Source organism: Vulpes lagopus, chromosome 10, assembly GCF_018345385.1.
Source record: "Vulpes lagopus strain Blue_001 chromosome 10, ASM1834538v1, whole genome shotgun sequence".
Taxonomy (NCBI): Eukaryota; Metazoa; Chordata; class Mammalia; order Carnivora; family Canidae; genus Vulpes; species Vulpes lagopus.
The window spans coordinates 35073867-35145267 of record NC_054833.1 but is presented as its reverse complement, the minus strand read 5'-3'; the positions used below and the strand labels follow the sequence as shown (position 1 = coordinate 35145267).

General features: G+C 40.1%; 2 protein-coding genes across 3 annotated transcripts in view; both read left to right on the top strand.

Annotated features, from left to right (window-relative positions):
• The window catches only part of STT3A (STT3 oligosaccharyltransferase complex catalytic subunit A), a 26099-nt gene extending 3013 nt beyond the window's left edge, over nucleotides 1-23086 (top strand). For both annotated transcript variants that reach the window (XM_041772780.1, XM_041772781.1), the window contains exons 3-18: nucleotides 931-991; nucleotides 4599-4720; nucleotides 5107-5252; nucleotides 6609-6699; nucleotides 8801-8907; nucleotides 10041-10205; nucleotides 11596-11776; nucleotides 12557-12712; nucleotides 13819-13910; nucleotides 14955-15110; nucleotides 15338-15526; nucleotides 16358-16474; nucleotides 16580-16682; nucleotides 20309-20497; nucleotides 21320-21435; nucleotides 22519-23086. In XM_041772780.1, the coding sequence (XP_041628714.1) occupies nucleotides 931-991; nucleotides 4599-4720; nucleotides 5107-5252; nucleotides 6609-6699; nucleotides 8801-8907; nucleotides 10041-10205; nucleotides 11596-11776; nucleotides 12557-12712; nucleotides 13819-13910; nucleotides 14955-15110; nucleotides 15338-15526; nucleotides 16358-16474; nucleotides 16580-16682; nucleotides 20309-20497; nucleotides 21320-21435; nucleotides 22519-22557 (2030 nt within the window). In that variant the 3' untranslated portion in view covers nucleotides 22558-23086. The remainder of the gene's footprint in view (nucleotides 1-930; nucleotides 992-4598; nucleotides 4721-5106; nucleotides 5253-6608; nucleotides 6700-8800; nucleotides 8908-10040; nucleotides 10206-11595; nucleotides 11777-12556; nucleotides 12713-13818; nucleotides 13911-14954; nucleotides 15111-15337; nucleotides 15527-16357; nucleotides 16475-16579; nucleotides 16683-20308; nucleotides 20498-21319; nucleotides 21436-22518) is intronic.
• Nucleotides 23087-30671: 7585 nt separating this feature from the next.
• On the top strand, nucleotides 30672-62126 carry CHEK1 (checkpoint kinase 1). The gene is made up of 13 exons (XM_041771687.1): nucleotides 30672-30716; nucleotides 31419-31503; nucleotides 34380-34603; nucleotides 35987-36051; nucleotides 36146-36215; nucleotides 47097-47285; nucleotides 47749-47853; nucleotides 51902-51997; nucleotides 56316-56424; nucleotides 56633-56810; nucleotides 57073-57204; nucleotides 59715-59816; nucleotides 61022-62126. Exons 2-13 carry the CDS (start codon nucleotides 31439-31441, stop codon nucleotides 61115-61117), a joined length of 1431 nt encoding a protein of 476 aa, XP_041627621.1. The 5' UTR covers nucleotides 30672-30716; nucleotides 31419-31438; the 3' UTR covers nucleotides 61118-62126.
• The last annotated feature ends 9275 nt before the right edge of the window (nucleotides 62127-71401 follow it).

Below are 71401 nucleotides of genomic sequence, written 5' to 3'. Positions count from 1 at the left end.
CAAAATACAAGAAACAAAGATTAGGGTGGCTCAGCAGTTGGGCATCTGCCTTTGGCTCAGGGCGTGATCCCAGGGTCCCAGGATTGAGTCCCACATCGGGCTCCTGCATGGAGCCTGTTTCTCCTTCTGCCTGTGTCTCTGCCTCTCTCTCTCATGAATAAATAAATAAAATCTTAAAACAAAAATTGTAAAAGTCATGGCTAGAGGTCATCTGGGAAAGAATGGGAAGCATGCTTTGCTACTTCTATTTTCTTCTAGAACTAAAAGATATACTGGGAACCCTTGTATACTGAATTTTGTAAAAGACAATTGTCTTCAGTCTAGTCGCCTACTTTAGTTATTTCTGAAAATCTCTTCAGAACTTAATCTATTTTTTTTTAGATTTTCTAGCTCTTTATGAGTCATAAGTGTGGTCTTGATTTGCCTTACCTCTTAGTTTGCTCCAAAGTAAAGGTTAGTTGTGGGGAGGGGAGGTCAACATATAAGAAAGATGACCATGTAGGCTGAGTGCAGTATTAATAGGTGAATGCATTGTTACAGGCCTTGATAATAAGTAAAGTGGGTCCTACCTACCTGGAAAATGTAGGTGTCATTCTCAGGGGAAAGTGAAATTCTTAAAAAAAAAAAAAAAAAAGTGAAGTACTTTTGTTTTTCCTATGTGGGAGAGATGGATAAATACTTTATTTAGGGGTCTTTTTTTTTTTTTTTTTTTTTTTTTTAAGTAAACTCTACCCCAGAGATGGGGCTCAAACTCATGACCCCAAAATCCAGAGTCACATGCTGTATCGACAGAGCCAGCCAGGCGCCTGTTTAGGGATCATATTTCCTATGACTTCTGTGTTGGATAATGCTATTACCTCTATAATACTATAATCTACTATTACTTTTCATGGCACAGTACCATTAAAATATTAACTCTGGCTTTTGCAGCATTCTCTACTCGTCTTTTTGCCGTCCTGAGATTTGAAAGTGTCATCCATGAGTTTGACCCGTAAGTACTTTTGCTTGGTCTGGTATTTGCTTTGGGGAGCATTCAGGTTCAATGGGTTTCAGATCTCAGATTCTAATCAGCTCTTGGTGACGGGGATGTGCTTCCTATATATATTTAGGGTGAAAACCCTTCAGGTTTTCCAGTGGAGATAAGTAAGTCTCTGAAACTCATTTTCTGGCCAGGCTAAGGGAAGTCTGGTTACTCAGGTTGGTCAGCAGTTAGTGATTCAGATTGAGAGAAAGGGGCCTGATGTGTGTTTGAGGCTCAAAAGAAAATCACAAGTCATGAACTTGAGATTTATGACTTTTTGTTTAACAATTTAAATGACAGAAATTGGGCCTCTTGGTTAAGTTCTAAGACATTGGGGAAAATGTAGAGCCATGAGTTCAATTAGGGATTTTTGTTTATTTAAAAAAAAATATATATATATATATAGAGAGAGAGTTCATTTTGTTTCAAGTTCTGTTTTACATTGAACCTAGGTGTGTCTGTCTCTGGACACTGGAGTCACTATATTGTATTGCCTAAAGTTAAGGCCTAATTAAAAATCTGGAAAGCTAGAATCATAGGTTCTTCAAATATCATTAATATTTAAAAAGTACCATATTTCAGTTGCATTGGTTCAGAAGTTGATTCGCAAATTTGTTATTTTTTGTAAGTATTTGAAAGCACTCTGGAGGCATAAAATATTTTCTTTGGGGCCTCTCAAATCAATTTATGTATTTATTTCTCATGAATGAGGAAACCTATCCTTTTGTTTCTTGATCACCAGATTGTTAAGGCTTTTTTTTCAGATTTTCTACATGAACAAATACTGAAGCGAGATGGCCAGGGAAAACGGGACTGTCTGCTCTGTAGCCATAGAACTGGAAGGAACTAACTGTAAAGATCTTGTGATTTGATGCTTACTTTTGTGGAGCAAGAAACTGAGGCCTGGGTTCTGACCCCAGTCCAGACCTCTTCCCACTAATTGGTACTTCCTCTGCCTTGCCCTACCTGCGCTTAGGTAAAGGACATGGTTCTCACACATACTGACTGCCTGTTACCCTCATCCCCGTGTTTCTCTGACAGTTACCAGAATAACATTCATTAGCAACAAACAGAAGGATAGAGATTTCTGCCATCTGCTACTTCTGCTTACTTCAGCTGCTAAAACTTGACTGACCAAGAAGGAAATAGGGTTAGAAGGATGGGCAGGAAGGGTGGTTAGTCATCATTACCCTTAGTAATTAAAAATTATTTTTATTTAATTTATATTTTTTCCTTTTTTTTTTTCTTATTCTTTCTACTTTTTAAATTATATTTTTATTTGAATGTAGTTGGTACACAGTGTTACATTAGTTTCAGGTGTACATCATAGTGATTGGACAAGTTTATACATTATGCAATGCTCCCTACAAATGTAGCTACCATCTGTCACCATACACTGTTATTACAATGTCATTGACTATATTCCCTATGCTGTGCCTTTTATTCCCTTGACTTACTCATTCCATAACTGAAGCCTGTGTCTCCCATGCCTCATCCATTTAGCCCATGCCCCCATCTCTGCCCCTCTGGTAACCATCCATTTGTTCTCTGTATATACAGGTCTGGTTCTGTTTTTTGTTTATTTTTGTGAAATTGTATGGTATTTGTCTTTCTCTGACTTTCTTTTAGCATAATACTCTTTAGGTCTATCCATGTTGCTGCAAATGGCATGATTTCGTCCTTTTTTGTGGCTGTGTAACATTCCTGTGTGTGTGTGTGTGTGTGTGTGTGTGTGTGTGTATACATACATACCATATCATCCTTACCCATTCATCTATCGATGGAATCTTAGGTTGCTTCTGTGTCTTGGCTACTATAAACATTGCTGCAGTAAACATACGGTGTGTATTTTTTCAAATTAGTGTTTTCATTTTCTTTAGGTAAATTCCCAGTAGAGGAATGACTGGATCATATAGTATTTCTATTTTTAATTTTTTGAGGAACCTCTGTACTATTGTCCACAGTGGCTGTATCAGTTAACATTTCTATTAGCAGTGCATGAGGGTTGTTTTTTCTCCACATCCTCACCAACACTTGCTATTTCTTGTCTTTTTGATTTTAGCCATTCTGACAGATGTAAGGTGATACCACATTGTGGTTTGATCTGTGTTTCCTTGGTGATGAGATGTTGATGTTCTTATTTTTATTTTTAATTTTTGAAAAATAATTTATTTATTCATGAGAGACACAGATCGAGAGAGATGCAGAGACATAGGCAGAGGGAGAAGGAGGCTCCATGCGGGGAGCTGACGTGGGACTCTATCCTGGATCCCCAGGATCACGCCCTGGGTCAAAGGCAGGCACTCAACCACTGAGCCACCCAGGCGTCCCTATTTTTAATTTTGTAAGTTATTTTTCCCCCTTATTTCTTTTAAAATAAGAAACTTAAAATAAATAAAATAAGCTTGAGAAGAGGTTATATACCTTGAACTTAAAGAATTGTGTCTTTCTATGTATAACTCTAAGAATTTTATATCAAATATATTTTTTTAAGATCTTATTTTTAAGTAATTTATACCCAATGTGGGGCTTGAACTTGCAACCCTGAGAGTCACATACTTGACCAACTGAGCCAGACATGCGTCCCTCAAATTTTTTTTTTTTTAAGATTTTGTTTATTTATTCATGACACACAGAGAGAAAGGCAGAGACATAGGTAGAGAGAGAAGCAGGCTCCATGTGGAGACCCCACATGGGACTTGTTCCTGGATCTCCAGGATCACGCCCTGGGCCAAAGATAGGCGCTCAACTGCTGAGCTACCCAGGTATCCCCCTCAAATATTTTTGTGTAATTTATATTTTTATTCTACTACATGAGTGGCATTCAGAACTATTTTCTTTAAAGATTTTATTTATTTATGAGAGACAGACAGAGGCAGAGGGAGAAGCAGGCTCCATGCAGGGAGCCTGATGTGGGACTTGATCCTGAGTCTCCAGGATCACGCCCTGGGCTGAAGGCAGGTGCCAAACTGCTGAGCCACCCAGGCTGCACCCAGAACTATTTTAAATAACATGATTAGGACTTGTAAATTTAAACACTCATTAAGACATTTGTGTTACTGAGTGGATCAAAAAAATTGTAAGGTGTGTATGGTGTTACACCAGCATCTTTAGAGATGCCCATTTAGAGATGCCCATTTAGATGCCCATTTAGAGATGTTATCCATGTATCTTCCTATGTGGTATCAAAATGATCTTTTGTATGTTCCTCTCTCTTGGAAAGGGCCAAATTTATTAATGCCTACATATCAGCTGTTTTGTGTTTTGGTGCTTGAATTCTCTGACTGATGTTAATACCTACTAATTGCCAGGCTAGTGAAGTATCCTGCTTGAGTTAGGCTCTAGTTGCATTTCCTTCTGAGAGAAGTAGTTCTTGAGTTGAGACAAGCATGGAGCTAGAAATGAGGGCACTTATGGTAATGTAAAATGATTTTCATACTTGGCATGTTTTGGTATCAAACTGATTTTTATTAGAGTAATGGTAAGTTCCTTAGTGGTATAATCTGAGCAAAATTCTCTGCAAATTGGTATTGAGTACAAAGAGGAGGAGACACAGATCATTTCTTTCTTGTCATAGGTACTTTAATTATCGGACTACTCGGTTCCTGGCTGAAGAGGGATTTTATAAATTCCATAACTGGTTTGATGACCGGGCCTGGTACCCTTTGGGACGAATCATTGGAGGAACAATTTATCCAGGTGAGAGGAACAGGAATTTAAAAAAAAAATTTTTTTAATAGAAATAAGGTATTTGTATATTATGAAACAGTCTATCTTATTTCTAATATCTTCATTTTGTGGCAATTGTAATCTTATTCTGATTACAGATTCCTAAAATTGGATCTTATGTATATAGGCGAACACGTGTGGGAAATGGGGATGGGTGGATTTTCATAAATTCTGGACTTCTGATTGAATTCTTAGGAGAGAAATTTATAGGTCTACCACAGTTACTGTGTCTGTTTCTGGGAGTTTGTCAAGACCTATGTTATCACTTTATTGATACTTTTGATTTTCTCTCTCTTTCCCTTAAAGCTCTTTGTCTTACTAAGATAACCTACTGGAGTTTCTTCTTCCTATTACAGGCTTAATGATCACCTCTGCTGCAATCTACCATGTACTTCATTTTTTCCACATCACCATCGACATTCGGAATGTCTGTGTGTTCCTGGCCCCTCTCTTCTCTTCCTTCACCACCATCGTCACGTACCACCTTACCAAAGAGCTCAAGGTGAAGGATTTGGGGTGATAGGCTTGGGAATGAATATTGTTGAACTCCTGTAGTAGATTAAAGGGTGGGGGACTGAGAGCCTCAGAAGGGCAGGGAACCAGAGGCTAAAGAAAGCTTTGGCAAGGCTGAATTACAGGGTTCACTCCAGCCCCTTCCTGGATATATGGTTTCTTGTTATTAGCAACTGTTTTGTCCTTATTAGAGAACATTTGAAGGTCAAATATAAATTTCTACATAAGGGAAAAGAAAAACATTTAAAATGCAAAATATGAGCTTTAGATTTTAAAGTTCTCACAACCTGGGATGCGTGGGTGGCTCAGTGGCTGAGGGTCTGCCTTCAGCTCAGGGCATGATCCTGGGATCCAGGATCAAGTCCCACATCGGGTTCATCTCAGGGAGCCTGCTTCTCCCTCTGCCTGTGTCTCTGCCTCTCTCTCTGTCTCTCATAAATAAAGAAATAAAGTCTTAAAAAAAAAAAGTTTTCACAATCTAAGGGAGAGGGAAAATAACTACAAAAAGTGTTCCAAAATGGTTAATTTTTCCTATTGGAAATGCACAGCAATTATTTGTTGATTTTTTTTTTTTAACATTATTTAAAATTATTAAACCACTTTTGTAGTAGGCCCCATTATACTGCCTCTCTTTTTCTAGGTTTCTGCATTGCTGATCCAGGGTACTTGGATACTATTCTTAGTTTGTGGCTATGGTGTCAGGGAGATCCCATGGAGGTGATTAACTAGTAGGAGGTCTTGGGAAAGTTGAGTGTAGTTTGGAAACCTTTTCATCCTTCCCTTTGTTGCCCTCATTCCAAATTTGACTCTTACCAACAGACAAGTCCTTACTCTTTTGGAGTATGGCTTATATTTGTTGTTCCTCTCTTCTGAGCGCACAGATTGTCTTGTGATGTTCCAACTTTATTATTCAAGCTCCTGGGATCTTTACTCCAGATAGATGGTCACCTTTTAGCTTTTTAGCTTAAATAATTGTCTATTCTTGCATACCTTTTAGAGGTGTGACTCTTCGACAGCATGCAGATATTGTTAGGGATAGGGACTCATAAGACCGGGAATACTGCAGCCAAACAGCCCATTCTGAGGCAATGTCTGATGTCTGACAGCTTGCATGATTTGTCTGTCCTTAGCATATGTGTATTCAGTTTCAGTCTTGGTATCATCATGGGGAGTTAGTTGTGATGTTTTTAGTTTTCTTGTGCTGCAAACATTTCTAGCATCACTTCTATCTTGGAAAGTGTTGGACTGTTCTCTGGGCACATTATAAGCATAATGTACTAGTGGATCCTCTCTTTCTCTCATGAGTAGATGGTGTTAACTTCCTGTTACCCCTCTTTTCTTTCAGGATGCAGGGGCTGGACTTCTTGCTGCTGCCATGATTGCTGTAGTTCCTGGGTATATCTCTCGATCTGTGGCTGGTTCCTATGATAATGAAGGTAAGACTTAAAATGCTGAAGATAATCTGTTCATCTCATTATTCAGTAGATCTTCAGGAAGTGCAGTAGAACTGAATTCATATCTGATGTTTAGCAGTAGCAAAAATGGTATCTGGGTTAGAAGATTAGAAATGTGCCAGAAGGGACCTCAGACAAATTTATATCTTTCTCTGTCATCTCCTCCAGAAAGGTAGCTGGTAATTTTCATTATATAAGGCTTTTGGCTCTTCTCTGGGCATAAAAGTAGTTAGTTTAGTGTTGAGTGTTACTATTACGTTAACATCGTGATCATTTGCTTTATTTTCCTAGATAAGAGAAATGGATATATTTTTTAAAGGTTTTATTTATCGATTTATTTACTTTTTTTTTATTTATTCTTTTAAAGATTTCATTAAAAAAAAATTTCATTATTTATATGAGTGAGTGAGAGTGAGCACAAGTGGTGAGGAAGGGCAGAGGGAGGGGAAAAAGCAGATTGCCTGCTGAGCAAGGACCCTGACACAGGGCTTGATCCCAGGACTCCAGAACCCTGGGATCATGACTTGAGCTGAAGGCAGATGATTAACTGACCGAACCACCCAGGTGCTCCTTTGAGATTTATTTTTAAGTAATCTGTACAGCAAGATGGGGTTCAACCCCACAACTCCCAAGATCAAGAGTTGGATGTCTATTGACTGAACCAGCCACATGCTTTGAGAAATGAATATTCTTTTAAAATTTTAAAATTTTAAATTAAAAAAATTTTTTTTTTATTAGAGAGAGAGCAGGAGTGAGAGAGAGAGAGACTATAAGTCTGTCTTGGAGGGGAGGGGCAAAGGGAGAGGGAGAAGCAGACTCCCTGATGAGTAGGGAGCCTGAATCAGGGTTTGATCCTAGGACCCTGAGATCATGAGCTGAAGGCAGACATTTAACTGACTGAGCCACCCAGGCACCCTGAGAAATGGATTTTCTTAAATCCCTAATGACTTTTATTGACTTGTTTCAGTATGGCCTGTATTTATTGAATGTTATTGGGAAAACATAATGTTAGGTATTATAGGTAATCAGATTATTTTGGCTCATAATTAAGGAATTAAAATGATAATGAATAAAATTACGTTGGTTCATAATCTATTATGGAAGGTAATTATAGACCTATAATAATGGACAAGAGGTAGGTAGTATACATGTTATTAGAAAGGTATGTACAAAGTACTTTGGGACTGTAGTGAAAGGAGAGATAATTCAGATTTGGAGATGAGGGAAGACTTTTTGGAAGTAGCTGAGATTGAACCAAGTCCAGGGGTTAAGACTTCATTAGATAAATATTAAGGAAAGGGCTAATGAAGGCATAAGAGGCAGAGGCAGGATGGTGCATGTTAGTATGGAGTATCTTTAGGACCACACTAACAGGGAATTTAGTGCCTGAAAGGAATAGTAATAATAACAACCAACGTTTACTGAGTACTTGCTCTATACTAGGTGCTATTCTAAGTCCTTTACATGCAATAATTAAATTTGTCTTCACAATACTTTTATGTAATAGATACTATTATGGCTTCTTTTTAATAGGAAACAAATGATAAGAGGTAAAATAATTACACTTATTGAGTAAGTAGGTTTGAGATAAGAATCATAACAATATCTTTTTTTTTTTTTTTTTTTTTACGATTTTATTTATTGGGATGCCGGGTTAGTTCAGTGGTTAAGCAGCTGCCTTTGACTCACGTCGTGATCCTGAAGTCCTGGAATCAAGTTCCATATCAGGCTCAGTGCAAGGGAGTCTGCTTGTCCCTTTGCCTGTGTCTCTGCCTCTCTCTGTGTCTCTTATGAATAAATAAATACAATCTTTAAAAAAAAGATCTTTTTTTTTTTTTTAAAGATTTTATTTATTTATGAGAGACAATATGAGCTGGGGGGAGGGGCAGAGAGAGAGGGACAAGCAGACTCCCCATGGAGCAGGAAACCCAACACAGGGATCAATCCCAGGACCCTGAGATCATGATCTAAGCTGAAGGCAGATGCTTAACTGACTGAGCTCCCCAGGCACCCCCAGAACAGTATTCTTAAATATTACACCAGCATGGCCTTTTACTAAATTTTTGTTCTGTTCTTTCTGCAGGGATTGCCATCTTTTGCATGCTACTCACCTACTACATGTGGATCAAAGCAGTAAAGACTGGTTCCATCTATTGGGCAGCAAAGTGTGCCCTTGCTTATTTCTACATGGTAACTTTTCCCTCCTTTCTTCCATGAGTGTTTCTATTGAGATCAACTGATATAAACTGGAACTAGCTCTTGGGCTTTGAGACCATAGATTGGAAGCTAGAAGTCTTTATTGTTTCTTATGTTCTTACAAAGCCCCATCTAAGACAGGTGTGTGGATATCTATTGTGTAATAGCAAGATAGAGATAATGTTTTTAATTTTTAAAGTTCTCCAGATAGTATATGTCCTATGGATATTGGTTGGCCAACTCTCTTTTCTAATATGTTCCCTTTAAATTTTTCCTTTTCTAATATATTTTTTTCCTGTTCAATCTTATGTGTTTACTTAGACTTCTTCCCTTAATTGCTTCCGCTTGCTATGTATCCTTAAATCCTCCATATAGTGTTACAATAGATTGCATCTTGATTAACTGAGTGTTGAGTTACAAAAGCTTTCTTTTGTGATCATGATGGCATAGGGAATATGGGATTGAGTTACAGTAATAGGTGTGAATTTGATTTTCTTTCTTTTTTTTATAAGACTCAGACCTTGAGTCTTTTTTATTTTTTTTTTTTAAGATTTTATTTATTTATTCATGAGAGATACACACACACACAGAGAGAGAGGCAGAGACACAGGCAGAGGGAGAAGCAGGCTCCATGCAGGGAGCCCGACGTGGGACTCGATCCCAGGTCTCCAGGATCAGGCCCTGGGCTGAAGGCGGTGCTAAACCGCAGAGCCACCCGGGCTGCCCTGAATTTGATTTTCTTAATGAAAGAAATTATTTATTTATTTATTTATTTATTTATTTATTTATTTATTTATTAAAATATTTATTTATTCATGAGAGACACAGAGAGAAAGAGTCAGACACATAGGCAGAGAGAGAAGTAGCCCCACACAGGAAGCCCAATGTGGGACTCGATCCCGGGACTCCAGGATAACGCCCTGGGCTGATGGCAGGTGCTCAAGTGCTGAGCCACCCAGACATCCCAGAAGTCAGTTATTTAAACTCTCTAAGCCACTTGGCATAAATAAAGTTTATAGTTACTGTAAAGAGATGTTCTTTGCAAGGTCACAGGTAATATCCTAAATATAGTGGTAGTCTGAGCAGGAGTGCCCAGAGGAACTCTTCTTTTTTTTATCCTGTCATAGGTCTCTTCATGGGGAGGTTATGTGTTCTTGATCAACTTAATCCCTCTCCATGTACTGGTGCTGATGCTCACAGGACGTTTCTCCCACCGGATCTATGTGGCCTACTGTACTGTTTACTGCCTGGGCACCATTCTATCCATGCAGATCTCCTTTGTGGGTTTTCAGGTGAGCCCTAGATTGAATAGAGTTTTTAGCTTCTTTTACTTTCTCTAAACCACTCCAAGTAGCTTGATTTATCTTGGATTCCGATGAAGAGAGTAAGACTTATTCAGTCTAACCTTGGACTGTTGTGTTAACTGAAGCAACAGAATCATTGGTCACTGAAGTCTGCTTCCAGGGCATGTTAATATTTGTTCCATAATGTTTGAATTTAAGGACTGTTAATCTGGCTTAGATTTGTTGGAGGAGAGCTATTTTGAGCTGAGTTGATATAAATGCAAAGTTATTTCCAGTCCTTTTTAATGCTGATGAGTCCCGTGTATTAGTAATGACCCCTGAACTTCTTGATGGGACCTGTGTGAAAGTCCTTTAGGAAGCAAGGCACAAACATTTTAACCACATTACTTATAGGGTTAAGAGACAACTATGAAACCGGAGAATGATGTGGTGTGTTTAATTTCTCTTGTGAAATTCTGATTAAAATAGAACCCTTATTCAGAAGTCAGCAGTATTTTCCTTACTGATCACCTACTGTATGCAATTTGCTAATCAGTGGGAAATGTAAAAATTAAAAATATGATCCTGGTCTTTAAGGAAGTTGCAGTTTTGTGGGGAAAGAAGTATATGCAGTTGTCTATATTTATAATACAGCAGCTCTGGAAATGTGATTGCTAGACCAGCAGCACTGCGAACTTGTTAGAAATGCAGATTCTGGGGGCAGCTGGCTGACTTTGGCAGTAGAGCGTGCTGCTTGATCTTGGGATTGTGAGTTTGAGCCCCATACTGGGGGTAGAAGTTACAAAAAATAATAATATAAGTATTCTGAAGAAGCATATAAATTTCACATTTTTTATTAAAATAATGCAAATTCTGGGTTCTTCTCAGAGACCTGCTGAATCAAACTTTAGGGGAGGATTCTGCATTCTGTGTCTTAACACCCTCTCTTCTTTGCCCTCCCCATGGTTAATGATGCTCACTAGTTTGAGAACCACTGGTCTAAGCAAAGAATTTATAAGTAATGGAAGAGATCTAAGGTGCGTGGAACATAGAAGGGAGTAAGTTTGGCAGATTAGGAGGAAATGTGTGGCCTTGAGTGATGAGAATTTCTGTGAATGCAGATTTTGGGAAAATGAGAAAATTGCCATCTAGGCTAAAGAAAGCCTGAGCAAAGGCCAGAGGTATGATTATGATAGAGTATGGTATTCTTTGGAGGACTCCAAATACACTTTGGAAAATACAGCAGGCGAATTAGACTCTCCCTTCAATTGGCCCTAATTCCTCGGAAGCCTCAGAACTCATTTGACCCTTTGTTTGGTCAGAACTAGGTCAGGAGAATTCAGGTCTAGGCTGGATCCATTGTTTTCCAGCATTGTCATATATATGCTTTTATCTACAGCCCGTCCTCTCATCAGAGCACATGGCAGCCTTTGGGGTCTTTGGTCTCTGCCAGATTCATGCCTTTGTGGATTATCTGCGCAGCAAGTTGAATCCACAGCAGTTTGAAGTTCTTTTCCGAAGTGTCATCTCCCTGGTAGGCTTTGTCCTTCTCACCGTGGGAGCTCTCCTCATGCTGACAGGTAGGCAGGCTCACATTTTTTGTAAATGGATATGGAACATATAATAAACTTCAAAAATATGGGTTATTTCTTGACCACAGAAAGATTTATTCTTTTCCTCCTTAGAGTAAAAAGTCCTGCTTCTTCACATTTAGTCCACTTGTCAGCCCAGTATTTGGATTCTGTGTAGTTAAGAATATCTCATTAGAGTAGCTCTTAATGTCAGAAACATCACACTTGGTAAAAGGACTATATCTCATCTTGCTAATTTTCCTCCTCTTTTTTTTTTTTTTTCTTTTTCTTTTCTACTGGTAGGGTGGGAGAGATCAATCAACACTGCTGGCCATACTGTGCAAACATGGCCTTGTCTAATGCCATTTGCACTAAACCATGGCTGTTTAGCTTGCTTCATTTTCCTCACTTCTCGCAGGCTGATTTGATTCTGCCCAAGTCTCTGTGTGTTGTCTACTTTGGAGCAGCACTGGAGGCTGTAGTTGACTTAGTTTATAGAGTTGGCCATGGTTTGGCTGAATTTGACCTAAAATCTTTCCAGAAAGCACTTTTGCCTCTTATCTCTGAGTTTATATACAGCCTGACTTTATTCTGCTGGCTATGCTGACAAAAATACTCTGAAATTTGAAAGAAAGGATGGAGTAAAATTCTCAAAGTATTGATGGCATTTTAATAAAAAATACTTCTCTGTTTCAGAGACTCTTATTGAAATGGAAAATTGTGATTAGGATCAGAGGTTATTTTGTTTCAAGAGTGACTGTGAAATATTTGTTGCTTCTTTGCTGCCAGGAAAAATATCTCCCTGGACGGGTCGTTTCTACTCACTGCTGGATCCTTCTTATGCTAAGAACAACATCCCCATCATTGCTTCTGTGTCTGAGCACCAGCCCACAACCTGGTCCTCCTACTATTTTGACCTACAGCTTCTGGTCTTCATGTTTCCAGGTCTGTCTGCCTTGTGTTCTGAAGTGGCTTTTTTTTAAAGAATCACTATTTGATTCGAAATAAGTAAATTACCTTCATTCTTGTGTTTTGTTGTTGTTTCTGTTTTTGCCTGTTTACCCTGTGCAGTACAAAGGATGGCTAAGCATTTTTCTAATATTTGAAGCAGAGTAGAAGTCAGAAGTTGAACAGTTGGAGATGCTGGCAAGTTCAGAGCCTCATCGTTTTCTGTTCATTTCTATTATAAGTTAAAATTCAACTTGAATTTGCATTCAGGTTTTTGTTTTTATTTTTGGGTATTTTCAATGTACTTCTCCCATCTCCTATCCATGACTCTGCCCCATTTATTTTATTGACAGTACTGAAGTTTGAGAATAGGCATGGCTGATTCAACGCAGCTACTTATCTTCTAACCAGTCCGTATGTTTTTGGATTTACTGGTGGTGGGGTGCTGCCTTTTCTTTTCTTTTTTTTTTTTTAATAAAATAACTTTTTTTTTTTTTTTAACGAAGTTGATTATTGTAAAAAATGTAGACAAGTTAAAAAAAAAAGTAAAACTTTCAGGAGCTCACCACACATCTGTTGCTACTGTTAACATTTTGATGTGTATTCATCCAGTTATTTATTCATTTACTTCAGTTCTTTTTAATTTTTTTTTTTTTTTTTTTTTTTTTAGTAATCTCTACACCTAACAGGGGGCTTGAACTCATGACCCCGAGATAAAGTATCACCTGCTTTTCTGACTGAGCCAGCCAGGCCCCCCTCATTCAGTTATTTATTGAATAAAAATGAGATGATACAATTTTCCCCAGTTTTTTTCATTTTATAAAGAATCATATTTTCTGTTATTTAGTATTGTAAAGATATGACAAATATATTATTTGTTTTTTTAAGTACAGAGATGTGTAAAGAAAGTAAATGATCCATAATATCTTGCAGCAATATTTTAATTGATGTATTCTATTCTATAAATATACCATCTCTTTTATGTTGGATATTTAGGTGGGTTTTAAACTTTTTCTATTTTAAAGTGTTCTGTATAAACGTCTTTGCATGTATCTATGATATTTATTTTAATTGCTTACTTGTTTTTATTTTTACTTTTGTAGTTGGTCTGTATTACTGCTTTAGCAACCTGTCTGATGCCCGGATTTTCATCATCATGTATGGTGTAACCAGCATGTACTTTTCAGCTGTCATGGTGAGGAATGCTACAGTTCTGCCCCTGACTCTGAGGGGCATGGCAAGATTCAGGATGTACTGATGATTGTGCACATGCTTCCTTCGGAGCATTTGGGGGGCTGAGTTATAAAGCTGCTTACTGTTGCTGATCCTTCTCAGGGATATATGATGCACTCATACAGTCTGGTTGTGAGGCCCAGTTTTCTTGGATTCATACTCTTGTGTCAGGGAGAGGCACATATATATCTGTTGGAGAAAGCAACTGTGGACATGTTTTTTCTCCTCTCTTTCTGATTGTCTTAAGAAAGGAGGTGACATTTTTTCCCTAAGGTCCAGGGAGGATTGCCAAGTTAACACTTGTTAACTTGATTGTTGAAAGCAGAGAGAATTTATATATTGTAGTAAGACTACATTTCTCATGCTTTTGAAAAAATTTTAAACTATAGTTACATGTATTCTTTAACATATCATTATTTAGGAACACACATCCATAGGTACGTATGTAACTGAAAAGCAGTTCAAGAAATATATACTTCTGTAGATATAGCAAATATTTTCTCATATTTTGATTTTTCTTTTTAAAATTTTATTTATTCATGAGAGGCAGAGAAGCAAGCTCCATGTGGGAGTCTGACGTGGGACTTGATCCCGGGTCTCCAGGATCATGCCCTGGGCTGAAGGCAGCACTAAACTGCTGAGCCACCCAGGCTGCCCTATTTTGATCTTTTTTATGGAGAACTCTGTTGAAAACCACTGAACTGGGCCCCTGGGTGGCTTAGTCAGTTAAGCGTCTGCCTTTGCCTCTGATTGTGATCTCCGGGTCCTAGGACCGAGCCCAGAATTGGGCTTCCTGCTCAGTGGGGAGTCTGCTTCTCCCTCTTGCTCTGTGCATTCTCTCTCTCAAATAAAATAAAGTAAAGTAAAATAAATAAAATAATAAAAATAAAAAAAATAAAATAAATAATAAACCACTGAACTGATATCATGCTCTACTAATATATTGAATTCTGTAATTTGTAAAATGCTGGTTGAACTGTTTTTGCTTGCTTTCTGTCTCTTTCAGGTGCGTCTAATGCTAGTGTTGGCACCTGTTATGTGCATTCTTTCTGGCATTGGAGTTTCCCAGGTGCTGTCCACTTACATGAAGAATTTGGACATAAGTCGTCCAGACAAAAAGAGCAAGAAGCAACAGGATTCTACGTACCCAATTAAGAATGAAGTGAGAATTAAACTAAGAACAGGCTTGGGAAACTGTGTGTGTGTGTGTGTGTGTGTGTGTGTGTACCTATTTCTTGAGTGAGGGAGTAGAGTCTTATCATAGTGGCCAGAGTGAACTCATATAGCCCCTGACTCATTTTGATTCGTCTTACGAATATTGTATGGTAAGAAGCTGTTCTGAATTGTGTTAGTTTAATTTGTTTTATGACATAGTTTTTCCTCTTTTAGGTGGCAAGTGGAATGATACTGGTCATGGCTTTCTTTCTCATCACTTACACCTTTCATTCAACTTGGGTGACCAGCGAGGCCTACTCTTCTCCCTCCATCGTGCTGTCTGCCCGTGGTGGGGATGGCAGTAGGATCATTTTTGATGACTTCCGAGAAGCATACTATTGGCTTCGTCACAATACTCCAGAGGTTAAGATTTGAGAGGAGTGGGACTAGGGGGTAGGGGGAAGTGGGAGACATTTGCTGTGATAATTAATCATATAGCTTTTAGATGGGTGGAAAGCCTGGAGAAATTGGAACTATAGAACCCTGGTATTGAATAAGCCCTAAAAGTCAGCCTCCTTTCATTTCAGGATTTCTTCTGTATTTTTACTAGTAATCATCTATACTCTGACAGCGTGGTGTTTTTATCAGGAGGTAGACCATCCCAATTATAAAAGAAATCAGAAAATAGAAATAAGAAAAAAAGATAGAAATTTTCCATAAAGTGATCACCTAATGATAAGTACTTGTAACATTTGGTTTATACCTTTTGAGAATCTGAAGTAATTTTCTTGGCAGTAACTATTGAGAATAGCATTTCTGAGTTAGACTCTTAAGGAGTCAAAGCTGTATGAATTTAATTCTTGTCCATCATATTCCGTGGTTTGTATTCCCTCTCATCTTTATGTTAATTGCTTTTTGTGACTAATAAGTCACAAAGATTTAATATAATTAAGATTTAATATAATTATCTGATGACACAAGATTATTTTTTGGAACTATTACACAGTACCCTATACCTACCATTCTATTATTCTTCCTTATAAAAGGTGATCTGAATTAAAAGTGTTGTGAATGTTAGATACTGTATAATTTGAGTGAGATTTCATGATTATATTATAAATGTAGGACCAAGTACAAGGTTTATTTTCTCGGTTAGGCAGTGCCTTACTTAACTATAGATGCCCTTCCAGTTCTTCTCTCATATTTGACTTTTGGAGGCAGCGAGCTTATTTTCATTTTCCATTCATCTTTCAGGATGCAAAGGTCATGTCATGGTGGGATTATGGTTACCAGATTACAGCTATGGCGAATCGGACAATTTTAGTGGACAATAACACATGGAATAATACCCATATTTCTCGAGTAGGGCAGGTAAAGTGAAGGGATTATTTGGCACACAGGGACTAGTGGGAAATATTTCTGAGGTATCATATGATCTGGAATTTTGCTCTGAGAAACATGCATTTATTTTTCTAGGCGATGGCATCCACAGAAGAAAAAGCCTATGAGATCATGAGGGAGCTTGATGTTAGCTACGTGCTGGTCATTTTTGGAGGCCTTACTGGGTATTCCTCTGATGGTATGTACTTGATTCTATTTTTAATTATAGGTCATAGATTCTAAGGAAACACGATGAATCTTCTACTCTTCAGTTTTTTTTTTACTAATACCGATGTATTTTCATGGTTGGAGAAGTTCCTAAGTATTTGGAACTTTAGGGTTTTAATGTTTTGTTTTTTGTTTTTTGTTTTTGTTTTTTTTTTTGGCAACAAGTAAGAGGTAAAAGTAAATAATTCTCATGAGTATGGCCTGCTAGAATGGTCTAAAGATCTAAGAATTCCATAATCGATAAACAACATAAAGCTTACCTGAGGGATCCCTGGGGGGCTCAGTGGTTTGGCGCCTGCCTTCGGCCCAGGACGTGATCCTGGAGTCCTGGGATCGAGTCCTGCCTCGGGCTCCCTGCATGGAGCCTGCTTCTCCCTCTGCCTGTGTCTCTGCTTCTCTCTCTCTTTCTGTCATGAATGAATAAATAAAATATTTAAAAAGAAAAAAAAAAAGCTTAGCTGAACTTACTGTGTTCATTTCACAGTATGTATAAACCAAACAGAAAGTAATAGCAAAGTAAAACACAATGGGACAAAAAGAACATAGGCATCTCAATATGAACTTAAGAATTAGTATTTTTAGTGGTTTTCAGCCATAGATTCATATGCCAGTTTAAAATGTTTCATACTTGTGTGTGTCTGGCATATGTCACCATGTTCCCTGTGATTAACAGGAAAACCATATTTTTAGAAGAATTGTCAAATGTTCTCTGCCTTAAAAAAATTGTAAAAAAAATTAAAGCAATACCTTTTTATATTTGAAAATATTAAATACTTTTGCAGGTTTACAATAAAACCTGGTACGTAGTACCTAGTCCCTAAACCTAAACTCCCTATGATAGCAGTTTCCAGATGCAATTATTTCTTCAGTTGTTTATTCTAGTACTTATGTTTATATTTCTAAAAATATGTATGTTCTTCTGTTCATTGATCATTTTAGATATGCTGTATCAACTTATAATTATAGAGAAGGAATTTCGTTCTTTTTATCACTCCCCAATTCTTCCTTTTCCTCTTGATTCTTCTTAGTAGAGTCAGTTTTTAGTTTTTGGTTAACTCCAAATAAGGTATTTTGAAGATCGTGACTATCTAAACATTCCTTCCTGCGTCAACCAGTATACATTCTAACCAGGTTACATTCTTACCTAGAATGACTTCTGTTTTCCTGCAGTTAAATAACTACCTCATCTTTCTCTCTTAATTTTCTTTGAATATATGACTACTTCTTAGAGATGTTTAAATTTTATTTTATTTTATTTTATTTTATTTTTTTAAAGATTTTATTTATTTATTCATGAGAGACACAGAAAGAGGCAGAGACACACAGGCAGAGGGAGAAGCGGGCTCCATACAGGGAGCCCGATGTGGGTGGGACTTGATCCTGGGTCTCCAGGATCATGCCCTGGGCTGAAGGCAGGCACCAAACCGCTGAGCCACCTAGGCGCCCCAGAGATGTTTAAATTTTAGATTATCGGTCTGTGTGTATAGTACAGGTAAAGTGCCAAGTGTAAAGTTAGAAGACTGGTTTCCATGAGTGTCTGGTACAGGCAGGAAGAACAATGATAGCATGGACATGTGTCCAAGGATCTGAACTTTTACAATTGCAACAGCACTGTTTGTGTATAATTATTTGTAGGTTTTCTAATAGTCACAATATATCCAAATATTACAGAAAAGTGCTTGTGTATGTTTATGTGTATATGTATTTTTATATATATGAATGTACACATTATATGTAGTAAAAAGAGATAATTTCTTGAAATCCTAGCATTAAGCACTGTTAGGTAAACCACTTTCAGCCAGTCAACCTTTTATTGCCTAAAAGGTTCACAGAAGTATGCTTAATAATGATGGTGTAAGAATGAATGTCATTTGGAACATATTGTAATTTTTGTGTGGGAAATTAGCATATGAGACACTTGACAAAGTAACTTAACATAAAAGAAAGTGCTGAGATGAAGAGGTTTCAAATTATACAATTTTTATTTATTTATTTATTTATTTATTTATTTATTTATTTATTTTATTTTTAAAAAAGATTTTATTTATTTATTCATGAGAGACAGAGAGAGATGGAGGGAGGGAGGGAGGGAGAGAGAGAGAGAGAGAGGCAGAGACACAGGCAGAGGGAGAAGCAGGCTCCATGCAGGGAGCCTGACGTGGGACTCGATCCCGGGTCTCCAGGATCAGGCCCTGGACTGAAGGCAGCACTAAACCGCTGAGCCACTGGGGTGCCCAAATTATACAATTTTTAAAAGTGACCTTTCCATTAAAGTTTGACATTTTAAAAAACACAGCTACTATAAGTATATAGCATGGTCTCTTTTCACAAGGGGAACCATATCCATGTAACTAGCACCCAGATCAAGAAACAGAACATTACTAGTGTCCTAGAATTTCTCTTCATACCCCTCACAGTATCTACCCCCCAGCCTGCCATCTTCTAAGGGTGACTACTATCTTGGCTTCTAAGGCCATCTGTTTGCTTTTTAAACAGACTTGTTGAAGCATAATTAACATATTGTACACTTCAGATATTTAAAATCTGTAATTAAGCAGGTTTTGACATAAATGTATTTTTGCCTGTTTTTGAACTGTATAAATGGGGTAGTATAGTATGTACCCTTCATTTCTGGCTTTTTTGGTCAGGAGTATGTGTTTGCAAGATTCATTCATGTTGCAGGTCATAATAATTTCTTAATTCTCTCTCTTTTTTTAATTTCTTAATTTTCAATCCTGTGTAGTATTCAATTGTGTGAATATAGCATAATATATGCATTTTAGTGTTGATGAGTATTTAGTGTTGATGAGTTCAGTTTGGCGCTGTCCTGAATGATGCTGTTATGAACATTATCCTGCTTGTCTTCTGTTGAACATTTTTTTTTTTTTTTGAACATTTTTTTTTTAAAGATTTTCTTTATTTATTCATGACAGACACAGAGAGAGAGAGAGGCAGAGACACACAGGCAGAGGGAGAAGCAGGCTCCATGCAGGGAGCCCAATGTGGGACCCAATCCTGGGTCTCCAGGATCACTCCCCGGGCTGAAGGCAGCACTAAACCACTGGGCCACTGGGGATGCCCTCTTCTGTTGAACATTATATAATGCTACTAAAGAATGGAATACCTAGTTTATTTAATTTTAAAGATTTTACTTATTTATTCATGACAGACAGAGAGAGAGAGAGAGAGAGAGAGAGAGGCAGAGACACAGGCAGGGGGAGAAGCAGGCTCCATGCAGGGAGCCTGACATGGGACTTGATCCCAGGTTTCCAGGATCAGACCCTGGGCCAAAGGCAGCATCAAACCGCTGAGCCACCCGGGCTGCCCCGAATTTCAGAATTTTGAGGGAAAAGTTTTGCCCCCACATTGTGTTTCCTGTTTTAAAAATATTTTCCCATTGGAAAAATATTTTGAGGGATTTTCTTAGAAATAGCTGCTTTTTCAAATGTCACCCCAGTATGTTGTACACCTTAAACTAATACTGTATGTCAACTGTACTTAAATTAAAAATAAAAGTAAATAAATAGTAGCTTTCATTTGGTAATTCAGCTTTAGCAACCTTTGTGACACAGCAGTTCTCTTTCTACTTTTTTCTAGACATCAACAAGTTTCTGTGGATGGTCCGGATTGGAGGGAGCACAGACACAGGCAAACATATTAAGGAACACGATTATTATACTCCAACTGGGGAATTCCGTGTAGACCGTGAGGGTTCTCCGGTGCTGCTCAACTGCCTTATGTACAAGATGTGTTACTACCGCTTTGGACAGGTCTACACAGAAGCCAGTGAGTGATTCGTAATAACGTTAGTAATAGCAGTAAGAACAGTGATGGCCAACATGTGTAGTTTTTTTCACATATTTGCTCTAAGTGCTTTACATCTATTAATTCCTTCGATTCTCACAACAACCCAAAACAGAGATACTAATATTATTTCTATTTTATGTATGAAGAATTTGAGGTACAAATAAGATACTTACCTGTCCAAAGTCACCTAACTAGTGGCAGAGTTAAGTTAAACTAAGGCAGTCTAGCTCTAGATTCTGTGCTTTTTACTCATTACATTCTGTTGCCTCTCAGTAAAAGGTATTGCAATGGAGAGAGGAATGAAGGGGGGAGGGGATACAGTGACATAAGGGACTTTGCTTTAAACAAAGCATGGAGACTAACCTGATTTAGGTTAGGTCTTTCCTTCTGACTTTAATTTCTTTGTTCTGCACTAGGGACAATTCCTGAAGTGGATGCAGGCCTTTCACTTCTGATGGGTTCTTCTCTAATCCATGGAAGGGTTACTAGTGTAACACAGAGGCCTCTGGGTAGCAATCATCAGGATTGGAGGGACTGGGAAATCAGACCCCTGTCTCTTAGAAGAGTTAGCCTCCATGGACTTTGCCAAGCATTAACTTGGAGAGGATTTGAGTCAGGGTTACATTTGATTTGTTCTAACTACTAATGTCTTTTTCTGAAGGGGCCTACTCTCTAAACAAATATCAGGCTGAGGAATAACATTCCAATTAGTACATGATTTGCCAAATTGATTTACTCTTTCCTTAGGAAATCAGCACCGTAGAAAGAAGTGTTTCTCCTTTTTTTTTTGTCCCTTTCTAGAGCGTCCGCCAGGCTTTGACCGTGTCCGAAATGCTGAGATTGGGAATAAAGACTTTGAACTTGATGTCCTGGAGGAAGCATATACCACAGAACACTGGCTAGTCAGGATATATAAGGTGAGCAGATGCTACACTGAGAAAGCAACTCTCATGTTTGTGGATTGGTTCTAGTGCTTAAAAATAGGCCGTATTAAAAAAAAAAAATAGGCCGGGGATCCCTGGGTGGCGCAGTGGTTTAGCGCCTGCCTTTGGCCCAGGGCGCAATCCTGGAGACCCGGGATCGAATCCCACGTTGGGCTCCCGGGGCATGGAGCCTGCTTCTCCCTCTGCCTGTGTCTCTGCCTCTCTCTCTCTCTTTCTCTCTGTGTGTGTGATATCATAAATAAATAAATAAATAAATAAATAAATAAATAAATCTTTAAAAAAAAATAGGCCGTATATTTCTAATATGGGACATTTCTAATGTCAGAAAAGTACTTAAAACTCAGAATGTTACTATTTTTATTTTAGATTGTTGTTCAAGAGTAGTCACCCTCGTCTGCTCTCATTTTGGCTGTGGTTACAGTGATATTTTTCCAGTTGGGGCTGTACTTGTTCTGTTTTTGTGATTGTCAGGCCTGAAGGGGAAAAAAAAGGAAGTCTGTGTTTGGGGGTTAGGTGGAGGTGTGTGTGTGTGTGCATGTACTCTACATTTTCATCTCTCCCACTGAGGAATTTATGGCATAGAATCACACAGAAGTCCGCTATATCTCTTACATAAGATTGAGAACCCTTGATATATTTGGCAGGTAGCATTTATACTGCTTCTCAGAAATACTGCAGAAGGCTAAGCAGAGAGGATCCCTGGATGGCTTAGTGGTTTAGTGTCTGCCTTTGGCCCAGGGCATGATCCTGGAATCCTGGGAGGGAGTCCCACATCGAGCTCCCTGCGTGGAGCCTGCTTCTCCCTCTGCCTCTCTCTTTCTCTCTGTGTCTCTCATGAATAAATAAAAAATCTTAAAAAAACAAAACAAAACACAAAAGGCTAAGCAGAGAGTAGCTAGTCTCAAACCAGTGCTCTTGTAGTCATTGAATAAATTCAATGATCTGGTTTTGAAGTCCTTGCCAAAACCACACCAAGCAGCAGAACTCAGCTCAGTAGAGAAGCTCTCCCAAGTTGACCTGATTGTAAATATTAAAATGACATTCTTTATGTTGCAGGTAAAGGACCTGGATAATCGAGGCTTATCACGGACATAAATGTTACATCCAGCTCTGATATGCTTCGCACTGAGTGCGTCACATTTAGGACGCTGAAGACGTTTTTTAAATATGCAGTTTATGAGAACAGAGCACGATGGTATTAGAATTTCTGGAAGTTTTGCCTGGGCAGATGGGCTGGGCCAAATGGAATGATTTTTATAATTCTGAGCAGGTTACCAAATGAAATGTCATGGCTTTACTTTGGTCAATTAAAGGGGGGACCTTTTTTTTTAAATGTGCCTTATTTGTTTTGACTTATGACTGATTTGAGAAAGGCAAAAATTTGTGCTGGGCTGATAGAAGGAAAGAAAGCAAACCTCATCCATGCTTTTAGCTCCCTAAATGAGCCATGTGGGGGCATTCTGTCTCTCTCAAATCAGGAACACTATCAAGGACTAGCTCAGATCTCACATGTACATGTACAAACAATTTTGTCATTTCAAAAATTGCAGCACTTAGCACAATGCCTTGCATATATTGGGTGCTCAGTAAACTTTTATTAAATGAATAAATGTTTGTGGAACCAGAGGAGTACCATTTCTGGGCAGGAAAGTCAGCTGTGTTGCCATCATGTCTTTGTTTTCAATATCTCTTGTCCTTTCAGGCTCTTTGGTTTTATGAGGGACAGAAAGCTACCCAGACCTGATCTCACCAGTGTTTTTTGGGACTAGCTGGATTTTTTTTTTTTTTCAGCAAAAATAAATTAAGTGAGACTCAATCACTTGAACTTTTGAAGACTCAAGGCAGACAGTGAAACTGTTGTTCTCATTGGAGAGGATGAAACTTCTCCAATATTATATATAGAATTTAGTGGTCAGGTGTTTTTTTTTTTTTTTTTTAATTTTATTTATTTATGATAGTCATACAGAGAGAAAGAGAGAGAGGCAGAGACACAGGCAGAGGGAGAAGCAGGCTCCATGCGCCGGGAGCCCGATGTGGGATTCGATCCCGGGTCTCCAGGATCGCGCCCTGGGCCAAAGGCAGGCGCCAAACCGCTGCGCCACCCAGGGATCCCCTGGTCAGGTGTTTTTGAATCAGCTGAAATATAATCATACGTTTCTGTTTGAAATCCAGCTTTTCGTTACCCATGATGCAGTTAAATGTCCCTTTGCTCATTTCCTTTAGCCTATACACTAAAACTCTTGTGATTATTTAAGGTTAAACTTCTTTCTCAGTCTCAGCTAAATATGTGGCCCATGTTGTTGTTATATACCACTAATAAATTCAATGATCTGGTTTTGAAGCCCTTGCCAAATAAGCTGCAAATTAGAAAGGAGAGTAATTGCTATTAGAAAGTACCTGGAGACAGTGCTTTCCTGACTGCAGTAAAAGGGAAAAGAAACTTAAAAAAATTTTGACTCAAAGCACAGTAGTTCCATCAATATTCAATGTCAGGACAAACAACCTTATATTCAGTACAGCTGGACATTTTGTACCTTACAATGCAAAACATATATCAGTGATGTACATAAACCCTAAGTCATTAAGAAAAAGAACTACAAGGTAACTGTTTAGTGTTACCTTTTTAAGAAACAGGAGAAATTACATGGCTTTTAGATAAGTTATAATGGTGTTCCTAAAGAGTATACTCAGGTATTCTTGTATACCCCGGAAACTTAACCTTCCAAACCAATTTATATACTAAGTGTTTGACCTGTGGGTGAGATTTAAATTTGGTCTAAGATTTCATTTACTATATGTAAATATATTACTTGATTTGTATACAGAATTTCTCCTTGTGGAAGAGGTTATTCTGAGTTTTTTTTTTTTTTTTTTTTTTTTTTAACCAATATGAGCAATACAGGTAAAGATCATTAGTAATCTCCCTCAGGAGCATATATGGGATAATCCTTTAACTTATCACTATAGGTGTTAGTTATATGATTTTAATTTTGTTACCTTCTAGGCTACATGAAACTATCTTTTTAAAACATTTACTTTTTTTTAAAAGGTTTTATTTATTTATTCATGACACACACACACACACACACAGAGGCAGAGACATGGGCCGAGGGAGAAGCAGGCTCCATGCAGGGAGCCCGACATGGGACTTGATCCCAGTTCTCTAGGATCATGCCCTGGGCTGAAGGCGGCGCTAAACTGCTGAGCCACCCAGGCTGCCCCAGAATTTACTTTTCACTTTATTGTTCTAGTGCACTTAGTGTAAGAATAATCAAATAGTTTTAAAAAAGCAACAGTGCTCTTCCCCTCCCCCCGCCCCAGATAGCGTCTTTCAACTCTGATTATCATAGTACTTAATCCAGATTATTAAATAACTTTATTTTGCTATGCATTGGTTTTTCAATTTTAGGTAACATCTGGTGACTTGGTGGTATGGAAATTGAGGTTGTAGCTTTTTCACTAGTCTGTTATTCCCATGAACACACATATACTATGTATATTTATTTTAGATGTTTAATTATGTTGTGCCCAAGATTGCGAATCCGAGAAACCACAAAAGAGCCGACACCGATGCAAACACACGAATGCAAACACACGAGTGTTTATTTACAAGCTCCAGCTTGGGTCCAAGTGTACCCGGCACAGCGGAGCAGGGACTTGGACCCCGAGACTAAGAGGTGTAGCAGCTTTATAGGGGCCAGTGGCCAATGGGATATGCAGAAAGTTGCGCAGTCATGTCGGTCCACATGCAGGTGGCCAATTGAATTACATCTTACCCTATAGTATCCATTTGAGCGGGCCTATTACTTTGGTCAGAATTGGCACGCAGTTTTGGTGGGCACAAGGCGGGGTTACATTGTTATGAGCCGATTTCCGATTAGGGTGTGCCCAGCGACTTGACTAGGGCGGGGCAGCACCTTAAGCAATAAGCAGGGCCTGTGGGGGTGATAAGGAGGTGGCGGGTGCAGCACAAAATGGAGTTAGTCCTGCTCTGCTTGTCCAGGGGTAGGGGATTTTTGTTAAATTTCCTGGGTCCCACAAATTAGATCTATAATTATTTAGATCAGCTCAATAGTGTTTTTACCTTATGGTTTTCTAGAGCTAGGTTCCTTTTTTTTCCTCCTGGCATAACTCTTTTGGGGAGGGATTTTTCCCCATTGGTATTTTGTACTTGATGCTAATTTTTCCCCAGACTCCTTCATTTGTCCCAGCATTCTTTCAATACGTTCAGACTTGTTAAGTATTCATTCTTACAGAGGTCTTCTGTTTTGCTATGTTCCAGTTTGGATTGGTTTACATTCTAGATTTGCTACCCAATTTGTTGGGTTGGTGTATCCTTTCAACTGTCATGTTGTGTTAATATCCTAACTTCCTTCTGGATTCATCACCTCTACCTAACTTCCTGAGAAAAACATGTGGGAGATAAAGCTCTTGAGATCTTGTATGTCTTGTCACACTCAGTTGTTAGGTTAGCTATGGACAGAGTTCCAAGTTGGGGATAACTTTTCCTTAGAATTATTTTGAAGGTATTGGCCCATGGTTTTCTGTCGTCTTTTTTTTTTTTTTTTTTTAAAGATTTCATTTATTCATGAGAGAGACAGCGAGAGAGAGGCAGAGACAGAGGCAGAGAGAGAAGCAGCTCCATGCAGGGAGCCCAATGTGGGACTCGATCTGGGACTTCAGGATCATGCCCTGGGCCAAAGGCAGACGCTGAACTGCTGAGCCACTCACACGTGTTCTAAATGTTCAGAAGTGCAGTGCTGTTCTTTCTTTTTTTTCCTATGTGTCCATTCCTCTAACTCCCACCCCAGACATATTAAGATACTCTCTATGTAACGTTTTGAAAATTTCCCAGTGATGCACTTGGGAATGGGTCATCCATTGTTCTGAGTACTTTAAACTTGTAAGTATGGAATATCAAGTTCTTCAGTTCTGGGACATTTTCTTTACTTATTTGTATATTCCCACAACTCGTTTCTCTTTCTGAAAATTAAGTTACTTGGATTTTGGACTTAATGGGTTAGTCTCCTGATAGTCTTATATTTATTCTTCTGTTTTTCATCTTTATTCTTCCTTCTGGGAGAGATTTCCTAAACTTTTTTTTCTAACCATTTTTTTTCTATCATTTTTTTAAAAAGATTTTATTTATTTATTCATGAGAGACAGAGAGAGGCAGATATACAGGCAGCAGAAGCAGGCTTCTTGTGGGAAGCCTGATGCAGGACTTAATCCCAGGGCCCTGGGATTACACCCTGAGCCAAAGGCAGACACTCCAACCACTGAGCCACTCAGATGCCCCTCTGCTGTCATTTGTTTATGTCCAAAAGCTCTTTAAAAAAAATATTTCTGGGACACCTGGGTGGCTCAGGGCATGATCCTGGAGTCCTGGGATCAAGTCCCACGTTGGGCCCCCTGCATGGAGCCTGCTTCTTCCTCTGCCCAGATCTCTGCCTCTCTGTGTCTCTCATGAATAAGTAAAATATTTTAAAAATTTCAAAAAATTTTTGCTTTAATATCTTTCATATTAAAGACGTTTTCAAATTCTTGGCTATCTGCTCTTAAGAGTGGGGTCCTAAAAAGCAGATTGGAAAGTCTTCTTGGGGTGGGGCTTACTCAACATGGGCTTCTCTCCTTTATCTGGCTGAATTATCATATTGTTACATAGGAACATAGTTCTGTTATCTAATTGTTTACATAGGAAATTCTTGATACTGGTATTTTTAGATCTTTAATATAGGTAAGATTCCCTCAAGAAGGCGTGTATATCCATCCAGCTGGCAGACTTCTGCCAGTTAGGTGGGGTAAGAAGGCTTTGAGGTTCAACCTTCAGTACATAAACTTAATAACTTTTTCAGTAAAGTAACCAAGGCTTTTAACCCTGCCTGGTGCTCTCCAGTTAGGATAGGGTTTACCCTCTCAAGTCTTGTACCAACTTTGAGGAGGAGCAGTTCAGTGGGGTACACAGAGGGGGAGGAGCCAGGGTTCTTTAGGCTTCTTACGGTCTCTTTCTTTTTTTTTTTTTTAGATTTATTTATTTATGAGAGACACACACACAGAGGCAGAGACACAGGCAGAGGGAGAAGCAGGCTCCATGCAGGGAGCCTAATGTGGGACTCAATCCCTGATCCTGGGATCACACCCTAAGCCGAAGGCAGATGCTCAACTGCTGAGCCACCCAGGCATCCCACAGTCTTTCAGCCTAACCTTTTTAGCTCCACCTTCACCTCCACATTCAGTTACCTGGTGTCATGGGTCCAACTTGAGCCCTTTTGGGAGGTTTGTGATAGAAATTCCTTTTCTTTCCTATTGCTAGCTTTAAGATTCATCTTTAAGTTATCATTCATCTGAAAACTTCCCAATTTTTTTTTTTTTAATTTTTTTAACCAATTTTTTTTTTTAAGATTTTATTTATTCATTCATGAGAGACACAGAAAGAGACACAGGCAGGAGAAGCAGGCTCCACACAGGGAGCCTGATGTGAGACTTGATTCCGGGACTCCAGGATCATGCCCTGGGCCAAAGGCAGGTGCTAAGCTGCTGAGCCACCCAGGGATCCCCAACTTCCCAATTTCTGAAAATTTTTTCATAGTGCATTCTTGTGAGTTATTGCCTTTTACAAATTTACTGTTTTTATTATTAAATCATAATTTTAATATTTACTATTCTAGTAAGGTTTGAGAAGGGAAGAGAGGCTATTGTGTGTACGGATTCTCTCACACGCTGTCTTTATCTGCTGTTCTGCCTGAAATCTGCATACCATACTCTTTCAGGCTAACCTACCTTAATTCCACCTAGACACAGGAGCTGGGCAGGACCTCCTCTTCCTTTCTTCAGTCTTTGCAGCACACAGTGTGAAAATGAGAGAAAGCAGAGTAAATGACCTTGGAAAATTTAACTATTATATGAAGCCTAAAGTGTTGATGTCCCGGTTAAAAACTTCTCCAGTAAGAACTTTGAAATGGTCTCGCCTTTCTTTGTTCCTGACTTTGCTTTAAAACAAATGTGTGCTTTTTTGATAGCATGTTGTACACTCATTTTACTCTATTACTAGTATCACAATCAAGAGCTTTATACTCCAGGTATGTGGCCCAATTTTAAGAACTGGAGAATTTAATGGAGATGATCTCACCTGCACCTTGATTTCCCTGTCTAGTTTATTGTCAGGGGAATACCTATAGTTTTCCCACTTTATTTTGTTCTCAAGCAAGTCTCTTTCCCCAGAATCTCCTTTCCCGTTTAAGCTGGTTACTCTGCCTTTAAAAGCTGCATCCTAAAATGAGGCAAAACAGTCTTTTTGCCTCCACCTGTCTGTTTCTCATACAGTAAGAATTAGAAAGCAGGTGGAACTAGGCTATGGAGATGCTGTTCCCTGATAAAGTTTGGGCTAAGGTATGGATTTGGTGCCTGGAGACGAGGCAAAACTGGTTATCCTGACATGCCCTCACACTACAATAGAGCTGGAGGCCTTCCACCTGCCCTGCAGCACGGCCAGTCTTCTTTAGGTGCTTCTCACTCCCGTCATAAAGTTTTCATTCTTCACCAGGTTCGGTTCACAACAGCTGTTCCTAGCTTCTTGGTTCTACTCTGAGCGGTACCTACGCCTTTTAGTCTCAGAGCAGGCGATTCTGAGTACAACCTGTTGGATGCAGCCAGGTCGCTGGGCAACCGGCTCAGAGGGCCGGGCAGGGGGGGCGCGGGTCTGGAGCGGTGAGGAGGGGACCCGAGGACCCCGCACCCCTGGGCAGGGGGCTCAGAGGGCCGGGCAGGGGGGGCGCGGGCCGGAGGGCGGGAGGGGGACCCGAGGACCCCGCACCCCTGGGCAGGGGGCTCAGAGGGCCGGGCAGGGGGGGCGCGGGCCGGAGGGCGGGGGGGACCCGAGGACCCCGCACCCCTGGACAGGAGGCTCAGAGGGCCGGGCAGGGGGGGGCGCGGGCCGGAGGGCGGGAGGGGGACCCGAGGACCCCGCACCCCTGGGCAGGGGGCTCAGAGGGCCGGGCAGGGGGGGGCGCGGGCCGGAGGGCGGGAGGGGGACCCGAGGACCCCGCACCCCTGGGCAGGGGGCTCAGAGGGCCGGGCAGGGGGGGGCGCGGGCCGGAGGGCGGGGGGGGACCCGAGGACCCCGCACCCCTGGGCAGGGGGCTCAGAGGGCCGGGCAGGGGGGGGCGCGGGCCGGAGGGCGGAGGGGGACCCGAGGACCCCGCACCCCTGGGCAGGAGGCTCAGAGGGCCGGGCAGGGGGGGCGCGGGCCGGAGGGCGGGGGGGGACCCGAGGACCCCGCACCCCTGGGCAGGAGGCTCAGAGGGCCGGGCAGGGGGGGCGCGGGCCGGAGGGCGGGAGGGGGACCCGAGGACCCCGCACCCCTGGGCAGGGGGCTCAGAGGGCCGGGCAGGGGGGGCGCGGGCCGGAGGGCGGGGGGGACCCGAGGACCCCGCACCCCTGGGCAGGAGGCTCAGAGGGCCGGGCAGGGGGGGCGCGGGCCGGAGGGCGGGGGGGGGACCCGAGGACCCCGCACCCCTGGGCAGGGGGCTCAGAGGGCCGGGCAGGGGGGGCGCGGGCCGGAGGGCGGGGGGGGACCCGAGGACCCCGCACCCCTGGGCAGGAGGCTCAGAGGGCCGGGCAGGGGGGGCGCGGGCCGGAGGGCGGGGGGGACCCGAGGACCCCGCACCCCTGGGCAGGAGGCTCAGAGGGCCGGGCAGGGGGGGCGCGGGCCGGAGGGCGGGGGGGACCCGAGGACCCCGCACCCCTGGGCAGGAGGCTCAGAGGGCCGGGCAGGGGGGGCGCGGGCCGGAGGGCGGGGGGGACCCGAGGACCCCGCACCCCTGGGCAGGAGGCTCAGAGGGCCGGGCAGGGGGGGCGCGGGCCGGAGGGCGGGGGGGACCCGAGGACCCCGCGCCCGCCGAGCGTGTGCCGGCGTCGGAGGCGGCTCGGCTCCGCCCAGGGGCGCAAGGGCGGCCCGGCGTCGGGTGAAGCACCGATACCTGCGCGCCTCTGCGCCCCCGCAGCTCCTAAACCTCTCGAGCCCGCATCTCCCCTCGACTCCAAAGCACCCCGGCCCGACCCGCCCAGGCGCGGGATCAGCCTCCCGCCGCCTGCCGCCCGCCGCCGCCGCGCTGAGGAGCAGCCGCACGCCGGGACTCGCGCTCTCCTGCTTTACGGCAAGGCTGCGCGCGTTTGCGACAGCGTGACGCCGGCAGGGTTTTGGCGGGAAAAGCGCTGCATTTGGATTCCTGTGGTGGCGGGCAAAGGACGGCCTGGTGAGGAGGGGCGGCCGGTAGGGTGGGAAGGGGTTGGAGAAGGGGCTCGGGGTCCCCGTTAGCTGAGAGGGGCATGGCGAGAGGCAGTTCTCCGTGACGAGCGCAGGGGATCGGGGAGCCTGGCCCGAGGGGCGGCTTCGGCGGGCGGAGGGCGAGGGACCGGGGGCCGGGTGGGGGGCGACGGAGGCCGCCCTCCGGGGGCTGCGGGCTGCGGACCCCAACCCCGACGCGCGGGCGCGGGCGGCTCCGGGGCCCGCCGGCCCTGCCTTCCGCTTCTGGGGGCAGTTTGGCCCCGCCCCAGGCTCCTCCCGGCCTCCGGGTCGGCGCGGGGGTGGGAATTGGAGCGGGCGCCGGGGAGGAGGGGCTGCGGCGCCCGGGGTCCCGCGCGCTACCTGCGCCTGCCGGCAGCCCCCCGCCCTCCCGCCCCGCAGCCCCCCGCCCCCGGCGCCGCCCGCCCCGGCGCCGCCCGCCCTCCGCCGCTTTTTCTCACAGGCCTGCGGAAGGCGCTCCCGCCTCGTCCCGCGTGGGCGTGGGGATGGCGGTTCACACCACAGGATGCCGGAACCCCGGGCACTTGCTCGCGGTTTAAAGCCTTGGAGAAAATAGGGGCGGGGTGTGCGGGGGAGCCAAGCCCTGAGGGATGGCGGCGGTGGCCGAGGCCGGCCCTCACCCCCATCTTCTCTGGGTTCCTGCCTTTTGCAGCCGTGCTGCGGCCTGGAGTCATGGCAGTGCCCTTTGTGGAGGACTGGGACTTGGTGCAAACCCTGGGAGAAGGCGCCTATGGAGAGTGAGTTCGGCGCTCCCACCCTGCGCTCGCACTCGCTTCAGTTTTCTGTCTGCTCTCTTGAGTACATACTCCCTTTGTGTGCTTTAGAAACATTGCTTTCTACTTAAATTCAACTTGCCAACATGTATGTAACACCCCGTGCTCATCCCATCATGGGCTCTCCTCAGTGCCCGGTACCCCACCCCCCAGCCACCCCCATCCCCCGCAGCCACCCCATCCCCCCAGTCACCCCCCCTCCAGCCTCCCCCCCAGTCACCCCCCATCACCCCAGTCACCCCCATCCTCACCCAGTCACCCCCCCAGTCACCCCGCCATCCCCCGCAGCCACCCCATCCCCCCAGTCCCCCCCCCCAGCCTCCCCCCCAGTCACCCCCCATCACCCCAGTCACCCCCATCCTCACCCAGTCCCCCCCCCAGTCACCCCGCCATCCCCCCCAGTCACACCCCATCCTCACCCAGTCCCCACCCCATCCCTCCAGTCACCCCCATCCTCCCCCAGTGAATATCTGGCCTGGACTCCTCAGTGCCTGGTACTCAGTCACCCCCCCATCCCCTCCAGTCATACCCCCATCCTCCCCCAGTCACCCCCCCCCATCCTCCCCCAGTGAATATCTGGTCTGGACTCCTCAGTGCCTGGTACTCAGCCACACCCCCATCCTCCCTCAGTCACCACCCCATCCCCCCCAGTCACCCCCATCCTCCCCCAGGGAATATCAGGCCTGGACTCCTAAGTGCCCGGTACCCAGTCACCCCCCATCCCCCCCCAGTCACCCCCCCCATCTTCCCCCAGTCACCACCCCATCCTCACCCAGTCACCCCCCCAGTCACCCCCCATCCCCCCCGGTCAACCCCCATCCTCCCCCAGTCACCCCCTCATTCCCCCAGTCACCCCCATCCTCCCCCAGTGAATATCTGGCCTGGACTCCTCAGTGCCCGGTACCCAGTTACCCCCCATCTTCCCCTAGTCACCACCCCATCCTCCCCCAGTCACCCCCCCATCCTCCCCCAGTCACCCCCATCCTCCCCCAGTCACCCCCCATACCCCCCCCACCCAGTCACCCCCCATCCTCCCCAGTCACCCCCCCATCCCCCCAGTCACCCCCATTCTCCCCCAGTGAATATCTGGCCTGGACTCCTCAGTGCTCGGTACCCAGTCACCCCCCCATCCCCCTGAGTCACACCCCCATCCTCCCCAGTCAACCCCCATCCTCCCCAGTCACCACCCTATCCTCCCCCAGTCCACACCATCCCCCCAGTCACCCCCATCCTCGCCCAGTCACCCCCCCACCTCCCAAGTTGCTCCCCATCCCCCCAAGTCCCCCCATCCTCCAGTCACCACCCTCCATCTCCTCCAGTCACCCCCAGCCACCCCATCCCCCGAGTCACCCCCATCCTCCCCCAGTCACCCCCACCCCCCCTGAGTCACCCCCATTCTCACCCAGTCACCCCCCATCCCTCCATCCTCCTTCCCTCCTGCAGCCCTTTGTTTTGCAGTTGTTGATTCTGATACAGTGGCATCTTAGAGAACAGGTGTTTGCGTTCGGGGTCTAAGAATTTTTTGGGTGCATAATCTTTTGTAAGGGTTATTTTTTTTCTCATATATATATATATATATATACACACACACACACACCATTTTTTTTTTTTTTTTTTTTAGATTTTATTTATTCATGAAAGACAGAGAGAGAGGCAGAGACACAGGCAAAGGGAGAAGCAGGCAGGGAGCCTGTCTGAAACTCAATCCTGGGACTCCAGGATCACGCCCTGGGCTGAAGGTGGCGCTAAACCACTGAGCCACCCAGACTGCCCCAGATATTTTTCTCTACAAAGAGTTGAAAGAGACCTGTGTAGTCAGTTTCTCCTCCCACATATTCCTTCCTGGGGTTTAAGCATAGCGGTTAAATGAGTCGGACCACCTGGTTGCAAATCTTCACTCATCACATTGGTTTGCGTTCTTTTTTAAAATATTTTATTTATTCATGAAAGACACACACAGAGAGGCAGAGACACAGGCAGAGGGAGAAGCAGGCTCCATGCAGGGAGCCCGATGTGGGACTCGATCTCGGGTCTCCAGGATCAGGCCCTTGTCTGAAGGCAGCGCTAAACCGCTGAGCCACCTGGGCTGCCCTGGTTTGCGGTCTTAGGCAAACTTCATAATCTGTGCCTCCATTTCCTCAGCTCTCAGAGGACAATAATACCCACCCCTTAGAACAGTTATCACAGACATACATAGTATGAGGTTAGGAAATCTTAAGTAGTGTTATTAAAATTAATGTTTTTTAATTTTTTTAAAAAGATTTTATTTGTTTATTCATGAGAGGCAGAGGGAGAAGCAGACTCCCTGCAGGGAGCCCGACATGGGACTTATCCGGGGTCTCCAGGATCACACCCTGGGCAGAAGGTAGCGCTAAACCGCTGAGCCACCGGTGCTGCCCGTGTTATTAAAATTAAATGAATAGAGGGATCCCTGGGTGGGAGCAGGGATCCCTGCAGGGAGCCTGCTTCTCCCTCTGCCTGTATCTCTGCCTCTTTCTCTGTCTCTCATGAATAAATTAAAAAAAAATCTTTAAATGAATAGGGCATGTGTATATGTGATGTGGCCTGGAATTATTGTTACTCTATTTTAGTGTATTTTATCAAGTATTTATCAAATAACCTTTGGAGATACATCATCATGACTTCCTTAGAGCATTAGCTAGCCATCATGCTTCACGTTTTGGAAAAGAGTAGTATGTGTTGAGAACATGGCAGAAACCATTTTCGTATTTTCTGTTGGGTAGAGAAAGTAATGAATGTAAAACTGTTGGACAAGTCATATTTAATCTTCTAAAGTTTTCAAAGAAACAGAATTCAGGTGTGTTCCTTTTCTTTTTTAGGGTTCAACTTGCTGTGAATAGAAGAACTGAAGAAGCAGTTGCAGTCAAGATTGTAGACATGAAGCGTGCCATAGACTGTCCAGAAAATATTAAGAAAGAGATCTGTATCAATAAAATGTTAAATCATGAGAATGTAGTGAAATTCTATGGTCACAGGAGAGAAGGCAATATCCAGTATCTGTTTCTGGAGTACTGTAGTGGAGGAGAACTTTTTGACAGAATAGGTATGGAAATAAGATTCTTAAGATAGCTGTTCTATTAAACAAGTCTCTGATTTTTTTTTTTTTCATATTGGGTCTGCTATTTGGTCATTGCCCATTCAGAACTGCTTATGCAACAGCGAAATTGGAGTAAGTTTTCTTGTTTTTGCAGGTTATATTAACACATTAAAACATGTACGGAATCATCAAGGAAAACTTTTCCCCCAAATTGTGTATGTAATTTTGGTTAGGATTGTGGTTTTGTAGAGTTTAAGAATGATAAACTAATAGGTTGAAGTATCATGAGTGCAATGTATTATGTACCTATACAGTGATTCTTTTTTTTTTTTTTAAAGATTTATTTATTTATGATAGACGTAGAGAGGCAGAGACACAGGAGGAGGGAGAGGCAGGCTCCATGCTGGGAGCCCGACACGGGACTCGATCCCGGGACTCCAGGATCGCGCCCTGGGCCAAAGGCAGGCGCCAAACCGCTGAGCCACCCAGGGATTCCCTACAGTGATTCTTCTTTGTAGACATTCCAGTTACATGAAATCATTACATACACTGACAGAGCCTAAGTAACAGCATGTTGTTATATATCTTCTTCATGTTTAAATGAAATTAACTTGAGAATTTTCTAGAATTTCTTTCCCTGTATTTAGTAAATTCTGTACTTGGTACTTCATTATTTTATGTAGATTTAAAGGCTTGATATTACAAAACACCGAGAAGTACATAAAAATGTATTATGTGGATCAAAATTTATCACTTAAAAATATTATTAGAATCTCTGGTACACATCTTAGAAGAGAGTTCAGTATAAAAGAAAATGAGGTTAAGAGGAGATCAAAATATTAAAAAGATCACTCAAAATAAAGCATTTCTTAATAAAACTGTATTTCCTGAAGGAACTTTGCAGTCATTCATGGCTTTGTAGTACGAGTGATTATATGAAGTTTCGTTTTGTTGTTAAATATTTAGTGAAATTAGTTTATATTTGCCCAGGCATACACTTTGGCAATTACACTTTTGGTGGTGGGGAAAATATTGCCATAGTGTTTAGAGGAAATTAGGGGAGAATTTGAAAGATGCTAAACAAATCATGGTTAGTGTAAGATATGCAGAGATTTTAACGTATGCCTTCCATTCTTGATTTGGATAATAGTTTGTTGTTTCTCTCTGTAACTTTCCTGTGATGTTAATTTATTTTTGCCACATAACAGATGGGGAAATAGGAGTTATTAAGTATTGTATGAGTTAGTGGACATCAGAGTCTTTTAATTGTTACCACAAGATTTTGCTTGCCAGAGTACCATCGCAAAAATCTAACCTTAGGAGACTGTGTGGTTGATGCCTGATTATTGTTGTACCTGGCAAACTAACTTTCATAATTAATTCTTACAGAGCCAGACATAGGCATGCCTGAACAAGATGCTCAGAGGTTCTTTCACCAACTCATGGCAGGAGTGGTAGGTACAGTTGTCTCTTTTCCTTTTGCTTAAAATTATTATGAATGAAACAAGTACCCAAATTTTGGTATTTTCCCCTCTGTTTCTCTTTTAGGTTTATCTGCATGGTATTGGGATAACTCATAGGGATATTAAGCCAGAAAATCTTCTGTTGGATGACCGGGGTAAGTTTAACATTTTGTCACTGCTGCCTAGATTATTTTAATCCATACAAGGCAGATTTGAAGCTTTCGTATTATTGAAATTTTAGGGCAGAAAATCTGAAGAGTCTAGGAAGTTTGAGAGACTCGGTATATTTAGAGTTTACAAGTCCTTCCTGATAATATTTGTGGATGAGATAGAGAAATCTAACCTAGATGCGAGAGTAACTCACTACACGAATAGTTGTACAAATAGTCTTAACTCTTGAATGAATTAATAAAGGAAAGTTTTTGTTGGAATACTCTGGACCTTAGGCTTATTCTATTTTTTTTTTAATTTAGTTTGTTTCAAATTTTTATTTAAATTCCAGTTAGTTGACATATAGTGTAATAATAGTTTTAATAGAATTTAGTGATTCATCACTTATATATAATACCTAGTGCCCTTTTTAATACCCATAACCCTTAACTCATCCCCTGTCCTCCTCCCCTCCAGCAGCCCTTAGTTTGTTCCATATAGTTAGTCTATTTTAATGGTTCACCTCTCTCCCCACCCCCATGTTCATCTGTTTCATTTCTTAAATTCCATGTATGAGTGAAATCATACATTATTTGACTTATTTTGCTTAGCATAATACTCTATATCTCTATCCGTGTCATTGGAAATGGCAAAATTTCATTTTTTATGGCTGAGTAATATTCCAGTGTGTGTGTGTGTGTGTGTGTGTGTGTGTGTGTGTAAACATCACATCTTCTTTATCCATATATCAGTCAGTGGATATTTGGGGTCTTTCCATAATTTGGCTATTGTTGATAATGCTGCTATGAACAAAAGGGTGCATTTGTCCTTTCAGATCAGTATTTTTGTATCCTTTGGATAAATACCTAGTAGTGCAATTGCTGGGTCATAGGGTAATTTTATTTTAATTAATTAATTAATTAGTTAATTGAAATTTTTTTACTTTTTTTTTTTTTAAATTTAAATTCAGTTTGCCAACATATAGTATAACCTAGTGCTCATCCCTTCAGGTGCCCTCCTTAGTGCCCGTCACCCAGTTACCTCATCCCCTCACACACCTCCCCCTCCACAGCCCTTTGTTTGTTTCCCAGAGTTTTGTTTTTTTTTTTAATTATTTATTTATTTATGATAGTCACACAGAGAGAGAGAGAGAGAGAGGCAGAGACACAGGCAGAGGGAGAAGCAGGCTCCATGCAGGAAACCTGATGTGGGACTCGATCCCAGGTCTCCAGGATCACATCCTGGGCCGAAGGCGGCTCTAAACCACTGAGCCACCCTGGCTGCCCATGGGGTCTTTGTTTTTGGAGTGAAAGTAATTCCGACCTTGTAGAATGCGTTTGGAAGTTTTCCTTATACTTCTATTTTTTGGAACAGTTTGAGAATAGGTATTAACTCTGCTTTAAGTGTTTGGTAGAATTTCCCTGGGAAGCCATCTGGCCCTGGACTTTTGTTTATTGGGAGATTTTTTATTATTAATTAAATTTCTTTGCTGGTTATTGGTCTTTTCAAGTTTTCTATTTCTTCCTGTTTAGGTTTGGTAGTTTATACGTTTCTAGGAATTTACCCATTTCTTCAGACTTCCCAATTTGTTGGCATATAACTTTTCATACTACTCTCATAATTTTTATATTTCTGTGATGTTGGTTGGAATCTCTCCTCTCTCATTCTCATTCTTTATTTGGGTCCTTTCTCTTTTCTTTTTGATAAATCCAGCTGGGGGTTTATTAATTTTATTCCTTTGAGGAATTAGCTCCTGGTTTCATTATTCTGGGCATTTCTGTTTCATTTATTTCTGGTCTTTTTTATTTCTTTCTTCTATATCTTTCTTCTGCTGGCTTTAGGCTTCATTTGTTGTTCTTTTTGTAGCTCCTTTAGGTGTAAGGTTAGATTAAGATTTTTCTTCTTGAGGTGGGCCTGTATTGCTATATACTTCCCCCTTAGGACTGCTTTTGCGGCATCCCAAAGGCTTTTTCGTGATTTCATTGTTTCCATGTGTTTTTTATTCCTTAACCTCCTGGTTGGCTCATTTATTCTTTGGATAGGCTGTTTTTTAATCTCCAGTATTTGTGCTCTTTCCAAATTTTTTCTATGGTTGACTTCAAGTTTCATAATGTTTGGTCAGAAAATATACACGGTATAATCTCAATCTTTGTATACTTGTTGAGGCCTAATTTGTGACCCAGTATGTGGTCTGTTCTGGAGAATGTCCCATATGCCCTTGAAAGGAATGCGTATTCTGCTGCTTTAGGATGAAATGTTCAGAATATATCTGTTAAGTCCATCTGGTCTAGTGTGTCATTCAGAGCCATTGTTTCCTTGTTGATTTTCTTTTCTTTATTTTTTTTTTTTAAGATTTTATTTATTTATTCATTAAAGATACAGAAAGAGAGAGAGGCAGAGACACAGGCAGAGGGAGAAGCAAGCTCTCCGAAAGGAGCCTGATGTGGGACTTGATTGCAGACCCCAGGATCACACCCTGAGCCGAAGGCAGATGCTCAACTGCTTAGCCACCCAGGCGTCCCTCCTTGTTGATTTTCTGCTTAGATGATCTGTCCATTGTTGTAAGTGGGGTGTTAGAGTCCCTTACTATTATTTTATAATTCTCAATGAGTTCCTTTATGTTTGTTACTGTTTTATATATTTGAGTGCTCTCAAATTGAGGGCATGAATATTTACAGTTTTTAGGTCTTCTTGTTGGATAGACCCCTTTATTGTGATATAATGCCCTTCTTCATCTCCTGTTATAGTCTTTGGTGTAAAATCTCATTTGTCTCGGCACGTGTGTGGCTCAGTTGGTTCAGTATCCAACTCATTTTATTTTATTTTATTTTATTTTATTTTATTTTATTTATTTTATTTTATTTTATTTATTTTATTTTATTTTATTTTATTTTATTTTATTTTATTTATTCATTCATGAGAGACACACAGAGAGAAGCAGAGACACAGGACACAGGCAGAGGGAGAAGCAGGCTCCCTGTGGGGAGCCTGATGTGGAACTTGATCCCAGGACTCCAGGATCACAACCTGAGCTGAAGGCAGATGCTCAACCACTGAGCCACCCCGGCATCCCATGTAATTTTATCTTTTGTATCACTTATTTGTTCCTCTGATTCTTCCATCCTTGTGGTCCTTACATCCAGTTGATTTCAAATCTCAGTTCTTGCATTTTTTATTTTGGTCTGACTAGTTTTTAGATCTTTTATCTCTGAGGTAAGGGATTCTCTTGTGTCTTCTGTGCTTTTCTCAAGCCCAGCTAGTATTCTTATTGTTGCTTTAGGTTCTGGATCAGACATATTATTTATGTTTCATATTATCGGTTAGATCCCTGTTATGACCTTTTCTTATTCTTTCTTTGGGATGAATTCCTCCATCTTGGGATTTTGTCTAGATCTCTGTTTTCTTCTCTGTGTTAGGAAAGCCTATTATGTTTCCTACTTCTGAGAGTAATGGCTTTATAAAGAAGAGGTCCTATTTTATCCAGGGCTTGGCACTTCAGGAAGTGTCTCTCAGCTATGTCATGTGTTGTCTGTGGCTATATTTTGGCTGCTCTTTTCCTCAGATTGCTCCCCTGCAGAGTTTCTCCTTGCCTGCAATGGGGAGTGTTTGGACCTTGGCCAGAGTGTGGTGAGTTTTAACTAAGTGTACTCTGTTTGCTTGGTAAAAGAGACCTGATGCTGTTTCCACTTGTGCTGAAGCTCTGCGGAACTCTCCAGTCAGTAGAATTGGTGCATGGAGGGGATTTGTGCTGGTCTTCTGAGGGAGGGACCCACTGTGCTGGTTCTCAGGCGTACTTGCCTGAGACAGGCAGCACCTGTAGAGTGCAGGGTGGGTGAGGCTTGGTGTAAGCGATTTTGGCCACAAGTGTCGGTGCTGTGTTGCTTACTGAGGTTAGTTTATGCTGAGGGGCAGGGTAGAGTAATGGCACCAGCCCCCTTTCTTGTCCCTGGAGAGGGAAGTTCATACCCACCACTGTCCAGGAAGCCCTCCCAGAAGAGCAGGTGTCCCAGGCATCCCTCAGATCTGCTTCCTTCACCCTGTCTGTGCCCAGGCTGTCTGCCCACTGGTGTTGTAGTGCACCTGTGTTCTACCCCAAGCAGGCTGGCTGAGTTTTAAAACTCCAAACTTTAGGGACCTGGTATGGCACAGACCCGTGCTTGTCCTCTGTATGAGGGTCTTGCCTTGTTAGGACTGATGCAGGTTTGTCCTAGAGCAGCAGTCACACCAAAGCGCAGGGCATGGAGTTTGGAATAAAGTGCAGCAAAGCGCTAGTGTCCAGGTTAGCTGCCCTCAGCAAGTATCTCTGCACCTGTACTGAGGGGCAGAGTAGGGAAACTGTGCCCTCTGGCTCTTTTGTCCCTGGAGAGGCAGTGCCACCTCTCCCAGGTGTACGCCAAGAAGGGGGCACCGTCTCTCTCAGTGTGTCCCAGGGGATCCTCACATTGCACCATCTGCTCCCAGGCTCTCTGCCCTCTGTCTCCCTGGGAGCACTGAGTGCCCTCAGGGCTCCACACAAGCCGTGCCACAGACCTCTAAAACTCCAGTCTTTTAGCCCTGCTGGTTGTAAAAACTCAGGGAAATCAGCCTCTTGTTTTTCCCAGTCAGTGGTTTTGGGAAGTGTTTTCCTTGTGTGATGTCCCGTGTACTCTTCTCTCTCTTTCTCTCCCACCTCTCTTTCTCTCTCTTTTTTAAAACATTTTATTTATTAAATGAGAGACAGAGAGGCAGAGACATAAGGCAGAGGGAAAAGCAGGCTCCCTGCAAGGAGCCTGATGTTGGACTAGATCCCAGGACCCTGGGATCATGCCCTGAGCCAAAGACAGACACTCAGCTGCTGAGCCACCCAGGCGTCCCCCCACCTCTCTCTTTGAGCAGGGCTCCCTCCCCTCTGCAGCACCCATGATCTTTTTCTCCCCGAAATCACATCTCCGTACCTCCTACTCTTCACAGTGTGGTCTCTTCTCTCCTTCTAGTTGTGCAGTTTGTTCTCTCAGTCTTCAGATCAATTTCTTGGGTGTTCAGAATGATTTGATATTTGTCTAGCTGTGTTCATGGGATGAAGCAAGCCTAGGGTCCCCTTCCTACTCTGCCATCTTAGCTCCACTCTGTTTGTTCTTTTTAATCTGTGACTTGGATGGAGATGCAAAGAGTTTAGTTTTACTTCATGCATGTTATAAAAACTGGGATGGACAGATAGTGAAAGTATTAGCTTATTGAGTCAGGATTGAAAAAGATGACGGGGCGCTTGTATGGCTCATTTGGTTGAGCATCCCACTCTTAGTTTTGACTTGGGTCATGATCTCAGAGTCATGGGGTCAAGCCCCAAGAGGGGCTCCATGCTCAGGGGTGAGCCTGCTTGAGGTTCTCTTCCTCTCCCTTTCTCCTTGCTCTTTAAAATAAATAAGTCTTTTTTTTTTTTTTTTAATTATTTATTCATGAGAGAGGCAGAGACAGGCAGAGGGAGAAGCAGGCTCCCTCTGGGGAGCCCGTTGTGGGATTCGATCCCTGGACCCCAGGATCATGCTCCAAGCTGAAGGCAGATGCTCAACCACTGAGGCACTCAGATGTTCCAAGATAACCTCTTATTAAGCCATTTACCTAGCTATCTAAGATCCTCTTTCAGTTATTTAGCCTTCTGCAAGTTGCTTTATAAAGGCAAATAGCAAAATTTTAGATATTCAGAAAATTTGGTATTTGGAAAAAGGAACTGAATAGTTGATTGATGAGTCCCAAGAAATGAGAGCAAGGCTGGAGAATCCTTTAGCTTCTGTTTTTCATTCTATTTTGATTAGTTTTTGAATGCTAATAGGCTCGATGGTAGTACAGTCATTCATCCCCTTCCTCATCTATAAATTAAGTCCTTATTTGAGGAAATGTAGGTTTCAAGCTACATAAAACCCTCTGGGGAAAAAGGATTGTTTGTCTCTAACGATGAGAGGCAGTATGGAATAGTGTTAAAAGCTTGGAATTTCTAGGCCACCTCGTAGTAAGTGTATAGCCTTGTGTAAGTTGGCCATTACATATTTTCTCTCTGCCTTACTGTCCTTCTTTATAAATGGTGATAGTAAGAGAATCTATTTGGGTTATGAGAATAAAGGAGCCGTATATATCTTCACCCATACATGTATCAATATAAGTTAGATCAAAGGATATATGCTTTTTTTTTTAAGATTTTATTTATTTATTCATGAGGACACACACACAGAGAGAGAGAGAGAGAGAGAGAGGCAGAGGCAGAGACACAGGCAGAGGAAGAAGCAGGCTCCATGCAGGGAGCCTGATGTGGGACTCAATCCCAGGTCTCCAGGATCACATCCTGGGCTGAAGGCGGCACTAAACTGTTGAGCCGCCCGGGCTGCTTTTTAAATGTGCATGTAGACTTTATTTTACATTGTATTTATATCTTATAGGGATCCCTGGGTGGCGCAGCGGTTTGGCGCCTGCCTTTGGCCCACGGCGTGATCCTGGAGACCCAGGATCAAATCCCACATCGGGCTCCCGGTGCATGGAGCCTGCTTCTCCCTCTGCCTGTGTCTCTGCCTCTCTCTCTCTCTGTGTGACTATCATAAATAAATAAAAATTAAAAAAAAAAAAAAACCTTTATAGTTACTTAAAACTTAAAAAATATTTAGGCATGGGCACCTGGCTGTTGGTAGAGCATGCTATTCTTGATCTTGGGGTTGTGAATTTGAGCTCCATGTTGAGTGTAGAGCTTAAAAAAAAAGTTCAGGGACATAAAAATTTTTATAAAACATAATATGTAATGTAATTAAAAAACAATAACTACCAGTGTACCGACCTGGCTTAAAAAAATAAAACAGGGGATCCCTCGGTGGCGCAGCGGTTTGGCGCCTGCCTTTGGCCCAGGGCGCGATCCTGGAGACCCGGGATCGAATCCCACGTCGGGCTCCTGGTGCATGGAGCCTGCTTCTCCCTCTGCCTGTGTCACTGCCTCTCTCTCTCTCTCTCTGTGACTATCATAAATAAATAGTTTAAAAAAATAAATAAATAAATAAAACAATGGGCAGCCCTGGTGGCTTAGCGGTTTCGCTCCACCTTCAGCCCAGGGTGTGATCCTGGAGACCCAGGATCGAATTCTACATCCGGCTCCCAGCATGGAGCCTGCTTCTCTCTGTCTCTCTATCTCTAATAAATAAATAAAAAATATTAAAATAAATAAATAAATAAATAAAACATTATGCATATGTACACTGCTCAAAGCGGTGGTGTTTATAATAGCAAAAAACTGGAAACAACCTAAATGTCTACTGGCAGTAGAATAGATAAATTATGAAATGCGTCATTTATAGGTACAAAGTAATGGCATGGATATATTTCATGGAAGTGTTCACACAAGTATATTCTATTTATATGAAGTTCAAAAATATATAAAATCGAATATTATTAAAGATTTTATTTATTTATTCATGAGAGAGACAGAGAGAGAGAGAGAGAGACAGAAACAGAGAGAAGCAGGCTCCATGTAGGGAGCCTGATGTGGGACTCGATCCCGGGTCTCCAGGATCACGCCCTAGGCCCAAGGCAGGTGCTCAACCACTGAGCCACCCAGGCATCCCACAAAGAAGCATATTAAAATAAAAATCAGAATGGTGGTCACTGGGATCCCTGGGTGGCGCAGCGGTTTGGCGCCCGCCTTTGGCCCAGGGCGCGATCCTGGAGACCCGGGATCGAATCCCACATCAGGCTCCCAGTGCATGGAGCCTGCTTCTCCCTCTGCCTGTGTCTCTGCCTCTCTCTCTCTCTCTCTCTGTATGACTATCATAAATAAATAAATAAAAATTAAAAAAAAAAAAAAAAAAAGAATGGTGGTCACTTCTGAGAAAGTAGGGAAGGGAAGGGAATATATTGATGGAAACAATTACAGGGGATTTATTAATTTATTTAAAGATTTTGTTTATTCATGAGAGAGACAGAGAGGCAGAGAGAGAAGCAGGCTCCATGCAGGGAGCCTGATGTGGGACTCTATCTAGGATCATTCCCTGGGCTGAAGGCAGGTGCTCAACCGCTGAGCCACACAGGTGTCCCTAATTACAGGGGATTTTTTTTTTCCAGGGGATTTAAAAGGAAATGGAATATTCTTTTGTTGTTAGAATGTTCTTAAATTAAGTATTAGGTAAATGGATGTTCGTTATATTTCTCATATCCTGCATAGTATATAAATATTTTTCTGTTCTTATCTAATACTTAATAATAATCTTTTAAATTTTTTTAAAGATTTATTTATTTATTTATGATAGACACAGAGAGAGAGAGAGAGAGGCAGAGACACAGGCAGAGGCAGAAGCAGGCTCCATGCCGGAAGCCCGATGCAGGACTCGATCCCAGGTCTCCAGGATCATGCCCTGGGCCAAAGGCAGGCGCCAAACCGCTGAGCCACCCAGGGATCCCCCAATAATCTTTTTAAAAAAGAAAACGTTACAAATATAGTCCAAGTCCAGTGTATTCTTTCACAAATGTATTCCCTTTATTTCAGAGATAACCACATCCCTCAATTTAGAATTTATTATCTGCAGTTCTCTAATCCTAGTATTATGTTGCAGACATAAGGAAACAGCGAGATTCAAGGAATGTTACAGTTACTTTAGCATTTTCAGTGGTAATTTGGCACTCTTAGTCTCAGTGGTTTGTCAAGATTGTGTCATGGAGGGGCACCTGGGTGGCTCAGTGATTGAGCGTCTGCCTTTGGCTCGGAGCATGATCTTGGGGTCCTTGCAGGGAGCCTGCTTCTTCCTCTTCCTTTGTCTCTACCTCTCTTTCTCTGTCTCTCATGAACAAATAAATAAAATCTTAAAAAAAGTAATTGTGTCATGTTATATATGATTTATATTATATATTTAAGTATATTAAATTTATATATAAATTTATATATTTATATATTAAATATGTAATACCAATGTATTTAATATTAAATATAGTATTTGCATTTATATTATATTAAAAGGATAATTACATAGCTACCTCCCAATTCAAATGCAGGCAAACATCATCAGTGGCTTACATACTATATTCTGTGGATATACTTGATTTTCAGAGAATCAATCCCTTATTTTAGGATATTTAAGTTGTTTCTAGATTTAAAAAGATAGAAAGCAATGTCTATTCTCTAAATTTGTGCAGAGGCCCAATATAAAAGTTGGGTCATGTTCTAATGGATATTTGCTATGACATTTGTCTTTTTTTTTTTTTCCCCACTTAGACCCTATTCCATGTCAGTGCTATAGATACATACTTTTTTTTCTTTTTTTAAGATTTTATTTATTCCAGAGAGAGAGAGAGAGCAGGGGAAGGAGCAGAGGAGAGGGACAAATAGAGTCTGCACTGAGTGCAGACCTGGACATGGAGCTTGATTCTAGGACCTGGAGCTCATGACCTGAGAGGAAACCAAGACTTGGATACTCAGTTGGCTGAGCCACCTAAGCACCCTTTTTTAAAAAAAACTACTTACCAACATAGTTTTCATTGTATATATGTATAATAAAATTTTATCATTTCTTTATTGATGGATATTTAAGCTATTTACAGATAATATTGCTAGGAATATCCTTATGCTTATGAATTTGAGGGAGTATTTCGGTATTTGTGGTCCTGGAAATGGGACTTGCTAGTTCAAAGAGTGAATATTTCAAATTTCCAGATTGCCAGGTTGCCCTCTAAAAAGGTTGTGCCATTTGACCCTTGGTAATGGGGGGGGGAGGGGTGTCTTCCCTCCTACCTAAGATTAGGCAAGATCTTGTAATGTTCTGTATTTTCATAACTTTCACAGCAGTTGTCTGTTGTTAATTTTCAGTAATTTACCCGCATTGGCTAGCACAGTGTCACTCAGTTATGGCAGATATTTAGTAAGGACAGGAAAATTGAAAGTTCTGCCTGTAGTTTGCATGTGTTAAAAGTGGGAAGTTAGAGTAAATTTGCTCTTCTGGTTTATTTTTTTGCACAGTTTCTCTTTTCTAAACTTGACCACTTTGACAAGAAGTTCTAGTGGTTTGTGGATCTTTAGGTTTTGTATGTCTTTACATAATTTTCTTCTGCCAGCTGGTTTTGTTTGCTGCTGAGAAAGTTGAACTTGTCACGTTATTGGTGTCTCCTTCCTGCCCTCTGTTTTTTTTTTATTTATTTTTTATTTTTTTATTATTATTATTTTATTTATGATAGTCACACAGAGAGAGAGAGAGAGAGAGAGAGGCAGAGACATAGGCAGAGGGAGAAGCAGGCTTCATGCACCGGGAGCCTGACGTGGGATTCGATCCCGGGTCTCCAGGATCGCGCCCTGGGCCAAAGGCAGGCGCTAAACCGCTGCGCCACCCAGGGATCCCTCCTTCCTGCCCTCTGTACAAGTTGTTGAAGGCCCTGGCTCTGCTTTCAACCTAAGATAGTGTTCATTCTCCAGAAGGGCAATCCCCTTTGACTCCCGTGTCTTTCTTTAACCGGGTCCACTGTTTTGTGTATTGATGATTTTTCTTTTAATAGAAGCGATGAGGTGGCCTTTTTCTAGTTTTAGCTATGTGATATCTTTTATTTCTTCTTTTTTTTAAATTTCTTTTTTGGGGCACGTGGGTGGCCCAGTTGGTTAATCGTCTGCCTTCAGCTCAGGTCATGGTCCTGGGATTGAGCCCTGCCGCAGGCTGTATGCTCAGGGCTAACCTGCTTCTCCCTTTCTTCCCTCTGCTGCTCCTGTTGCTTGTGTTCTCTTTCAAATAAGTAAAATCGTTTAAAAAAAAACAAAACACTTTTTTGTCCTTTTAAGGTAGAAAAGTTGTACACGTTTTAAGTAACACCAGTGATTTTCCAATAAAACTTAATTCCTTTAAGTATATATATTTATAAAACATTTTATTCCAGTGCCATTCATTTTTACTTTTGTTTAGATAACCTCAAAATCTCTGACTTTGGCTTGGCAACAGTGTTTCGGCATAATAATCGTGAACGTTTATTGAACAAGATGTGTGGTACTTTACCTTATGTTGCTCCAGAACTTCTAAAGAGAAAAGAATTTCATGCAGAACCAGTTGATGTTTGGTCCTGTGGAATAGTACTTACAGCAATGTTGGCTGGAGGTAAGAGCTATTTAATCATGGTGAAACTGTCCTATGGAAATCTGTCCTATGGAAAGCCAGATTTATTATACCAAAATAAATGAAACAAACCAAGAGAATCCATATTTATATATATTTTAATAGTGACTTTATTTATAACTAATTTGGAACTTGGAATCCCAAAGCTTTTTAAAAATGAGGTATGTATACCTATTAAATGAAATATCACAATAGCAATCTTTTAAGATTCGTATGAATAAGTTTGGAAACCGGGTGGGTGGAAGTGGTTCATCCATTTTTTGAAATACCTCTAAAATTTCTGTGAGTTGATATTCTTAGTTTGAAAAACATATTGAATTAATTTGGAGGAAACTTTTAATGGATTTGTATCATTGACTAGGATTTGCATCATTGACTATTTTTCTTTAAAATCTTTACTATATAATGTGAATACTCAGAAAACCATGACTTGTTTCTTTTTTAGAATTACCATGGGACCAGCCCAGTGACAGTTGTCAAGAATATTCTGATTGGAAAGAAAAAAAAACATACCTTAACCCTTGGAAAAAAATTGATTCAGCTCCTCTTGGTAACTGGGTTATATTGATTGAAACTACTGATTTCTTATATAATGAAACCTAGTGATGTTTGAATTTTTTCATTTTATATACATATGTTTTTTTTTTTTTAAGATTTTTATTTATTTATTTATGAGAGACACAGAGAGAGGCAGAGACATAGGCAGAGGGAGAAGCTGGCTCCCTGCGGGGGAGCCCAAAACAGGACTTGATCCTGGGACTCCAGGATCATTACCTGAGGCAAGGGCAGACACAACTCTGAACCACCTAGGCTTCCCTCTTTTTTTTTTAAATTTTATTTATTTATTCATGAGAGACACACAGAGAGAGAGGCAGGGACACAGGCAGGGGGAGAAGCAGGCCCCATGCAGGGAGCCCGATGTGGGACTTGATCCCTGGGACTCCAGGACCATGCTCCGGGCCAATGGCAGGCGCCAAACCGTTGAGTCTCCCAGGGATCCCCATGGCTTCCCTTTTACTTTTCTTTTTTGTTGTTGTTGTTTTTTTTAGAGTTTCCCTCTTTTTAACTTTTATTTTATTTTTAAATGTAGGCACAAGCTTTTTTTTTTTTTTTTTTAATTTTTATTTATGATAGTCACAGAGAGAGAGAGAGAGAGGCAGAGACCCAGGCAGAGGGAGAAGCAGGCTCCATGCACCAGGAGCCCAACGTGGGATTCGATCCTTGGTCTTCGCGCCTTGGACCAAAGGCAGGCGCTAAACCGCTGCGCCACCCAGGGATCCCCTCTTTTTAACTTAAATAATCACATAAGTAATCCATAATCCTTGCAGATAGATTGGAAAATAATAATTAAAAAAAAAACTGTATAATCCCAGCACTCAGAAATAGCTTCTTCTAATATTTTGACATGCAGTTCTACATTTTATTGTAAAAATGTTGGGACACCTGGGTGGCTCAGAGGTTAAGCATCTTCAAGTCACACGTCGGGCTCCCTGCATGGAGCCTGCTTCTCTCTCTACCTGTGTCTCTGCCCCTCTCTCTCTCTGTGTTTCTCATGAATAAATAAATAAAATCTTTTTTTTTTAATTTTTATTTATTTATTTATGATAGTCACACAGAAAGAGAAAGAGAGGCAAAGACATAGGCAGAGGGAGAAGCAGGCTCCAGGCACCGGGAGCCCGACATGGGATTCGATCCCAGGTCTCCAGGATCGTGCCCTGGGCCAAAGGCAGGCGCCAAACCGCTGCACCACCCAGGGATCCCAATAAATAAAATCTTTAAAAAAATAACAAAAAAATGTTTTACAAATATTTGTTACATATGTATATTATTTATAAGTATTTGCGTTTTTATAGAAAATGAGATCACACTACATACGCTATTTTATAACCTGTTTTTTTGTCTTAATGCTGTTGACATGGACATTCTTCCATGACTATAACTATAGGTCTACATCATTGTTTTTAAAGGCTGTAAAACATCATTGTTTTAAAGGATGGAATTATGCTGTGTGGGTATATTTTACCTTATTCATCCAATTCATTTTCTTTGGAGATTTATATATTTTAAAAATTTTCACTTATGAAAGCAATATGATGATCATTCACATAATGCACATACACTTAATTAAAAAATAAATTCACAGGATGCCTGGGTGGCTCAGCAGTTAAGTGTCTCCCTTAGGCTCAGGTTGTGACCCTGCAATCCCGGGATCGAGTCCCACATTGGGCTCCCTGGGTGGAGCCTGCTTCTCCCTCTGCATATGTCTCTGCCTCTTTCTCTCTGCATCTAACATGAATGAATAAAATCTTTAAAAATATAAATAAATCAGAAAAAAAAAAAGTCCTTTAAAAAACAAAACAAGGGATCCCTGGGTGGCTCAGTGGTTTAGTGCCTGCCTTTGGCCCAGGGCGTGATCCTGGAGACCTGGGATCGAGTCCCACGTTGGGCTCCCTCCATGGAGCCTGCTTCTCCCTCTGCCTGTGTCTCTGCCTCTCTCTCTGTGTGTGTCTCTCATGAATAAATAAAATCTTAAAACAAAACAAAACAAATCCAGAAGTGTCAGGGATATATGCAGTTTTTAATTATTACGGTTTACCTGGCCAAATTGCTTATTTTTTTTTATTGTTTTTTTTTTAAGATTTTATTTATTTATTCATGAGAGACACAGAGAGAAAGAGAGAGAGGCAGAGACATAGGCAGAGGAAGAAGCAGGCCCCATGCAGGGGGCCTGACGTGGTATTTGATCCCGGAACTCCAGGATCATGTCCTGGGCCAAAGGCGGGTGCTAAACCACTGAGCCACCCAGGGATCCCTGCCAAATTGCTTTTTAGAGAGTTTGTATCATTTCATCACAATTTCATTAGTTTATATTTAAAAAAATTTTTTTTAAGATATATTTATTTTAGACCAGAGAGCGTATGCAGTGCACATGTGCAGTGGGGAGGGATAGAGAGTGTCTTAGCCAGACATTAAGGGCTCCATCTCAGGACTCTGAGATCACAACTTGAGCAGAAACGAGGTTGATTGCTTAACTGGCTAAGCCACCCAGGCACCCCTATATTCACTGTTTCTTATTTTAAATTTAATACCAGTGAGGTTGTATATCCATTGTTAACTTTTTGTCCATTTTTGTGAATGATCTGTTTTGCTCACTTGTGGCAGGGAGGTTTTCTTACTATTTTGTATGGGGTTGTTTTTTTTTTTTTAAACATTAATGTCATTAGAGCTTTGCATTAGTTACAAGTGTTTTTCACAATTTGCCATGCGTTTTTATTTTGTTTACGCTATTTTCACATGCAGAAGTTTATATTTTTATTCAAATCTATTATTTTGTCCTTTGCAATTTTCTGACTATATTGTTATGTTTGGAAAGATATTCCCTAGACCTAACTAAAACTAAACTAAAAAAAAAATTCCCTGTGTTTTTATGGCTTCAGTTTCTCGTATAAATCTTTGTCCCATTAGAAAATAATTTTGGGGGATCCCTGGGTGGCGCAGCGGTTTGGCGCCTGCCTTTGGCCCGGGGCGCGATCCTGGAGACCCGGGATCGAATCCCACGTCGGGCTCCCGGTGCATGGAGCCTGCTTCTCCCTCTGCCTATGTCTCTGCTTCTCTCTCTCTCACTGTGTGCCTATCATAAAATAAATAAAATTAAAAAAAAAAAAAAAAAAAAAAAAGAAAATAATTTTGGGGGCAGCCCAGGTGGCTCAGCAGTTTAGCACCGCCTTCAGCCCGGCGTGATCCTGGAGACCCGGGATCGAGTCCCACGTCAGGTTCCATGCATGGAGCCTGCTTCTCCCTCTGCCTGTGTCTCTGCCTCTCTCTCTCTCTCTCTCTCTCTCTCTCTCTCTGTGTGTCTCTCATGAATAAATAAAATCTTTAAAAAAAGTAATAATAATTTTGGGGAGCATATGGGTGGTTCAATCAGTTAAACATCTGCCTTAATTTAAGCTCAAGTCATGATCTCAGGGTCCTGGGATCAAGCCCTGCATCAGGCTCCCTGCTCAGTGGGGAATCTCCTTCTCCCCCTACCCTTGCACTGTCCCTCTGTGCTTTCTCTCTCTCTCAAATAAAATCTTAAAAAAAAATTTTTTTGGCTTTTGAAGATATATGAATTCTTCATCGAGATAGTTAAGATACTTTAGGATGATAGCTGCGTACATGATTATCTCTTAAAAAGTTATTGGAAAGTAAATTTTCTTTATAAAACTGTGTGCGTGAGGACATAACATGATATATTGGAACAACGAGTTTGGTATTGAAAATGGATGAGGGTTTTTGTATCTTTTTGTTAATGTGTGTCACATGCGAAGAAACATTTCCACCTGGCTCCTGCTCTGCTTACTTGCAGACAACTGAGAATCAGATCTACGAACTGGTATTCTAAGATATAGACAGTAGCAAAGAGCAATTACATGAAATTAAAGCAATAATATAGTAACTTATTTTTTCTCTTGCCCAGAAGTATTTGGATATAAAGAGACTAATAGAGAATATGTTCCACAGCACAAGTTTCTAATCTGCATGACTATTTTGTAAATGTTGCATTCTAATCTCCTGACTATTTTGTAAATATCGTATTAATATTTTTATTTCAGCTTTGCTGCATAAAATCCTAGTTGAGAATCCATCAGTAAGGATTACCATCCCGGACATCAAAAAAGATAGATGGTACAACAAACCACTCAAAAAAGGTAATATCCTGAAAATACAAGTATTTTTTCTGTGAAAGAAAAGGCAATTGAGTCAGTATCACGAGTCAACAGCACAAGATAGCTGTTATCTCTGTCCTCAGGTTGGTTATAATGTCTACTAGGGAAAAGAGAAATACAAAATAATTTTACGGTTTATTAATAAAATGGAAAGTCAGAGTACTATAGCTAAGCATATGACCAAGTCTTAAATGACAGAGAAACCTTGTCTTCCTGGGGAAATCACATTAAATTTAAGGTCTGAAGATTAAAGGGGAGCTAGCCAGATGAGTACTAGCAAGATGAGTGACAGTTTCTTTGGAACAGAGGAAGCAGCATTCTGGAGAGTCTTGGAATTTGGAAGGTGGTACATTTGAGGAACTTGAAAGAAGGCAGCCAGTATGGCATGGACCATGTCTGTCTTGTTCATCATGGTGTCACCAGTGGTTAGCATGATGTGTGGGACGTTGTAGGCTCTCAGTAAATGTTTGTTGAGTAAATGAGTGAATAAAGAATAGGAAGAGGGAGACAGGTTTGAGATGAAGGTAGAGAGGTAGATAGTGACCAAATTGTAGAGGGGAACCTTGTAAACCACATTTGGGATTTTGGGCTTTAACTTAAGGCCATTGAGGAAGCTTTTAAGAGATTTTAAGCCAGGAAATAATATCATATATTTGGTTTTAAAATATCTTTCTGGCGGGGATTCCTGGGTGGCTCAGCGGTTTGGCGCCTGCCTTCGGCCCAGGGTGTGGTCCTGGGGTCCATCGAGACCCATGTCGGGCTCCTGGTATGGAGCCTACTTCTCTGTCTGCCTGTGTCTCTGCCTGTCTCTCTCTCTTTATGTCTATCATGAATAGATAAATAAAATCTTTAAAAAAAATAGTCTTTCTGGCTTTTTTTTTTTCATTGTTTATGACATTTTTGATCTTAGATGTGAGTAGACGGTACCTTGCATGAGCTTTAGTGGCAATGGGCTTGGAAGGAAGAGGTAGATTCCAAAGAAATTTACAGTCTACAATTGATAGACTGGTGATTGTTTATATGTGGAAAATGAAGGAGGATGAGGAATCTGGGATGACTCCTTTCTGGGTTGGCCAACTCAGAAAATGGTGGTGCCATTTACTAGGATATAACTCAGGAAAAACAGAATTGGGAAATTTTATTGATTTTGGACATGTTGAATTTTAGAAGTAAAAACTGTCTAAAAAGGAGATGTATGCTGTGTGTGTGTGTGCGTGTGTATGTGTGTAACTGAGGAGACAGGACCAGGCGTGAGATCTCAATATTTGGGTGTTCTCTGTAAATAGATGGTAGTTTAAACTGGTAGATGAAATTGAGTATGTGAAACTTTAAGGAATGCCAACATTTAAGTGGTAGGTAAGGGCCAGGAAAACAGAAAAATAGCCAAAGAGATGGGGCGGGGGAACATCAGGAGAATATGGAGGGATTGAGGCTAAGAGAAAAAAATGCATGACAGTAGCAGATACTGTTTTTTTTTTTTTTTTTTTTTTTTAGCAGATACTGTTAATGAATTAATAACATGAAGCCTAAAAGTTTGCCCAGTAGTTATCTGTGTTTGTGGCAGGAACAGATTTGGTGGAGAGCTGGGAGTAATTGTCGAGTACAGTGATTATAGTCTAAAAGAGAGATAATGAAGCAGAGTGTAGACAGCTCATTCTGGCTGTGAATGAGAGGAAAGAGGACAATGGCTAGAGATGAGTGAGTTTTTAACTCTTCTCTGAATGCATCTTTTATTTTTTAAAGATTTTATTTATTCATGAGAGCATGAGAGACAGAGAGAGGCAGAGACATAGGCAGAGAGAGAAAGAAGCAGGCTCCTTGCAGGGAGTCTGATGCAGGACTTGATCCTGGGACTCCACGATCATGCCCTGGGCTGAAGGCAGGTGCTCAACTGCTGAGCCACCCAGGCATTCTCTGAATGCATCTTTTACCTTTCACTCTGTTCTAACAGGAATCCAGCTCTCCCTTGAGAACACAGGCTTCCTCCAGTGGTAGTTGTTTTCTTTCCCACACTCTCCTACCTTTGAATCTGAGAGTGGGCAAGCATCCTTTTTGTCCTTCGTTGCCACTTTCTGCCTTTTCCTCACATTTCTCCCCTGCTTCATTTTGAGTTTCATATCAGATTATCACCCGCTGTTCCATCCTTGTTACAGTCAGCTTTTGAACCTCCAATTAAAATTCTTGTCACATTGTCACTCTCTTCAACTCTTGATGTACATTTTGTCATGGTTCTTGGTGATTTAAATATTCATTTGGATGATCCTTCCAATATTCTGAACTTATATTTCCTGGATTGTCTCTTCAAGCATCCTGCTTTGACTACTGTTATATTTTCCTGGTTTCCTCTAGTTCCCTGACTCCAGCAATCCTTTGACCCTACCTAGATATGCAATTCACTAATCTACTTCCTTTTCACTATTTCTTATTTGCCCCCTCCCTAGGTCTTTAGCTCCATCCTCATTACTTTATTTATTATTACTATTTTCAAATATTTTATTTATTCATGAGAGACACACACGGGGGGTGGGAGGGCAGAGAGAGACACACACAGGAAGAGGGAGGAGAAGCAGGCTCCATGCAGAGAGGCGGATGTGGGACTTGATCCTGGGACTCTGGGATCATGCCCTGAGCCAAAGGCAGACTCTGAGCCGCTGAGCCACCCAGGCATCCCATCCTCATTACTTTAAATCCTAGGGTCAGTCATTATAATGACTCCTTTACATTCAGCTTCAGCTTTCCAGCCCTTTCGCTCTTCATCATGGTTACTGGTCAAAACCTAACCCAAGTTTAATCCAGTTTTCTGCCTACTGTACACTTAACACCTGCACAGTGGATCACATTTGGACCAGAATATTAACTTTAAATTCAGGATCACTAATCTCAAGTGAGCCCTTAATTCTGCCAGTCAGTTATAATGTATTTCTCCACTCCTTTCACAGTCTCATTCTCCTAAATCACATTTATATACTTTTTTTTCCCCTTCAACTTTGAATGCCTCTTTTCCCATCCTCACTCTCAGTTGGTGACAGCATTTCCTATTTCACTGAGAAATAGAAACAGTCACAAAGGAACTTCTACAGGCTCCAGTCATCACCTCCACTCACCTAACCAGCTGCCTCTGTGCTCATATACTCTGCTTTCTCTTTGTTGCTATGAATAAATTGTCTGCTCCAGTTATAAGCCAACTCTCTTTCTCTTGTACTTGAGACCCAGTTCTCTTTTGCTTACTCAGGGACATTATCTAGCAATTCTTCAGTCTTCCTCCTGCATCGTTAATTTTTCTGTATTAACTTTCTCATCAGCATACCAGCAAGCTGTTTCTCTCATCTTACTGCCTGATCCATAGGAGGCTTACTAAAATATTTGGATGAAGGAATTAATAAATAAAATGTTTGGCTAAATATAAGTGTGTTTAAATGGTTTAGGGACAGTTCCAGTTGAGAGGGAAAAAGGCTGAAGGTGTAAGAGAGAAAGGAATGAAGGAGCATCAAGACCCCTGAAGAGATAGGAAGGTATGGGGTTCAGGTATGAGTAGAGGGATGGGCATTGGATGGGAGCATGGAAGGGAGGGAAGGATGAGTCGCAATGCAAGTAAATTGGCAGATTTATTAATGGCAAGTTGAGAGAGTTTCTAATGACATTATTTTCTTTGTGCAGTGGGAGATGGTATCCTGTGCTATGTAATAAGGAACTGGAGGGTGGGTGGTTGTGGGAATTTGATAAGAATGTAGAAGTTTTGAAGCAGTCATTATGGAGAAAGGGAGAGGAAACTGACTGAAAAACATAGGACTATCAGTATTGAGGATCCAGCTAAGGGTATTAACCACAGAATTTACAGTGGCATCATTTTCTGTGTAATAATTATTCTCAGTAAAGTTTTGCCAGGGGAGAGAGGGCCTGGGTGGCTCAGTTGGTTAAGCATCTGCCTTTAGCTTAGTCATGATCTCTGGATCCTGGTCCTGACACCTGAGCTCTGTGTCAGGTTCCCTGCTTAGCAGGGAGCCTGCATCTCCCTCTGCCTCTTTTCCTGCTTTTGTTCACTCTATCTCTGTCAAATAAATAAAATCTTAAAAAAAAAAAAAAAATTATGACTTTATTGTGAAATCCCACACTGGCAACATACAAATCAGGATTTGTGAAATGTGTAATTTGACACAGGAGTCCTCCTAAGTTTATGATGACCACATTTCTTATGCAGTCATGTATGGAGAGCCACTATTTGTCATATAATTATTTTGTTTTGAATAAATGGATTTAGCTGTGGTTTAAAAACATTTGTATTTATGTTTTCTTTTTTTAGGAGCAAAGAGGCCCCGAGTCACTTCAGGTGGTGTATCAGAGTCTCCTAGTGGATTTTCTAAGCACATTCAATCCAATTTGGACTTCTCTCCAGTGAATAGTGCCTCTAGGTAAGATAAATCAATAAAGACCAAATAATTACTGTATGTAATATTCCCATAAAAATAATGCATGTATATATTTTTTCTTGATAATGAATGTGAGAATGGAAATGTGATATAAGAAAGGCCTGATTGAAAAAAAAAAAAAAAAAAAAAAAAGAAAGGCCTGATTGGTTTTATCTAAAGATATATTTTTCCCCATATCTTAATGCCTCAGTGAAGAAAATGTGAAGTACTCCAGTTCCCAGCCAGAACCACGGACAGGTCTTTCCGTATGGGACACTAGCCCTTCATATATTGATAAGCTGGTACAAGGGATCAGTTTTTCCCAACCCGCATGTCCTGATCATATGCTCCTGAATAGTCAGTTACTTGGCACCCCGGGATCCTCACAGGTAAGGGAATTTAGTTTTTTCAAATAAATGATGAAAAACTTCTAGTTTTTTCCTCATAAAGCCTTTTGTTTTAATGTATAAATCTTAGAAATATAGTATTAACATTGTGCGTATATAGATTTTTTTTTAAGGAAGAGATAAGAGGATGCTTTCCTGTATAAGAATCTTAAGTCACACAAAAAAATTTTCAGACCCAATAGCTATGATATGACTGCTTTTGGTGATACCAGATTTATTCAGGTTTCCTCTGTTTGACATATAGAACCCTTGGCAGCGCTTGGTGAAAAGAATGACACGATTTTTTACCAAATTGGATGCAGACAAATCTTATCAATGCCTGAAAGAGACTTGTGAGAAATTGGGCTATCAGTGGAAAAAGGGTTGTATGAATCAGGTATGTTTCATTGATTTTCCTGAAGAAAAATGTAAATATTTGAGTAAAAAATGATCATTATCAGTATATATTTTTTAAAAAAGCAATTGGAATTTATTTTTTTTATTTTTATTTTTATTTTTTATTTTATTTTATTTTTTGCAATTGGAATTTAAAAGACTTAAGTAAAATGTTACTTACCTTAAGAAATAGTATTGAAAGTCTTCTTTAAGGTTGTTAAAATATCAAGAGACGCAAGTCATGTTCTTGAAAACTGTATGTCCTTAAATTGTAAGAGTAACAAAGATTACCTTCTATGAAAGATGAATACATTAACAATCCCATACTTCTTCTATCTCCCCTGCTCCCACCACCAATTTTTGTTTTATATTATTATAGCATATTTGTAATACTGAAATTCTACTGGCATGGAAAACAATTAGACGAATATTCTGTGTTAACGAGGCCTGACAAATAATGTAATGGCATGATCTTTTACATTTTACAGATCATGGCTTTAAAGAAGTGAAAGCTATAAAAGACATTATTGGAACAATTGAGGAAATTTGAATATGGTTTTTATATTAGATAATGTTTTTGAATCAGTGCCAAATTTCTTGGTTGTTATCATAATATTGTAGTTTTGTAGAAGAGGGTCTTTGTTCACAGGAGAAACATGTTGAAGTGAAGTGTATGTCTTGTATAGCTTGGTTGAAAAAGTAAAAGAAAAAAAAAGACAAGTAAACATACTTATCTAGGTTGATAAGACCAACAAAGGGTATATAGTTGGTGATTCTTTCAGGTTTTTTTTTTTTTTTTTTTTTTTTAATAGCTTTGTAAGCTTTCACAATTAAAAGTTAGGGGAAATTGTTACCATGCAGAAATCTGAGACCAGCTTGATTTTCCTCTCACTTATGTAGATAATTTACTTTTTTTTTTAATCAGGTAGGTATATTGAGATGTAATTCATGGTAACCTAAAAATCGTCATTTTAGCTATTTTAAAGTGTACAATTTAGTGGTTTTGGTATATTCACAAGATTGTGGTACCGTCGTCATCATTTTATTCTAGAACATTCCATCGTCCCTAAAATAAACTCCATATGAATTAATAGTCATTCCTTATTCTTTCTTCCCTTCATTTCCTGGCAGCCACTGATTTACTCTCTGTCCTATAGATGGCCTATTCTGGATGTTTCATATAAATGGAATTATATAAATGGCTTTTTGTGTCTGTCATCTTTTACTTAGCATAATGTTTTCAAGGTTAATCTGTGTTGTTTACATTTGTCAGTACTTCATTCCTTTTTATGGGAGAATAATAGAATACAACATTATATGGATAGAATATTTTATTTATCCATTTACTTGTTAATGGACTTTTGAGATGTTCTCTGCTAAGAACATTTTTGTACAAGTTTTTTGTATGAACTTAATGTGTTTTTAGCTTGCCAGGGCTGTCATAACAAAATATCCAAACTGGGTGCTTAAACAGCAGAAATTTATTTTCTCACAATTCTAGAAACTGAAGTCTGAGATTAAGGTGCCGGCAGGGTTGACTTCTTTTTCTTTTTTTAAAAGAGGATTTATTGACTTATTTATTCATGAGAGATACATAGAGAAAGAGAGGCAGAGACACAGGCAGAGAGGGAGAAGCAGGCTCCGTGCAGGGAGCCTGATGTGGGACTCGATCCCAGAACCCGAGATCATGGCCTAAGCCAAAGACAGATGCTGAACTGCTGAGCCACCCAGGCATCCCAGGCAGGGTTGATTTCTTCTGAGGCCTCACTTCATGGCTTTCAGATGCTGCCTCTTGCTGCCTCCTCATCTCACCTTTCCTCTGTGTGCATGTGTACCTGGTATCTTTCTCTCTCTGTATTCTAATTTTTTATTAAAAAAAATTTTTTTTGTAAAGAATTTATTTATTCAAGAGAGGCACAGAGAGAGGCAGAGATATAGGTAGAGAGAGAAGCAGGCTCTATGCAGGGAGCCCCATGTGGGACTTGATCCCAGGTCTCTAGGATCACACCCTGGGCCAAAGGCAGGTGCCAAACCACTGAGCAACCCAGGCAGCACTTTTTTTTTTTTCTTATAAAGCTATCAGTCATTTTGGATCAGAGCCCACTAAGTGGTTTCATTTTAACTCTTATTACCTATTTAAAGGCCCAGTCTTTAAATACAGTCACATTCTGAGGGGCTAGGGCTTCAACATATGAATTTTGAGGGGACATAGTTCAATTCACAACAATATGTTTTTAATTTCTTAGGTATATAACTTGCTAATGGAATCACTATGGCATATAGTATCTGTGTTTAACTTTCTGAGGAGCTGCCAAGTGGTTTTCCAAAGCAGCTGCACCTTTGTAGATTCCCACCAGCAATATATGTGTTAAGCATCTTCTTTCCCAGAACATTATGTTCCAGTGTTGCACAATTGTGGTACACTGGTGTATTTTTTTTGGTCATTCCTTGAAATGAGAAGTTTTACAAATGTTTTTGTAATTTGCACTAATCTTATTTTTATTGCCTTAGGTTACTGTATCAACAACTGATAGGAGAAACAATAAGCTGATTTTCAAAGTGAATTTGGTGGAAATGGATGAGAAGATCTTGGTTGACTTTCGGCTTTCTAAGGTATGTCAAACAACATTTTTAAAAAAAAAATTTGTTTTGCTGTTATTAAAGAAGTATTACATGTTCATTGAAGAAACCTAAAAAATATGAAAACACGTATAAAGGATAAAATAAGAATCAAGTTTAATCTTATCCAGAGAGAATAGAGAGATTTTATACTGTATTTCATTATGGTAGTCTTACTACTTCTTTAGTATGTGCTATATGGAAATGCTCTTATGTAGAGATTTCTTTTTAATGGCATTATATTTGTATATACATGGCATTTGTAAATATATGGTAACTTGCTTTTTCTCATTCAGTGTTCTGAACATTCTTGTTATTATCCTTCTAAAATACAGATTTTTTTCAAATGACATTTTCCTTATTATAAAAGCTTTATTGTAGAAAATGTAAATAAGTAACAATAAAATAAAAATAATCCTGTTATATTGTCCACCAGTAATTACCCTGAATATTTTAAAGCATTCTAAACTTTTTCTTATTTAATCCATATATATCTTAATAACAATTATGTTTGTCAAAATGTACAATATAATTAACCTTTATCTATCATAAGTAAATCTGTGATTAATATTTGTATACATAGAGTCTTGTTCACATATCTGATTATTTCTTTAGAAATTACTGGTTCTGAGGTTATAGTTTGGCCTTGATATATAAGAGCAAAATAGTGTTCTCTATGTTTCCTGAGATACTGTATATGGTTCTAAAGGAGATTAGAGAACTAGGTCACATTTTGAAATTGGAATTTGTTTCATTGTCCAGATGCTTAGTATGAAATTAAATTATTAAGATCCTAGTGTAATGAATTTCTTATCATAACTGAATCACTGGCTTTGTTACCACAGTATTTGGACAAGACTTCAATGTAGTTGTGTAGCTTAATTTTGGTTTATAAACCCCCAGTACCTATGGAAAACAGTGATTTAGGTTCATAGACATGGATACCAATGCTGGACAGAGATAAGATGCCATTGTTTCTGCCTCTACGCTCAGTATGGTGGGAACAGTGATGGCCCAAAATCAAGTTGAAATTGTTTATGTAGTCATATCTTCTAGGATATTTAGTCTTCAGAAGAGGACTTGAAGGGAATTGTAGTTGGACATATCTAAGGGTGTTTATCTCTTCTTGCCACTAAAGAGTTTGATTTTATGGCAGTCTCTTTTTTGATATTATTTTTTGGATATTATTCCTAATATAGGGAGATGGATTAGAATTCAAGAGACACTTCCTGAAGATTAAAGGGAAGCTGAGTGATGTTGTGAGCAGCCAGAAGGTTTGGCTTCCTGCCACATGAGAGATCCATTGGATTCCTGGTGAATATAGTGCTGCTATGTTGACATTATTCTTCCTAGAGAAGATTATCCTATTCTGCAAACTGCAAACAATAGTCTCTGAAGAATTGTCTTCCCTCTAGCCAAACACTTTGAATTTTTTTGGTATGTTCTTCATACAAACAATACCTTACATCTTCATTGTAAGTAAAGCTTTGGGGAATGGATGGATAGAATTCATTAGATATTTCTCATCCTGTGTTTATTTTCCAAAGACCCATGTAATGGAAACCAAGCTTTGAGGATACATGAACTTACCAACTTTTATACCACTGTAATGAAAGATGATATTCTTGTCATATTGTTAACAACATTTGGTTTTATCCAAAAAAGTAGGTGTTTCCTCTATGTTGATTTAATTATATGGATGGATTAGTAATAAAAGCAGTCCTGTGACTTTTGGACAGTAGATTTATCAGTCTATAAAGTGAAACCAACTTCAAAAAATATATCCTCAAAATTTATACTTATATTTTCACAAGGGCCTTACCAAGTATATAAATCTGTTTTTGGAGTATAACTGTTAATTGAAATTGCAAGTAGGTATGTTTTTTCCAGTGTAGTTAATATATAAAATACTGGTTGGTCTTTCAAGTAGAAGTTGAGCATGTACTCTAATGCTTAACTACCTTTACTCTAAAATTACTATTGCACATTTTAAATATTTTTCTATATTATTTTCTACTTTCACAGCCATATTTTAATTCTTTATTACAGAAATAAATTCTATTTTGAAAATGAATAGCTAACTCTGTGGACTTCTTGGTAACCAAGCTTCTAGGTAGTAAGGAATAAAAGAGGGAGGGAGAAGTAAATAAGCTGTGAGAGAAATAGATCTGATTCCTAATTCTTTTACTATTAGATTTACTAAGACTCTGTTCTTTTAATAAAATTTATATTAATTTTGGGGTCTCCTGGGTGGCTCAGTTGATTAAGCATCTGGCTTAGTTTCGGGTCATGATCTTGGAGTCCCAGATCAAGCCCCACATCAGGCTTCCTGCTCATCAGAAAGTCTGCTTCTCCCTCTCCCTCTGCTCCCCCTGCTCATACTCTCACACTGTGTATCTAGCTCTCAAATAAATAAAATCCTAAAAAAAATTTATATTAATTTTTGAATGTATTAGGTTTGGGACCTCTATTCCTTTTTCTTGGTAGTTTATAAAATTGATCATCTTAGTCTGAACCTAAGAAGGTGAAATTTTATGGTTAGAGTTTATCGCTTATTAGTGTATACTGGTGATTGTGTTAACACCATAGGAGAAAAAAATTTGAACGGTTAGGTGATTCCTAAGGTTGAGTTAGTAAATTCTCAAATATGAAAAATTTTGTTCTTGAAAATTATCATTAGTAACTCTCATAAACAAAGTTATCTTAAGCTTTGATCTCCCCCCTTGAGCTTCAAACTTTACAGACACAGCCAAGCTGACATCTCCACTTGACTAATAGTGAACATGTGACCAAAACCAGCTGTTGGTCCCTATCTTCTGACCTGTTCCTCCTAAGTTTCTCCCAATTCCAATAAATGCTACATTCAGCTCTCCCCTTCCTTAAGCCAAAACTCCTGGAATCTTTTTTGACCTGGTTTTGATATTCTACATTTAATTTGGCAAATCCTATTCAATTTAGCAAACTTATCCACAATCTATCTTACTTCACACCTCTACTAGAAGCACTCTAGTTGAAGGCATTGTCACCTCTCTTTTCATACTACTTATCCTTCAACAGTTCAAAAAGTCAGTCAGAATGATATTTCTAAAACGTGAATCAGGGATCCTTCTCCTGTTCTCAACTCTCCTGGCTTTTCATCACACTTTAAACAAATTTCAAAATTTTCTCTCCCACCTCCTGGCTTTATGGGATCTGCCCTCTTACCAACTCCTGGGCCTCCTCTGCCACTCTTTTACGTACTCATCCTGCTCTGGCTGCATTTGCTTAGCTGTTCTGCTCACAATGTAGGCACATTCTCACCTCATATTCTTTTCCTTTGCTCTTTCCCTCTCTGTGGAGTGCTTTGGTGTGGCTTGTGTTTCACTTTAAGTCCTTGCTTAAATGTCACCCATTATGCAGAGTCTTTCCTTGACTTACCTAAAATATTATCCCACTTCTATCATTCATTCCTTTATTTTTCATCATAACAGTTATTGTCTGATGCTATATATTTTTATTTACCTATTAAATGTTTCCCTCATTGCAGTATGTAATATACAATAAGCTCCTTGAGGTCAGGGATCCTGTATGTCCTGTTCAGTTCTCTGTCCCCAGCACCTAGAACAGTGCCTGATGTATTATTACAGCATGCAATGAATAGTCATTTAATGAAGAAATAGGCACTCCATTGATCCGGTCTATCCTCACAATATATTTGGAAGCTGAACACTTCTGTCCATTTTGATTGCTGCCATTCTAGTTCAAGCTCCTTCATCTCTTCCCTGGATTTCTTACTAAAAACTGATGTCTTCCCACTTCCACTCTTGCCATTTCCCAACCTTCTTTTCCTCAAAGTCTTCTCTTGACATAGGTCCTAACTTGTTTTCTTTCTTTTTTTTTTTTTTTAACTTGTTGTTTTCTTAAAGATAAATTGTAAGTCCTTGCTTAAAAACCTCCAGTGGCTTCCCACTGCATCAGAAATGGAGTCTAAATTATTTCCTTGGACTGCAAGATACATCATCTGTCCTCTTTGCTTATCATACTACAGGCAGAGTAGCCTTCTACTTTTACTGTTTGTTAAGCATGCCAAAACTCATTCCCCTTTCAGGACTTTTTGAGGGGGGGGGGGGGAGTTCAGGACTTTTATGGTTACAGCTGCCACCGCCTGGAACCCCTTCCAGTGGTTTGCATGACTTATGTAGTATTCAGATCTCAGCCCAAATGTTTCTACTGTCCCCAATCACTGTCCTCCTATTTTGTTTTTTTCATAGAACTGATTGCTATCTGAAATTATTTATTGTCTCTCTCCCCCCCCCAAAAAAATGTAAACTTAGACTTCATCATCTCGTTTCCCCTTTGCCTACCTTTTTCCTTCTTCCTGCCCCTTTGTATATCTTGAAAGTGGAACAGTACTTGGAATATAGTAGGTACTAAATAAATATTTGTTGAATAAATGAATGAATTAAATATCAGATGAAGAAAATCTACAGAATATTGTAAGGGGAAGGTGAATCGATGGAGAGTAAACAAACTCAGCTGTTGGAATTTGTGTAGAATGGTGGAATAAGTTGCATTCAGACTTGGACAGATTAGCTCTCACATTTTTATGTGAGCATTGGCAACCGCCTCTGTAGAGAAACTGATAATAACTACATTTTAGAGTTGTTTTTTTCTTAAATGAGTTAATGTGTATGAAAAGTTTAGTATACGGTGTTGCACAAAAGGCATTCAATAAACATAAGCTGCCATAATTTTTCTGCAGTGTTCATTATACTATTGGGAGAAAGTGCTTACTTCCATTATTGAGAGTGATGTTTGCTTATCAGTGAAAATTAGCAAAGTGTAAAAATGGGAATGGAATTATTGGCCAAAGATAACAGCTAAAATTTTGATGGGAAGATCAATGCATGCTGCATGTGTATGCGTAGTGTAATATGTATATTGGGTATGATTATTGAGATACATATAAATATATAAAATGTGTATGGTTTAGTTAGAAAGTCAATGTCTGTTGATCAAACTCCATTGAAGAAAGATAATTTCTGAACCCTCACAAGCCTTCCCTTGTTCCCCTTTCCACTCATAACCAACTCCCTTCCCCCAGAAGTAATCCTAAAATTTATTTTTGTAATAATCCTTTCCTTGGTTTTTAGTTTTCTCAGCTATTTATGCATCTTTAAATGAGATAGTTTAATTTTGCCTGTTTTAGAACTTCATATAAATGAAATTATGCTGTATGTAATTTTTATGTGTTGCTTTTTAATGTTCATTAGCATGAATAACTTGCATGTATCAAAGTCATTGATTTTAACTACTGTATAAGATGCCACTTAGGAATATACCACTAATTGCGTATTCACTGTATTGTTAATGGATGTTTGGATTATTTACAGTTTGATGCTATTATTAATACTCGTTTTGTTTTGTTGAAGATTTTATTTATTTATTTGACAGAGCACAAGCAGGGGCAGCAGTAGGCCGAGGGAGAGGGAGAAGCAGACTTCCTGCTGAGCAGGGAGCCCAATGTTGGGCTTGATCCCAGGATGCTGGGATCATGACTTGAGCCACCCAGGTACCCCTATTAACACTCTTGCTAAGAACACTGTTGTACATGTCCATGAACTTCTCTAGATCCTAGAGACTAGTATGTATACTTACACAAGTGGAATGGATGGGTTTTAGGATATGCATATCTTCAACTTGAGTAGAATAATGGCAAGCTGTTTCCAAAGTGATTGTGTCAATTTATACTGCCATGAAAAAAGGATGCAATTGCTGGAAAAAGTTTGGAATAATCTATTACAGTATCACAATTTTCATAGCAGCAGAATATGTGTTTCTAGTTTCACCTCCATTTGATGCTGTCAACCTAATTTTTCCCAAGTTACTGGTGTGTAATATCTGTTTGGTGTTAATTTGCTCATTCCTAAGTTTAAATGAGATTGAGTATCTATGATGTGCCTCCCCTAGTCTTTTCCTAATTTTTTGTTGTTTTTTTCTTTTTTCTTAATGATTTCACTTCTTTATATGTTCAGCATACTAGTTCTTTGTCAATTGCATGTGTAGCATATACACTGTCCCATTCTGTGGCTTATTGTTTCACATTTTTGGAGATTTGTAATTTTAACATAGTTCGGGTAAGACCTCTCCTGGCACTGGTTTTATTTCCTATTGAAAGACTCATTCTCTCCTTCAGGATCATGAAGATTTTCTTGTATATTATTTTCTAAAAGCTTTATAGTTCTGGCTCTTAAGTTTAGATCGACAATCCACCTGAAATGGATTTTGTGTATAATGTGAGGGTAGAAGTCAAGATTGGTTTTTTTCCCTCACTTGGCTATCCAGTTTAGCACTGCTTCATTGAAAAGATTATCCATTTCTTACTGTTCCCATTCGGTGTTTAGATTTACAGTTCTTATTTTTTATAAGACATTTCGGATCAGGATCCAAATAAAGCCCACATTAGTAATTGGCTGATGTATTTAATTTGTTTTTGGTCTATAAATTTCCCCTTTAGCCTCCTTCCTTCTTTCTGACTTTTCCCTTATAGTTCATTGATAGAAGAGTCTGGCTGGTTTACTCTCTAATTTTCAGATTGCTTTATTGTGATATAGTTTCACCTGCTTCTTTTATTCTCTATGTTTCCTATAAATACATACTTTGGGATACTAGTCCTGTATCAATTATATCTGTTGCATATAAGATTTTAAAATTGTAGATTTTGGGCGCCTGGGTGGCTCAGTAGGTTAGGTGTTTGCCTTCAGCTCAGGTCGTGATCTCACAGTCCTGGGATCAAGTGCCACATAGGGCCCTCTGCTTAGGGAGTCTGCTTCTCCCTCTCCCTTTACATCCTCCCTGCTTGTGCTCTTTCCCACTCTCTTTCAAATAAGTAAAATCTTTAGGGACGCTTGGGTGGCTCAGTGGTTGAGCACCTGCCTTCGGCCCAGCTGTGATCCTGGAGTCCTGGAATCGAATCCCACATCGGGCTCCTTGCATGGAGCCTGCTTCTTCCTCTGCCTGTGTCTCTGCCTCTATCTCTCTGTGTGTCTCATGAATAAATAAATAAAATCTTAAAAATTAATAAATAAAATCTTTTAAAAAATCATAGATTTCCTTCTAAAGTACCACTTCACGCTGTACATTTTCATGTGTTGCATGTTATCTGGCTCAAATATTTCTAATCTCTGTATGAGTTATTTTTTGACAGATTACTTAGAATTATGTTCCTGAGTTTCCAAACTTTCAGGAATTCCTTTTATTTAAAAACTATTATTATTATTATTTTTAAAGATTTTATTGATTTATTCATGAGAGACCCAAAGAGGCAGAGACACAGGCAGAGGGAAAAGCAGGCTCAATACGGAACTTGATCCTGGGACTCCAGTATCACGCCCTGGGCTGAAAGCAGGTGCTAAACCACCGAGCCACCAAGGGATCTCCTAAAAACTATTATTGAGATACACTTTATGCACCATATAATTCACCCTTGAAATGTATTATTCAGTGGTTTTTAGTGTGTTCACAAAATTGTGTAAGTATCACCACCACTATCTAATTCCACATTTCATTACTCCACAGAGAAACTTCATATTCATTTTTCCCTCCCTCACCCCCTGCAAAGCACTAATCTACTTCTGTCTGAATGGATTTACTTATTCTGGAATTGTATAATGGGTGGCATTTTGTGTCTGGTTTCTTTTACTTAATTGTCTATGTAACATGTATCAGTTCTCCATTCCTTTTATGGCTGAATAATATTCAGTTATATGTGTGTACTACTTTGAGTTTATCCATCACTTGATGGATATTTGAGTTCTTTCTCTTTCTCGGCTATTATGAATAAACCTGTTGTGAACATTATTGTACATATTTTTGTACATATTCCTACATTTTAAGTTCCATTGGGTATGTACTTAGGCAAAGATTTGCTGGGTGGTAATACTAATATGAATATTTTAAAGTAAATTTTAGCTTAAGTATATTGTGGTCATAAAGCATACTTTGTATGGTTTTAGTACTTTGGAATTTGTTCAGTCTTACTTGGTGGTTCAGAAAACAGTTTCTTTTTGTCAGTGTTCCATCTGTGCTTAAAAATAATATGGCATATAATTGTTGGGTACAGAGGTCCATATATATCTGTAATTGACTCAGGTAATTATACTCAAATTTTCTGTATCCTCTTTATTCACTGAATTACTGTAGACGTTAAAATCCACTGTGTGGATTTGTGTATTTCTCCTTCTGATTCTATTAATTTTACTTTATGCATTTTGGGCGATGATTTTAGGTCACATACAGGCACAAAATTGTCATCTTTTCTCAGTGAATTAAGCCATTTCCTTGTTTTGACACAATCCTCTTTATAGATGTAGTAGTGCTTTTTGCCTGATCTTAATGTAGCTTCACAGGCTTTTCTATTGGTTAATATTTGCTTGGCATCTCTTTTTCATCCTTTTTCTTTTAACTCTTCTAAGTCATGTGTAAAATGTAATTTAATTTTTTTTAAAGATTTTAATTTATTTATTCATGAGAAACAGGCAGCGACACAGGCAGAGGGAGAAGTAGGCTCCATGCAGGTAGCCCAAGGCAGGACTCGATCCTGGGTCTCCAGGAGCATGCCCTGGGCTGAAGGCGGCGCTAAACCCTGAGCCACCTGGGCTGCCCCACTTTAATTACTTTTTAATCCAATCTGATGATCTTTGCCTAACTGGCACACTTACTCCATTTTGTACCCAGTATAATTACTGATATATTTGGATTTACTTCTATTTTACTTTGGTCCCACTATATTTATATTCTTTTCTCCTTTTTTTTTTTTTTGTCTTTGTCTTCCTCGGATTTTCTTTAAAAATTATTTAGTCCTCCTCTTCTAGTTTGAAACTGTCTCTTTTTGTGGTGGGGGCAGGAAGGGCAGGTTCTCTAGAATTTACAAGTACATACTTCCTCAAAGTCTGAAGCTAATCCCTTGTACTCTTTCTGGACAACTTAGAAACCTTAAACTTTTCTATTTTCTATTTTATTGTTTTATATTTTAATATTATGTGTGTTTGTCTATTTAAATGTTTTTGAAAAAAATTGTAGTAATATCTCATTGTGATTTTGATTTGCATTTCCCTAGTGGCAATGATGTTGAATACTTTTCCATGTGCTCTTGCCATCTCTGTATCTTTGGTGAAATATTTTTTTCATGTCTCATTCATATTCTAATTGGATTTTTTAATATTGGATTTTGGAAGTTTTTATATGCCTTAGATACTAATTCCTTGTTGGATATGCAGTTTGCAAATACACTGTCTCATTCTGTAACCAGCCTTTTCATCCTCTTAAGAGGTCTGAAAACAGCATAAGTTTTAAATTTCAATGAAGTCCAATTATTAATTTTTTATTTTATGAATTATATCTTTGGGATCTGTTGGACAACAGTCTAATAAAATCCTTTGTTTAGACTTAGATTTCAGAGATTTTCTCCTATATTATTTCTAAATGTTTTTATTTTTTTCATTTTACTTTTAAGACTATGATGCATTCTGAGTTTGTTTTTATGTAAGGTATGAGCCTTAGTTCAGGTTTAATTTTTTTTTTTTTGCCTCTGAATATGTAGTTCACTGCCATATGCTGAAAAGGTTATGTTTCCTCCACTGAACTGCTTTCACACCCTTGTAAAAACATCAGTTGGATGTATTTGTAGGTCTATTTCTCAGTTTCTGAGAACTGTTTCTGAGTTCTCTGTTTCTCAGTTCTCTGTTCTGTTCCATTGATGTGTAGGTACGTCTCTCTGTCCAATGATAATACCCCCACAGCCTTGATTACTACACATTTATATGTGATTGATTCCTTCCAGTTTGTCTTTTTAAAAATTGTAGATATTCTAGTCCTTTATCTTTTTATATACATTTCAGGATAATCTTGTCTGAAGCTAAAAGATTTGCTGGGTTTTAGTTTTAATTGTGATAAAAATATATGTAACAAAATTTATCATCTTAGTTATTTTTTAAGTGCTGGTTCAGTAGTATTTAGTACATTCACTCTGTTGTATAATCATCACCATCATCCATTCCCAGAACTTTTTTATCTTTCTGCACTCAAACTCTTGTACCTCTGAAATAGTAACTCATTTACCCTTCCCCACTAGCTCCTACCATTTTACTGTCTACTGCTATGAATTTGAAAACTTCTAGTCCCTTGTATAAGTAGAGTCATACAATATTAGTCCTTCTGTGTCTAGTTCATTTCACTATTTGTTTTCAGGGTTCACCCACATTTCAGTATATATCAGATTTCATTCCTTTTAAAGGCTGATATTCCATTGTATTTATAAAGATGTTTATCTGTTTATCCTTTGATGGACATTTGAATTGTTTGTACTTGTTGGCTACTGTAAATAATGCCGCTGTGAACATGGGTGTACAAATATCTATTTGAGTCTTTGCTTTCAGTTCTTTTTGGGTATATACTTAGAAGTGGAATTGCTTATTATATGGTAAATCTATTTTTAATATATTGAGATAATCCCATATTGTTTGCCATAGTGGCTATACAATTTTACATTCCCACCATCCTAAAGTTATAGTAATATATTTAAAATTAACAAAATTAATTAATTTTGTCATGAAAGGACTCTAGTCCTCTACAGCTTTGTTTCTTTCCTTCCCCATTTTATTTTACTGTCACAAATTACATCTTTATATTTTATATACCCATTAACATAGATTTACTATTATTTTTATGCATTTATCTTTTTTTTTTAAGATTTTATTTATTTATTCATGAGAGAAATAGAGAGGCAGAGACACAGGCAGAGTAAGAAGAAGCAGGCTTCATGCAGGGAGCCTGACGTGGGACTCGATCCCGGGTCTCCAGGATCAGGCCCTGGACTGAAGGTGGCACTAAACGGCTGAGCCACCCGGGCTGTCCCCCCTGCATTTATCTTTTAAGCCCTGTGCAAAAGTGGAATTCTAATCATTTTTTCTCTGTACATAACGTTTCATGTTTCTCTGTTTTGGGGATTTTGTTTTAGTACAAAGGTCCCTCAAAAATTTAAAAATAGAAAAAAAAACAAAAAAACAACAAAAAAAAAAATTTAAAAATAGAAATACCACACAATCCAGTAATACCACTTCAGGGTATTTACCAAACTCCCCCTGCCCTCCCAAAAAACACTAATTCAAAAAGACACATGCATCCTATGTTTATTGCAGCATTATTTAAAATAGTCAAGATACAGAAGCAACCGAATATCTATTGACAGATGAATGGATAAATAAGATGTATACTGTGTGTGTGGGGGGGGCGGGGGAGTATTACCCATAAAAAATGAAAATTTGCTGTTGAGCACTGAAAAGCAAGTGGTGGATGGGGGGATGTGTAGGGGTTAGGCACAATGGGGTAAGTAGGAACTACTGCCTGATTAACAGTTTGGAGGTCTTGGACAAGACAATAGGACTTACCTGATTTTTTGATGTTTAGGAGTGTTGTGGAAGGATTTGGCAGGTTTTAAGATGTGAGCTGGAGGGAATTTGGAAATAATGGGCTTTAATCCCTGAAGGCCTGCAGGATTTAGTGGATATTGTGGCTGATGAAGCAGAGCGCAGGGATTTTGG

What these genes read in the sequence shown, in the direction of transcription:
- CHEK1 (XM_041771687.1), top strand. Translation starts at nt 31,439, where the DNA reads ATGGCAGTGCCCTTTGTGGAGGACTGGGACTTGGTGCAAACCCTGGGA. An exon ending in GGAGAAGGCGCCTATGGAGA is followed by an intron (nt 31,504 to 34,379) that starts GTGAGTTCGGCG and finishes TTTCTTTTTTAG; the next exon opens with GGTTCAACTTGCTGTGAATA. An exon ending in AAAAGGGTTGTATGAATCAG is followed by an intron (nt 57,205 to 59,714) that starts GTATGTTTCATT and finishes TTATTGCCTTAG; the next exon opens with GTTACTGTATCAACAACTGA.